The sequence below is a fragment of the Vulpes vulpes genome, chromosome 4, assembly GCF_048418805.1.
Source record: "Vulpes vulpes isolate BD-2025 chromosome 4, VulVul3, whole genome shotgun sequence".
Lineage (NCBI taxonomy): Eukaryota > Metazoa > Chordata > Mammalia > Carnivora > Canidae > Vulpes > Vulpes vulpes.
In genome coordinates, this window is record NC_132783.1 from 91279268 (window position 1) to 91340648 (window position 61381).

At 57.5% G+C, this 61381-nt stretch overlaps 4 protein-coding genes and 1 pseudogene across 6 annotated transcripts in view; 2 read left to right on the forward strand and 3 right to left on the reverse strand.

Moving 5' to 3' along the window:
- CDHR1 (cadherin related family member 1) overlaps positions 1-16352 on the forward strand; it is a 19650-nt gene extending 3298 nt beyond the window's left edge. The window contains exons 5-17 of one of the 2 annotated variants that reach the window (XM_026005704.2): positions 691-780; positions 2104-2190; positions 3243-3359; positions 4246-4389; positions 5427-5505; positions 7260-7360; positions 10039-10242; positions 10605-10757; positions 12270-12434; positions 13120-13187; positions 13608-13836; positions 14454-14711; positions 15334-16352. In XM_026005704.2, coding sequence (XP_025861489.1) covers positions 691-780; positions 2104-2190; positions 3243-3359; positions 4246-4389; positions 5427-5505; positions 7260-7360; positions 10039-10242; positions 10605-10757; positions 12270-12434; positions 13120-13187; positions 13608-13836; positions 14454-14711; positions 15334-15894 — 2256 coding nt within the window. In that variant the 3' untranslated portion in view covers positions 15895-16352. Of the gene's footprint in view, positions 1-690; positions 781-1661; positions 1751-2103; positions 2191-3242; positions 3360-4245; positions 4390-5426; positions 5506-7259; positions 7361-10038; positions 10243-10604; positions 10758-12269; positions 12435-13119; positions 13188-13607; positions 13837-14453; positions 14712-15333 lie in introns of those variants that run through there. The other variant, XM_026005705.2, reaches the window with a different exon arrangement.
- A 6927-nt stretch (positions 16353-23279) lies between these two features.
- LRIT2 (leucine rich repeat, Ig-like and transmembrane domains 2) lies at positions 23280-27509 on the reverse strand. Its single transcript, XM_072757284.1, has 3 exons — positions 27334-27509; positions 26060-26845; positions 23280-24066 (listed from the first exon to the last, which is right to left on the reverse strand). Exons 1-3 carry the CDS (start codon positions 27441-27443, stop codon positions 23280-23282), a joined length of 1683 nt encoding a protein of 560 aa, XP_072613385.1. The 5' UTR covers positions 27444-27509.
- Positions 27510-31656: 4147 nt separating this feature from the next.
- On the reverse strand, positions 31657-44277 carry LRIT1 (leucine rich repeat, Ig-like and transmembrane domains 1). The gene is made up of 4 exons (XM_072756380.1): positions 43940-44277; positions 39297-39748; positions 35831-36136; positions 31657-34846 (listed from the first exon to the last, which is right to left on the reverse strand). The coding sequence occupies exons 1-4, from the start codon at positions 44182-44184 to the stop codon at positions 33930-33932; spliced, it is 1920 nt and encodes a 639-aa protein (XP_072612481.1). The 5' UTR covers positions 44185-44277; the 3' UTR covers positions 31657-33929.
- Positions 44278-45415: 1138 nt separating this feature from the next.
- LOC140598629 (U2 small nuclear ribonucleoprotein B'' pseudogene) lies at positions 45416-48400 on the reverse strand (annotated as a pseudogene).
- Positions 48401-48612: 212 nt separating this feature from the next.
- RGR (retinal G protein coupled receptor) lies at positions 48613-57478 on the forward strand. 2 transcript variants are annotated; one of them, XM_026005706.2, is made up of 7 exons: positions 48613-48743; positions 50340-50496; positions 51760-51881; positions 53697-53850; positions 55159-55276; positions 56316-56429; positions 56842-57478. In XM_026005706.2, the coding sequence occupies exons 1-7, from the start codon at positions 48665-48667 to the stop codon at positions 56971-56973; spliced, it is 876 nt and encodes a 291-aa protein (XP_025861491.1). In that variant the 5' UTR covers positions 48613-48664; the 3' UTR covers positions 56974-57478. The 2 variants fall into 2 exon arrangements, with proteins under 2 accessions (XP_025861491.1, XP_072612479.1); XM_072756378.1 differs by lacking the exon at positions 48613-48743 and adding an exon at positions 50087-50231.
- The last annotated feature ends 3903 nt before the right edge of the window (positions 57479-61381 follow it).

Here is a 61381-nt window from a genome sequence, read left to right on the forward strand (position 1 = left end):
CACCCCAGGACACGCGGGGCCCAAGCCACCTCCCGCACCCCGGGCCGCCCCATCCCGCACCATCTGTCTCACCCACTTCCTCTCCCACGTTCACGCTCCCAGCCATCTCGCCCTGAATCTGCTTATGTTCCCTGAACCCACCACGCATGTCACTCCTCTTTGCCTTCGCGTGTGCTGCTCCTCCTTCCGGACGGGCTTTTCTGCCTCTGCCCCTCTCCTCTGACGCACTGCTGCAGAAGCTCCTGCCATCCCACCACGGGCTGGGCCCCTTGCCCCTTCTCGGGGCCTCTGGGGACAGCTTCCTAGACCCATGGCGTGCGTTTACCTGTTGCCCAGTGCCCGCCCGTGCCTGCCGCCGCCCTTCCCGCCCCGCAGGAGGTCACCACCTTCCTTCTCTGTGTCGGTTCTGCCTGCCAGCCCTGTCTGCAAAACGCACGCCATCAGCTTGTGCCTTCTGTCTCTGGGATGGAACACAGTGCTTGGCACCGCGTGGTTGCTTTCTAATATCTGTTGCATGAATGAAGGCAGGCAGGAAGGCAGGAAGGCAGGGAAGAGGGGAGGGAGGAAGGGTATGAAGAAGGGGAGATATCGGGCAGAGACATCCCCCCAGGGCATCCCCCCCCTCCCCCGTCCTTTTGTTGCCCAGAAAGTCGCACTGCCCCAACTCCTGTCCCCTTTGCCCCTTTGCAGGTGGCAGAGAAAGTCACGATCCTGGTGACCGATGCCAACGATGAGGCCCCCAGTTTCATCCGGGAGCCCTACATGGTCCAGGTGCCTGAGGTAAGCAGGAGGCCCCAGGCACTCCCACCTGGACCCGGGGTGACGAGCACCCCCTCGTCGCTCGCTGCCCTCCGGAGAGCCCCCACTTTGTGTCCTCCCCCCACCTCTGTTGCCGACCCCTCCCACGTTCGTTTTGATCCACGGGAACGTCCGTGTACTGTTTTCTGTTACGCTCATGACGTGTGTTTCCTGGGGAAACGTGAAATATGTAGAAAGGCAGGAGAAAAAGTTCAAAAATCAGCCCCGATCCCTCTGCCTGGAGACACCCTTGTCAGGTTCGGGTGATTCACGGGATCGCTTTGCTTGTGGTTGTTTCCGTTGCGGGGACGATGCCGGACCCCCGCTTCCTCTGTGCTGGTTTTCGCCTACGTACAACGTCAGCGTTCCCTCCGTGATCGTGAAGTCCAGGCTTAACTATGGTTTGAATCGCTTCCACTTGGTGCACGGTCCACCACTCGCTGAACTCGTCCTTTGCATTTGGGTATTTAAGATGCTTTAAGTTTTTGCTGTCATAAGAAGCATCAAATCCTGAACCTAACACATAAACGTAAAACGGCCCTATAGCTAATTAGGGTGATTTCCCTAAGACACAGGCCACGATTTGATATGGGTAGGTTGAAAGCGTGGGTGCCCGGGGGAGGTGCCGACGTGGAGCTTGCTTGCCCTCTCCCCTAGGCTCTGGGAAGGGGGGGGCTTTGTCTCCCATCCCTCAGCAACACTGGAGGTTCTCATTTTTTTTTGGTAAAGATTGTATTTATTTATTCATGAGAGATACAGGGAGAGAGGCAGAGACACAGGCAGAGGGAGAAGCAGGCTCCCCGCGGGGACTCAATCCCAGGACCCCGGGGTCACGCCCTGAGCCGAAGGCGGACTCTGCTCCACAGCTGAGCCACCCAGGTGTCCCGACTCTCGAGTTTTGTAATGTTTGCTAATCCAGTAGGAAGAAGATAACTTCATTTTGGCCTAAATGGTAGGCACGTGACCCCTGGCAGTGCTGAATGTGTCTATTAACCATTTCCCCCATTTCATATTTTCCATATTGAAACCCTTTGTCTTTTGGGAGTCTTGGTTTTGGAGGCTGTCTGTTCGTCCCTCTGGGTCCCCTGCCTTCTTCCCCGCCCCCGCCCCGACTTTGGCACGTCTCCTCCAGGGCTGCCGGGCCCCCAGTGGGTGGCTCTTGGGTTCATCGTCACCTATCACCTCTTCACCTCTTCTTAGCCCTTCATGCCCTGACTGCACCTGTCTCTGGCTCCCTCACCCCCTGCCCCCTGAGCGTTCTCTCTCTGCCCTGGGACTGAGCCCTCAATGGCTGTGACCCCTCAGGACATACCTCCTGGGAGCAGTCTCATAAAGGTCCACGCGGTGGACAAGGACACAGGTTCTGGAGGGAGTGTCACCTACTTCTTGCAGGTAAGGAGGGGCACACCGGGCACACGGGGCACTGCAGGGGCCTGGGCTAGAGGGGACACCTGGACGGCCCCCGCCTCCATCGCCAAGGTCCTGAGTCGGGGTCTCTACTATTGCCAAAGATTGTCAGAGGGGTCCCATCAGATCCACAGGGCTGGGCTGGCGGGGACATGACAGGGCCCTGGGTGGGAGCTGTCTGCCCTGGCCGGCCCACCCTGGGTTCCTCGGAGATCCCCTGCCACCCTGTCCCCAGATACCCGGGAGCCTCAGCTCTCTACGCCCAACCACTCCCCCGGGAGAGGGCTGGGCTCATTTGCACCCACTCAGGGTTGGAGGAAAGTCTGGCTGGGCCTAGGATTGTGGAGAGGAGGAAGGGCAAAGGGCGACCCGTCAGGAGGAGCAGTGCCGCAACACCCCTGCCTACCCCTGTCCATCCCCCTGCAACCCCATCAAAAGCAGAGCCCCCTTCCTCCTCCTCCTCCTCCTCCCTGGGCTCTGCAGGAACCAGCCGCTGCTCCTTTGTTCTCAGTCTGTCCCTTGCTCTCACCACTGTCAAGGCAGCCAGGACCTGGGCGGGGGGGGGGGTTCTGGAGAATTCCCCAGGCGCCCCATGTTCCGGGGAGACCCTGCCCCCTCCTCGTGGGCCTGGCTCTCCCAGCTCGTTCCTCATGTCCACAGTGGGAAAGACACCGGCACCTGCCCACGGGCGGCCGGGATTAGCTGCCTGTAAAGCTCAGCTAACGGCCGTGATGCACAGTAACCCCGTCCCGGCTGGGGGATCATCCCCTGGTCCCCCACACCCCCGCCGCAGTGGCTTCCCTGCAGATGCAGAAGGCCTCCCCGTCTCTGGCTTCCGAGTCCCCGCTGCTGTGGGTCAGGGCACCTGCTGGGTACCTGTGGGGGACTCCGGGCCCGGCTGGTGGGAAGCACACTGAGGGACGGGAGAGGCCCAGGGCCAGCACGGCTGGGGCTCCCCGACGGAGGGTGGCACAGGGCCCCCCCTGGGCCGGCCCGGGCCCGAGTCCGAGGACCAGCGCACCCCCCCGCTCTTGCAGAGTGCACAGGCCACCGTGTTTGCCGTGGACCGTCACAGCGGCGTGCTGCGCCTCCGGGCCGGGGCCACCCTGGACTACGAGAAGGCCCGAGCCCATGTCGTCACCGTGGTCGCCAAGGTAATGGGGAGGCGTGGGGAAGTGACCCTCGGATTGGAGCAGGCTCAGGTCCTAGGAGAGGCTGGGGGCACTTCGTGCAATGGGCACAGGGGTGCAGCTACCACAACCTCTGGAGAGGCGTGGACGCGGTCCCCAGACTGCAGTCTGTGGGCCGAAGATGGCCCCTTGGCTCCTGGAGGGGGTGTCCACCCCGTGAGCACGACCCCCCCACAGCCTGGCCTCCGGGCACATCCCTCCGTCTGCGGGGCCTTGCTCACCTCACCTCTCCCTGTCTGGGCCTCCGTTTCCTCATCTGGCCACCCGTGAGGCTCAGCTGAGCTCCTCGGGTCTCTAAGGTGCGTGATGTGGGACCTGAGGTTCAGCAGGCGCTCAGCCCAAGTGGCCGCTCAGCCCCCTGCGGGCGGGAAGCCCAGCCCTCCGTCTCGGCCCAGCACTTCCCTTTCCAGGAAAGGAAAGGCCTTTGCTGCTCACATGTTGGCTACAGGCCGCCGCGCTGCGGTCCAGACCACCCACCTGCGGGCCTGGGCTCAGGTGCGGGCCACTCAGGCCTCAGCGGGTCCTCAGGGGGCGTCTGAAGCTGGGTTCCCGGCAGGAGGGGCAACTGGGCTCTGACCCTCTCCTCCCCTGCCGTTTGTCGGCCACGATTTCCCTGGAGACAGAATTCACGTCTCTTTTCCCCAAAGCAACGCCCGTGGGTGCCTCGTGCGTACCAGGCGCTGCCTAAGACTTCCGGGCATCAGCTCCTTTAAACAAGTCCTGTGAGGGGGAGATGGTCCCCAGGTGACGCAGGAGCCAAGAGAAATCAGAGAAGGCAGCTGGTCTCAGGCCAAGCAGCGGTGGGGGGGCCCCGGGGCGCCCCTGTCTTAACCACCTGCTTCTTCCGCAGGATGGCGGAGGGAGGCTGCGAGGGGCTGACGTGGTGCTGTCAGCCACCACCACAGTCACAGTCAACGTGGAGGACGTGCAGGACATGGCCCCCATCTTTGTGGGCACACCCTACTATGGCTACGTGTATGAGGACACCCTTCCGGTGGGTGGCTGGCCCCTCGGCCCCGGTCCCCCGTCTCCGCTGCCTCGGGAGCCCTGGGCCCCGGCTCTGGGCCCTCCCCGCAGGGCTGGCCGTGGATGGGCCAGTGGGGGTGCAGGGGGGAGGCTGCACCTGCTGGCGCCGCCGCCGCGGTGGCCACGTCTTGGCTCAGGCGGCCTGACGCCCCCAGCCCCTGAGAAGGGCCGGGAGGAGAGGCTGTGGGGGCCCATCGCTGGGGTTTGGGTGCGGGAGGGGCCGAGGCTCCGCCCGGCAGAGGGGGGCTCGCTGGAGGCCACAGCAGGCCCAGCCTTCGCCCGAGGCTCCAGGGCTCTGGGCAACGGCGCTGCGTCCTCAGGCCTTCCTTCCGGTCGGACGGTTCCAGACCAGATGAGACTGGGCCGCGATGCCCCGGGCGCTCCCGCGCTGGGCCCCGGCTGGGGTGCCGCTTGTCCAGGAGCCACGGCTGAGTGGTGGAGACGAGCGCAGCGTGAGGGACGCGGGCCAGTGCCCCTGGGGCTCCCGGAACTCAGGGTGGACGGGGCGGCTGAGGCACGGCCGTCAGGATGCAGCCACCAGGGCGCCTGGGCCGGGGAGAGGGGCCCAGAGGGCGGCAGGCTGAGGCCCAGGCCAGCATCGTCGTTCCTGGGCTTTGCCTTGGAGCCCCCGTGCCCGGCCCCTCTCGCCCTGGCCCCAACCCTCCCTCCACGTGGCCCTGAAGGCAGAAGGTGGGTGAGGCAGGAGGGCGAGGCTGCAGGGCCAGACGGTGGAGGCCGGAGCTGAGTGCTGCATGTGGGAAGGCGGGCTGTGGGGACGAGGCCCGCTGGGAGGCCCGACTGTCCCTGGGTGGCCAAGCACCGACCCACGTGGGGGAGAGACAGGGAGCAGCGGTGCCCCGGGCCCCGTAGACAGGTGGGGGCCACGCCGAGGCCTGGCCCTTGGCTTGGGTGGCGGTGGCGCCCCCCCCCATGGGGGCAGGTGTCTGGGGAGGGGCGAGCCCCAGCATCACTACTGGCCTCAGGCACCACTTCTGCTCACCCAAGGGCTCGGAGGTACTGACGGTGGTTGCCATGGATGGAGATCGAGGCAAACCCAACCAAATTCTCTACAGCCTCTTGAACGGTGAGTCTGGAGCCATCTGGGGATGGGTCCGTTGCTGGGCTCCAGCTCCCAGCTCCTGGTGATCAGAGTGACCTGCCCAGACCTCCCCGGGTCCCAGTTTCCTCATTCGTACAAGTACAAGGTGTATGGGGGTGGGGGGCCTGCTGGGTTCCTCCAGGAGGTGACGAGCCTTCCTGGGCCTGTGCTCCACCCCTGCTGGCCCCCACGTCCAGCGACACGGAGAGAAGCAAGTGTGGGGGGCGGGGACTGAGAGCAACGTGGGTGGCACCGACTCCTGTCCCTCCGCCCTGGCCACACTTTAATTAGCAAAAGAGGGAGCAACATTTCTTACTCTTTCTAAACCTGTTTTTTTTCTCTCATTCTTTTGGGGAGGGAGGAGGAGGGAGAGAACCCTAAGCCTGACCTGGGGCTCTATCCCAGGACCCTGAGGTGGTGACCTGGGCCGAACCCAGGAGTAGGAAACCGAGCTGAGTGAGCGCCTCAGGCACCGCTCCCATTCTTTAAAAATCCCTGACCTAGAGCATATAGTGGAATTAAATGAATTAGATGCCACGATGAAACTGCACTCCCTACATTAGCGCTGCCTGTGGATGAGAGCAGCTCCGAGACGCCAGCAGGCCATCCCCCGTTCCCCATGGGGTTGGAACCCAAGTGTCCTGGTGCCAAGACTGTGTTCTTTGTACCACTGAGCTGTGACTAAGCAGGTCCAGGTGGCCCCGGGCGGGTTCCGTGGCCCCCGGGGCCCGTCGGTCTGCGCAGTGCCGGGCTCCTGGGTGGGATCATCACTCCTGGCACCTGCTCGGGGACCTGCTCGCGTGGCTGTGCTCTCGCTCAGACCCCTGGGCCCACCCTCGCCCCCTGCCAGCAGCCCACGCGGGTGGAGCAGGCAGCTTTCCCCACCCCAGCACCCACGTCCCCCCTGCTCTCCTCTCCCGCCTCTGCTCCTCCTCCTGCAGCCCCGGCCCCTTTCTCTCCTCTCTGCCCTTCCCTGTCTCTCTACCTCTGGGTCTGTGCCTCCCTTCCTCTCTCCATCACTCACACACACACACACACACACACACACACGTGCACGCCCACATGCACACAGGTGGCCCATAAGGGCAGGAAAGTTCTGTGAAAGCTGAGAGCTAGACTCAGAAGGGCGTTTATGCCCCAGGTCTACACTCGCTGTGTCAGCTTCGGAAAATTACTGAGCCCCTCTGAAATTCAGTTTCCTCACTGGCCAGATCCGGATGATAGAATTACATTCTAGAATAGGGGGGACGCCTGGGGGGCTCAGCGGTGGAGCGTCTGACTTCGGCTCAGGCGGTGACCCCGGGGTCCTGGGATCGAGTCCCACATTGGGCTCCCCGCAGGGAGCCTGCTTCTCCCTCTGCCTGTCTTTGACTCTCTCTGTGTCTCTCATGAATAAACAAATAAAAATCTTTAAAATAAATAAATAAATAAACAAACAAATAAATAAATAAATCGTTCTAGAAGATGGGAGGGCACTTGATGGGATTAGCACTGGGTGTTATACTATATGTTGGCAAGTTGAATTTTAATTTTAAAAATGTAAAAATAAATAAATAAATAAATAAATAAATAAATAAATAAATAATAAATAAATAAAAAAAAATAAAATTAGCAAAGTCCTTCGAAAAATAAATAAAGATTAAAAAATAAATAGGCTACAGGAGCACCTGGTGTGGCCCCCCCTGGGCCTCCCTTGGCCACGTGTGGAGCTGCAGGGCACATCTTTTCCCCATTAACAGGGAGTGACGGAGCCTTCGAGATAAATGAGACCTCTGGAGTCATCTCCGTCATGCAGAGCCCTGCGCAGCTCAGGAGAGACGTGTATGAGCTGCACGTACAGGTACCCTCCCCCTAGCCTGGCTGTTCCTCCCACCCTCCGGCCCTGGGAGATTCCAATGGTGATGAGACCCAGCCCACCCCCAGCACCCACTAGGCACCAGGGAGGGAGCTAGGTGTTGCCCCACAGAGCACCCACATCACACAGCCTGTGTGAATGCTGCAGACACCACACAGCCCCTGGCAAGGGGAGATGTGAATTCACAAGGAGGCAGGACTGACCTGCAAGGCCACGAGCATGGGTAGGACCAGCCGGTTGAGACCGGAAGGGCATCCCTGCGGCGGGGGGAGGGTGACTGGGGCGCCCTGGGCCAGGAAAGCCCCCTGAGCCAAGGCTGGTGGTGAGGGCACATGAGGTACTAGGGACGCAGCAAGGACGCAGTCGTGGGGCCAGAGCACAGTCCACGCACAGGCAGCGCGAGGACAGAGAGGTGGTTGACGCAGGCTGGGCCCAGGGGGGTAAAGGCCCTGAATGTGACATACGGTTGTTTTCCTGGAACAGGCCCGGTTTTGTGGGCATGCGGTCTGTGTAATCACACAGGGATCACCATTAGAAGGGTCCCCTGCTGGGCATCATGCTCTGCTCTTGCTGTCTTGAAATTCTGGATAATTTTTTAACCGTATTTTCAAACACTTTTTTAACGAAGGTTTTTGCTAAAAAATATTTTCATTTTTCACTGGGTCTGCAAATTATCAGGAGCTGGTCCTGCCCGAGATCAGTAAAGAGCCATTGAAGGCTTTTGAGCATGATTAGAGTCTTGTTTAAAAGCTCATCCTGTCTGCGTTAGACAGGGCGGGGGCGGGGAAGGGGGGGCGGTTCCCAGGTCTCCAGACCTCGGCCAGCAGGATTTCCAGGTCCCGGTCCGGCAACAGGAGCTTAGTGTGTCTGGGATAAACCCGGGACTCTGCACGTCCTGAGACCCCAAGTGATTCTGGCACCAGTCCCAGCCTAGGGTTTGAGAACCCTGGTCCCCACCTGAGTTTAGGGGAACCTGGGTGAGGGGCAGGGGGGCAGAGCCATTAGTCAAGGTGATACATGAAGGCCCTTGGGGATGAGGGAGGGGGAATCACAGAAATAGTCAAATTGTAAAATATGAAAGAGGCAGACTCCACAGAATGTGGCTGTGAGGGGTGAGGGAAAGGGGAGGGAGGGGGGACTGGGGTAAGGGAAAGGGGAGGGAGGGGGGCCTGGGGTGTGGGAAAGGGGAGGGAGGGGGCCTGGGGTGAGGGAAAGGTAGGGAGGGGGGACTGGGGTGAGGGAAAGGGGTGGGAGGGAGGGGGATCAGGGATGAGGGAAGGGGAGGGAGGGGGCCCGGGGGTGATGCTATGGGGAGCGCAGGACAGGAGGCAGGTCCGGGAGGACAGGCATGCAGAGTGTAGCTGTCTCGGGACCCTGACATTGAAATCGGCACCCGGGGGTACGGGCTGGCACCCGGGAGACAGTGTCGCCTGCAGGGGGCTATGGAAGGTGGGCTTGGGGGGCGGGGCTGCCCAGGGCGAGGGGTGGCCGTGGGGACCGAGGGGCACTGCCTGAAAGCACAGCCGTGGGAGCTTGGGAGGCCGAGTGAGGAGGGCTGTGGCCGCAGAGGAAGCAAGCCCAGGAGAGGTTAGAGGTCGAGCAGAGCTGGAAGGTAGAGGAGGTGTTGGTGTGACGTTGGCGACGGGCGAGAACCGAGGAGGAATTAGGCCGCGGAGGTGGAGGCTTCTGGAAGGGGGTCCAGGGCAGCGGGTCAGGCGGTGGAGGTGCCAGGGCATGGAGTTTCAGGGCAGGAGGGCCGAGCTTGCTCCCAGGGCAGGCAGGGGGTGGTACAGTCCTGGGGAGTGCCCACTGCAGCGGGTGGTCCACACGGGCCTGTGCTGGCCCGGCTGCGGCACCCGTGTTGGTGTCTGCTGCTGCGTCTCCACGCTCCCTCCCTGCAGCCCCCCTGGCCAGACGGACACCAGGACAGAATGTGGCAGCATGGGGATTTGAACCCGTACCTGCCTGGCTGCAAAGAGGGGCCGGTGTGGGGAGGTGGGGGGAGTGCTCAGTGAGGAATCAGACACCTGTGAGCTCCTCCTGCCCCAGCCCGGCCTCTCAGCAGCTGCGTGACCCCAGGACTTCTCAGCCCCCTGTGCCTCGTCTGTGAAATAGGCTCAATACTAATCCCCATAAGGTCACCTAGGGCTGCAGCAACGCTCCCGAAAACCTAGTGTCCTGAAGCAACACACACTTATACCTCGCAGTCGCCGTGGACCAGGACTCCAGGCTCAGCTTCGCCGGGTCCTCAGATTCAGGGTCTCTCGTGTAGCTGCCACCACGCTGTCAGCCAGGACTAGGTTCTCATCCGAAGGCCAGACTGGGGACGGACTGGCTTCCAAGCTCACAAGATTACTGGCAGGATTTAGTTCCCAGGGGGCTATTGGCCAGGGGGTCACCATTAGCTCCTTGGGACCCAAGCCTCTCGTCTCATCAGAGCCGGCAAGGGAGAGAGTCTGCTAGAAAACACGAGTTATGGTCTGCGTGGTCTCAGGACTAAGTGTGTCTCGTCCCCTTTGCCGTGTGCAGTCAGAAGGAAATCTGTAGGGCAGCCACACCTACAGAGGGGGAATTATGCGTGGGGACGAGTACCCGAGGCCGAGGTCCATGGGGCCACCTTTGGTCTCTGGGCTCACAGCAATAGCCACCTGTCCCCACCCCAGGTGACCGAGGTCAGCTCTGCAGGTGTCCCAGCTGCCCAGGCCATGGTCCCGGTCACCGTCAGGATCGTGGACCTCAACAACCATCCGCCTACGTTCTACGGGGAGAGTGGGCCCCAGAACAGATTTGAGCTGTCCATGTATGAGCACCCGCCGCAGGGAGAGATCCTGCGGGGCCTGAAGATCACCGTCAACGACTCAGACCAGGTGCAGGGGCCTGCGCTCCACCCTGTCTTCCCAGTGCCCCGAGCTGAGCTCATCAGCCTTGGCCGCTTGCGTCCCAGGAGCTGGGGGAGAGGGGCTTAGTGGAGGCCAGCTGCTTAGCGGGGGACCCTCGCGATCAAGTACAAAGTGTAGCCGAGCCAAAGCGCCTGTGTGTCCGGCCATGTCCATCCCTCCTTGGCCCGGTGCGGGGCCCGGCTATACGTGTGTTGCCCCACTCAGTCTCCACTGCAGGCCAAGTGGCTTCCTCCCACCCACCTCCCCAGCTTAGGGGCACAGGAATCTCCTCGCTTAGCCTGACTAAGGAGATTCTATGCCCATTCACCTCCCCATTTCCTCTCCCCCAGGGAGCCAATGCCAAGTTCAACCTGCGGCTGGTGGGGCCTGGAGGCATCTTCCGCGTGGTCCCACTGACAGTCCTGAATGAAGCCCAGGTCACCATCATTGTGGAGAACTCAGCCGCCATTGACTTTGAAAAGTCCAAAGTCTTGACCTTTAAGGCAGGTGACGCTTTGCACTGCCCTGAACGGGGGTGTTGGGGGGTCCTTGGAGGGTCCTCGGAGCTCCTGCTTCAGTCCTGCGGGGTCCCTGCCGCTGCTGCCCCTCCTCTGCCCTCCTGGCCCTCCTTCCCCCTCTCAGGTCCTCAGCCCCTCCTGCTGACAGGGCAGCCGGGTGGAGGGGGGCAGGGGGAGGGCACAGGGGCCTGCTCCCGTTGCCCACACAGCCTTGCGGAGCCCCCATCCCAAACTGTGACTGTCCCTAGGAGTGCAAAGGGGCTCCATGCACCTGGTTAACAGATCGAGGCAGAAAAGCGATTTGATTATCAGGATAAACGTATTTGTCCTATGCCTTTGACATCTGTCACTGATCCTGATAAAAATTTTAGCAGAAGATAAAAAAAAAATTCCTTTGAATCTGATTAAAATTATACACATGTATATGATGCATGTTATATATAAACATACATAATTATTAATATAAAGGAAAAACAAATTCTTCACTGACACCCCTTAAACTATTATAATTATTTATAATTATACATACATTACCACCACTATAGCGTACGTCATGCTTAAAAGTGGAATTCTGAAAGCTTCCTATGAGGTCAGGAACGAATCCCGGACGCCTGCTATCACCGCTATTATTTAGCGCTATTCCTGGAGTAATGTTATTCCTGGATAAAGAAAGGAAATAAGAGGCATGAAAGTCAGAAAGGAAGAGACAAAAAAAATATATCATTATTTGTAAGTGGTTGTTATTGTTTGCTTACACAAATCTAAGAAATGTTGGAAAAACAAACACAGCAAAGTTGCTAACATGACCGATGGCAGACTTAATACACCAAATTCGAGAGTGTTCCTGCGTATGAAAAATAGCAAAGAGAATAATGGAATAAGAGATTCTTTTTTTATAATAACAACCAAAGATAAAATTCCTAGGAATTAGGGTAGTAACTATGCAGCATCTAAATAACAACAACAACAATAAAAAACCATGAGAATTTAACAAAGAGACGTAAAGGAAGCAAGAAACATAAAGGCGCACCTTGCTTAAGAAAATGCAAATTCTCATCAAGTGAATAAAGGATTCAATATCATTTCAACCGAGTCTTGGGCAGCCAAGACTTTGGGGAGGTTGTGGGGGGGCGGTTTGACGCAATCACACTGATTTTTCTCTGAAAAAAGAAACCTCTAAGTATAGCCAGGGAAACAGAAGGAAAGAATAGGAGTCGGGAAGCTCCCTAACAAATATTAAATTATATCATGTAACAAAATAATTCTTGAAATCGAGACCAGAAAGGAAGATGCAAGTCAAGGAGACCAAGGAAGTTGGCCCCCTGAGAACTGCAAGAAAGCCCGCCTTTCAAGACCGTGGGCCTTCGGGGTGCCCGGGCAGAGGGTGGCAGGCCTGGCAGGCTGGCGGCGGAGCAGGGAGGGGCAGGGCAGGTGGGTGCGGGGCGGGGTGCCCCGGGCCACTGCCCAGACAAGCCCTTAGGTTCCTTCCTCCCCCAGCTCCTGGCCATTGAGGTGAGCACTCCAGAGAAGTTCAGCTCCACTGCAGATATTGTGATCCAGCTCCTGGACACCAACGACAACGTCCCCAAGTTCACCTCCCACTACTACATTGCCAGGATCCCCGAGAATGCGCCGGGGGGCTCCAACGTGGTGGCTGTCACGGTGGGTTGGGGGCTACCCCGGGGGGGTGGGGGCTCCCAACGAAGGGGCTTCCTGAAATCACCTGGCTCCTGGTTTGAATCGCAAAGCCCAGACTCATTAACTGTGTCCTGGGACAAGCTCCGGGCCTCTCTGAGGCTCAGGTTCTTCTTTGGTACAATGGGTATGACTGTAAGGGGGACACGGGCATAAACTCCGAGCTCGGAGCATGGGCCCCATCTCCCTTTCCTTCCTCATTTATTTTTATTTTATTTTATTTTATTTTATTTTATTTTATTTTATTTTATTTTTTAAGACTTTATTTATTCATGAAAGACACAAAGAAAGAGAGAAAGAGAGAGGCAGAGACGAAGGCAGAGGGAGAAGCAGGCTCCATACACCAACATGCAGGGAGTCTGATGTGAGACTTGATCCTAGGACCCCGGGGTCACACCCTGGGCCTAAGGCAGACACTAAACCGCGGGGCCATCCGGGCTGCCCCTGCCTCATTTATAAAGGAGGGGTGCGTGCCTTCCAGATCCACACCTGTTGCCTCCTCAGACAGTTGAGCCCTGGGCAGAGAACTAGGGCTCCCGGGCAGGCCTCCAGCTTGGCTGTCCCTAGTTGGTTTAACCCCGGGTCCTCTTGCGTCGCTGCCGAGAAGCAGCCCTCCAAGGGCAGGGGCCACCCGGAGCGTTATGTCTTCCAGGCTGTGGATCCAGACACGGGTCCGTGGGGCGAAGTCAAATACTCCATCTACGGGCCCGGGGCAGACCCGTAAGTAGATCCAGGATCCTGGGCAGGGCCTCGGGCAAGGGATTTGGGAGGTAGGGGGCAGAGAGGACGGGTGCCCCACACAGGAGGACCCTGGAGAGGGTTGGACCTGGGTTGGAGAAACGAGCCTGAGCCCAGGGTCGGGGTGGGGGGAGCAGGAGAGACCTGAGGCTGAGCTCCTGGGCTCTGAGAGCGATGGAGGGGCGGGCCCCGGGAGGGCGGGGCAGGGCCTGAGCCTGCAAGGGGTTAAGTTCAGGGTTAATAGGTGGGTGCCTAGACGGGGCAGGATAGGACCAGGGTGGGGGGGGCCCTTTGGAGAAGCTGCACAATGCATGGGAGGTGTCTCAGTCCGACAAGGCTGCCCGCGTGTGTACATGCGTGTGTGCTCATGCAAGCAGAGCCCGAGCACCCTGTGCCTTGCAGCTTCCTGATCCACCCGTCCACCGGGCTCATCTACACCCAGCCCTGGGCCAGCCTGGACGCCGAGGCCACCGCCAGGTACAACTTCTACGTGAAGGCGGAGGACACGGAGGGCAAATACAGCCTGGCCGAGGTCTTCGTCACCCTGCTGGATGTCAACGACCACTCCCCTCAGTTTGGAAAGAGCATCCAGGAGAAGACAATGGTGCTGGGGACCCCGGTGAAAATCGAGGTGAGCTCCGAGGGCAGCCAGGCTTCCCTGAGAGCCTTGTTGGAGCTGCTGCAAGAGGCGCCACAGGATAATAACTTATTTTAAAACACCACGTACTGGCTTCCCGGGACGAGCAGGGGTTTTTAAGGTACTTTGCATGTCCCCATCCCCACCTCAACCCAGAAATTACCTCTACAAAGGAGGTATTGCTGCCCCTTCACACAAGAAACAGTCGAAGCTGGGGTAGTTGCCGTGTTTGGCTGCCCGCTTTCGCAGCAGTGCCCCACCGCCCGGTCTCCCCAGTGTGGAAAGCCAGCAGACGAGGCTTTCAGTCCCAGCTGCCCTCCTTCCAGGTTCCTATCCCTAGACAGGTCGCTCATCACCCAAGCTTCTGGGTTTTCTCTTAACAACGCCTGCTGCCCAGCCTCGTTCTGAGGGTGGAAGGGGACGACAGGCGTAGGCGCCCGGCCCCGGCCCCAGCTTGCTCAGTGCTTCTCCCAAGTCCAGTGCACTCCAAGTAGGGGTAGGACCGCTTCCCATCAACCCAGCAAGCCACCCACATGTGACCCACCGGTGTGGCCAGGGTGCACAGGCGTCATCCTCGAAGCCCCACTCTGTCCGACCCTCCCCACGTGCAGGCCACAGACCAGGATGCAGAGGAGCCCAACAACCTGGTGGACTATTCCATCACCCACGCAGAGCCATCCAACGTGTTCGACATCGATGCGCACACCGGGGAGATCCGGCTCAAGAACTCCATCCGCTCCCTTGATGCTCTGCACAACATGACGCCCGGCGGGGACTTCACGTGGTCCCTAGAGGTGCAGGCCAAGGACCGTGGCTCCCCCTCCTTCAGCACCACGACCTTGCTCAAGATTGACGTCACCGACACGGAGGTGGGCACCAAGGCAGGGCTGGGCGGGAGCTGGGAGGGCCAGCTGGGCCTTGCTGCGGTGTGGTCAGAGGAAGGAAGACCGTCCCCAGCCTTCCTCCGGGGGACACTCGGTGCCAGCACCGGTCGCCGGCGCCATCGGACGTGTGGGCTTTGGGATCAAGTGGCAGGTGATCCTAATTTCAACACTTTTTATTTGGGCTTTGCCCAGCCCCCACTTCCTTTCCCGTAACCATAACCGGGGACAGTGATGGCGCCTCCGAACGGGCGTTAAAAGGCAGACGTAAAGCCACTGTGGGCCGTTCTCAGCTCCGGGCTGCTGGGATCCCATCTCACTAAGGGACTTGCTGGTACGCTCGCCAGGTGGGGCCCGGTCGCTGGTCGCTGGAGGGAAGCGGCCCCTCCTCCCAAGGGGCCGTCCAGCTGAATCTGAGGCTGCTCGCACACTCGACACGCTCTCTTGGTGCATTTCTCCGGGAGCGCTGCATGGTCCATGCGTTCCTTCCAGGATGGAGCCCAGGTGCTCCTCCGATCCTTAAGGGGTGCCTGGCCCCAGCAAGTCCAAGAGCCGCCAGGCTCTGGGGGGCCAGAGCAGCAGAAGGCGAGGGGGTGGCTCTGTCTTCCAGACGCTGTCGCGGAGCCCCGTGGCTGCCTTCCTGATGCAGACCAAGGACAACCCCCTGAAGGCTGTGGCTGTCCTGGCCGGCCTCATGGCCATCATCGTGGCCCTGACCGTCCTCATCTCCACCGCCACCTTCTGGCGCAATAAGAAGTCCAGCAGGGTCCTGCCTGTGCGGCGCGTGCTCCGCCAGCGGCCCAGCCCTGCGCCCCGGGCTGTCCGCGTCGAGTGGCTCCGTTTCCGGAGGACCAAGGCCGCCGCCAAGTTCGCGCTCAAGGAGGATCCGTCCAACGAGAACGAGAACGGCAACAACAACGGCCCGGGGAGCCCCCCGCCGCCCTCAGCCCCCGCGCCGCCCCCTGCGCCCGCCGTGGCTCCCAGGGCTCCCAGGGCTCCCAGGGCGGGCCCGGCGCGCTGGGCTGTGCCTACAGTCTCGGGCTCCCTCAGCCCTCGGCAGCCCCAGGGCTCACTGCAGCCCGAGGCGGGAGGCCCCACGCAGTCGGCTCTGGTCTCGGAGCTAAGGCAAAAGTTCGAGAAGAAGGGCGTGGGGAATGAGGCTCACTTCTAGCAGGTGTCCCAGTGGCCCCCCCGTCCCCGCCCCGGCCGTCCTCCTGCCTGCACCCTGCTCCCTGCCATCTGCCCCCTAGGGTCCTCTCCGTCCGTGCAGTGATGTAAGCCCCTCGTCCGCGGCTCTGGACACGGACACACCGTAGACGAGGGAGTCCTCTGTTCATGGGGGGCGCCGGCAGATCCTTCCTCCTCACCCAGATCGTCGGCGCGCTCCCCATCCGCAGAGGCTGGGGGTCCTCCAGTCCCGCGGGTCCTCCTGGGGCCCCAGCGCCCTCAGGTGAGGACCAGGGCCCCGGCCTCGTGTGGCGGGGCCAGCCGGGACCTGCTCCCGAAGCCCCCCGCCAGGGGCAGAAGCAGAAGGAAGCTGGGTTCTGGCCAAGCCTGAGGGCAGGGCCCCCTGCGGGCTGCGGGGCAGCAGGTGCATCGCGCAGGGCAGGGACGCACTGACAACTCATGCGGCCTGCGGGGCTGTTCCCCGCAGAGGCAACTGCAAGGAGGATGGTGGTGTCTGGGCAGAGACGGGGCCCCTGCCTCACCTGCGTGGAACCAGGGGCACTGGGATGACACGGCCCCAGCCAGGGCGGTCCCAGGCGGGCCCAGAGGTGTCCGGGCTGCAGCGTGGCCGTAGCCACTGAGCCACCCGGGAGAGCATCAAGCCCCGCCCGAGGTGCCACCGGGGGGTCCCTGAGGGGACAGTGCGGGTTCTGGAGACACCGGTTTGTAGCCTGCTCGCGTGGTATGAGCCGGGGAAAGCCGCCTAAACCCCTGGTCGCTCCCTCCTCGTCTGGAAAGTGAAGCGAGTCCGTCCCCACCGCCACTCACAGGCTCAAGGTGAAGCCTGAGACAAACACATGGGAACAAGGGCTTCGGGCAAGTGCAAAAGCAGCGCCAATGTGCAGTATTTTCCTGCGGACCAACTCTCCGGGCAGGGGGCGGGGGTTGGGGGCAACTCTTCCAGAAAGTATTAGAAGCCTTCCGAGCCATTCTGACCAGCATCCCCCGGAGGGCGGTCCGAGTGCAGCCCCCGGCCCCTGGCAGCCAGATCTGAATGATGTCATTGCCCTTGACCGAGGCCATCCCGTCGTCCCCCCCCCCCAAGCGAGCGCCCCAGGGGACCAAGGCCACAGTGCCTCCAGCCCAAGCCTCTGTCCAGAGGACAAATGAGTTTCCGAGGGAGGAGCGATGGCCGGAGGCCACAGCAGGTTGGTGGCGGAGACCTGGTCTCGGGGCTCCGGGCTTCTCAGCGCTTCCCTCTGGCTGAGCGCCCCTGGCCAGCCGATGACCACGTGCCTGGAGAGCGGACGCACAGGCCTCTATGTTCAGTGCAAAGAAGTCTTGCCCAACTTCGAGGAAACCTGCTTTATAAGGAACCCAGACGTGTCAGGGAGAGGGAGGTGGGAGTCTTGTTTGCACCTGCCGCCCCTACTAACGAGCTCTCGAGTCTCCTCCGTGATCTTATCTAAGCAGATTCTATGCAAACGTGGTTCCCTCCATTTCTGAGTGTGCGTTTGGAGAGGTTGCTCGGCGGGGTCGCCGTGTAAGCCCCGTGCTGGGGCTTCAGCATCCCAGCCCCGGAGTGTATTCAGAGGTGGAATCCAATAGGCCGGGGCCCAGCGTGACCCCAGGGGCGTTTTGCAGCCTGTTTCAGGAGAGGGCTGCCCTGGACCGTGTGTGCCGTCTGTGGGGAGCGCAGCATCCTTACGCTGTGCGTGCCATCGACCCCTTTTGTAAGTGGTCAGTAAAGCCTGTTAAACAAGGGCCACGGGGCCCCTGCTCCCTGCTGACGTGGGCATTCGCGGGCTCACGGGGGCCAGTCTCCCTGACAGCCGGCCCAGCCTGCCTCCTGGCTCCTTCGGGGAGTTGGGGTTCCCCCAACCCCCAGATCTGACTCTGTGGGCAGCTGCGAAATTTAGTCCAGACGGCCACACATGTGCCTCTAACGGTAGCACATTGGCAGGGCTTGGCTATGCGCACTAGGCTTTTCTCCTGAGCAGGACAGGCCCCAGCGGGGTCGCTTGGGAGGGAATGAATGAGCCCTGGAGCTAGAACTAGTTCCCCCCAACCCAGCCCAGGACGGCGGGGATGGGGAGACCTGGCACAGACACGGAAGCCTGGGGACGGTGTGGTCCCTGGGACACTGGTCACGAGAGCCTCTGGGCTAGAAGCCCAGGCCAGCATCCGGGCCCTGGGGGGCTCGCGGGCTCCTGGACAGATCCAGACAGAGGCAATCATGGAACCTGGGCATGTGGGGCGACCTCCTGTGCTGGGAGGTGTGGGAAAGTACCTGGTGGCCAGCAAGAGCCATACCTAGAAAGAACAGGAAGGTCTGGCCTAACCTAAGGTTCCAGCAAATGTGGAAGTGACCGTCCCCCGGGGGAGTGAGGCGGGGCCACGTTCTATGGCATCAGGCAGTGGTGGGGGCCCGGGACTGGCTGCCTGGCCACACGGGACAGGCCCGGCCCTTAGCTGGCACCATTTTAAGCTTCTCGCTAAAGAGTCGGGAGGCGGGGGTTTCAGCTTAGGCAGGATCCCTCTCACTTCTGGGCCCTAAACAGTGGATGGACGATCAAGAGATGCAGAGATGCGTCTCTAGGGCGATCAAGAGATGTGTCTCTAGGGCAGCCCCGGTGGCTCAGCAGTGTAGCGCCGCCTTCAGTCCAGGGCGTGATCCTGGAGACCCAGGATCGAGTCCCACGTCGGGCTCCCTGCATGGAGCCTGCTTCTCCCTCTGCCTGTGTCTCTGCCTCTCTCTCTGTGTGTGTCTCTCATGAATGAATAAATAAAATAAAAAAAAAAAGAGATGCGTCTGTAGGAAATCTGCAGGATGGTGTGTGTTTCCTCCCACGGTTAAGGTCAGACTTTCTAACTATATGAAATGAGGTGGTACTTGACAGTCTGACAGCCCCTATCCCCACGTCTGAATCCTGGCTCTGCTGCCTACGTGTGACTTTGGACAAGAGACTAAGCCTCCCTGGGCCTCACTTCTCACGTCAACACATGGTACAAAAACTCATTGCTTTGAAGGTGACAAGAGCTAATCTATGCAAAGCACCTCGCACCAGCTCTGTACCTGCGGATTTAAGTTCAGGAGGCAGTTGCTATTCTTAGACGTACGAGAGGACGTTTGAGGGGGTCCGCATGCTGCAGCGCCCACCCTGTCTGGAGGCGAGGACTCCTGCTCAGGCTTTACCTCCAGGATGTCTCTGCCTACTGATGGGCCCGGGAGCCTCTCTGTACCAGGAGAGGAGGGGAGACTGGGAGGGAAACGGAAGAGGCCACAGCTCTGGGGCCTGTGCAGCCTGGAGCCTGTTTGAGCATCCGCATTCCAAAGGAGTTGGGAACTGAGGAGAGTGTCCCCAAGAGAACCAGTGGGACTCTGTACCCAACAGCTGTCCCTCAGAGTCCAGCTGGTGAAATGTGGCAAGAGCTGGGGCACAGCCGGGGCCCCCTGCCCCCCCGGGGTACATTCTGCAGTGCTGCTGCTTGAGGACTGGGGGCTTTGAGAGAAGCCGGGGTCAGCCCGCCTGGCATGGATGCTGGCAGGTGCTAGTGCTCCTCTGACGATCCTCAAGGGCCCCGGCCGTGGCAGGATGGACGGGGAGGATGGGGAGTGTGCCATTGAGGACCACGGCTGCCAGAGTCCATGCAGACACGGCGAGGGGGGGGTCCCTTAGGAGAGTCACAGAAGCAGCGCAGGTGGGGTGGGGGCCGGGGTTCGGTGGAGTTTGGCCCAGGCTCCAGAATGAAGTGGCGATGGCTTAAACCACCATAAAGTGGTCAATAAAGTAAGCGACTTTATTTTGTAGCTGCAGGCTGGTGATGTTGGGATGTCCATGTGACATGATGAAATCGTGCAAATGCACGTTTTTAGCTGAATGAGGTTCAGTCATTTGTTTATTCATCAATTCCGAGTGTACTGTCTGTGCCGGGCCCCCTTCCGGGTGTTAGGTCCCCAGGCTCCAACAAGCCAGAAGGAAGGAAGGAAAAAGAAAAAGCACAAAATCGCTCCCTCGGGTTGACAAGAGCAGACCCGTGGGGCCGGCGAGGCCTTCGTTCCAGAAGCCAGTACAGATGCTCCTGCTTACAGATGTGTCCTTGACCAAAGGCGCTCACCTTACAGTTACTTGGCCTAAGCTCTATTTAAATAGAGAAGATGCCCGAGGGCATGACAGGTGAATCCGAAATGAGAGCATCTTTTTTTTTTTTTTTAAGATTTATTAATGTATTTAATTTACTCAAGAGAGAGGATGGTGGGGAAGGGCAGAGCAGAGGGCGAGGGACAGAAGCAGACACCTGGCTGAGTGCAGAGCCTAAGGCAGGGCTGGCTCTCGGGACCCCGGGATCGGGACCTGAGGCGAAGCCAGGTGCCCTGGAAACTACAGCATCTTTTAAACATTAATTAAACAGAATGTGAGATGCCTGGGTGGCTCAGCAGTTAATCACCTGCCTTCAGCCCAGGGTGCGATCCTGGAGACCCGGGCTCGATCCCGGGTCTCCAGGATCCCGTGGGATCGAATCCCACGTCGGGCTCCCTGCATAGAGCCTGCTTCTCCCTCTGCCTGTGTCTCTGCCTCTCTCTCTCTCTCTCTCTCTCTCTCTCTCTCTCTCATGAATAAATAAATAAAATCTTTAAAAAAAATTAAACAGAATGTGAAGGGCGTTAGCATAGCTGTGCTTTCACACGCAGCCCGACATGTATCCACACGTACGTAATCCTGGTGAGGTCTGCGGTTCCAGACGGCACCGTCTGTAGGTGAGTCTGACCCACAGATCGACACAGGTCCTCTCGAGGGCGATGACGTTGGCTGGGGTGGCATCACTGAGAGCCTGCGAGGTGCCAGGCATTGCTTTGAGAACTTTCCATGTGAAAAGTCATTAATCATCAGGAAAACCCCAGAGGTGGGTGGTATCGTCCCCACGTTACAAGTGAGGAGATTAAGGCACGGGGAAAAAAAAAGAGAGTCATTTGCCCAAAGTCACAAAGTGACTTCTTACTGGGTAAGAAAAAGCAAAGGCAAAATTTAAGCCCAAGAAACTGGGTTCCTGGGCTCCGGAGTTCCAGGCTGTGCTCTTAGCCCTGCTGTCACACTGCCTAATCGATCTGAATAATGCACATCTTTACCCCCAGGGTTTTTTTTAAAGGGTAATCTAAGGGTCTTAAAATAATAATAACCAGAAATCCTCTCTGGACTTCTTTTTTTTAATAATAAATTTATTTTTATTGGTGTTCAATTTGCCAACATATAGCATAACACCCAGTGCTCATCCTGTCAAGTGCCCCCTCAGTGCCCGTCACCCATTCACCCCCCACCCCCCTCCTCCCCTTCCACCACCCCTAGTTCTGTCTCCCTTTCTGATATTTCCTACCCATTTCTTCTCCCTTTCCTTCTATTCCCTTTCACTATTATTTATATTCCCCAAATGAATGAGACCATATAATGTTTGTCCTTCTCCGATTGACTCTCTGGACTTCTCTCTCCCTGGATCATGTTCATAGAAGCTGCCAGGCACCACTGCTCACTGATGAGCTCCCTCTGTGGCCCTCTGCCCCCTCCTGTCCTTTCGGCTCCAGGCCTGCCCGAAGCTGTCTCTGCCAGAAGTGGAGACCAGAACATCCTCTCCTGCCTTCATGGCACCCCCAGTCTGCCTCGGAATCGCTGTGCCCTGGGCAGCCCCCCATCCTGTGGAGGAAACCACACAGAGGCCAGGAGCAGTACAAGCTCCTGCTTTGCTCGGACCACTTTTTTATTTTTCCAAAATGTATCATGGGAAATTCCTCACGAGCAAAATCCCTGCTGCGTCACGCGCACGTGTCGTTGGTATACATATGACCAGTTACGTATGTATATACGATTTTTTAAAATGCATGTTCTTAGGTGTGATAATGTCTTTGTGGCTTTGTTTTTTGAAGCCTTGGAGGGCATGATGCATGACATGGGCCTGGCAGGGTAGGCAGGAATTGGTGAAGAAGATGGCAAGAAGGGAGAAAATGTCCCAGGAGACCGGCTTATAATCAACAGTCATCGGGGGATTTTCCTGGGGCTGCTGGAGAAGCTGCAAAGACAGATGTGGGTTTAAATCCCCAGAGAAGGAACCCCTGGGTGGCTCAGTGGTTGAATGTCTGCCTTCGGCTCAGGGCGTGATCCCAGGATCTGGGATCGAGTCTCACATCAGGCTCCCTGCATGGAGTCTGTTTCTCCCTCTGCCTGTGTCTCTGCCTCTCTCTCTCTCTCTCTCTCTCTCTCTGTGTGTGTGTGTGTGTGTGTGTGTGTGTGTGTGTGTGTGTGTGTGTCATGAATATAGACTTTAAAAAAAAATCCCTGGGGGAAGCTCACCAGTGGCAAGGCTGCCCCGAGGGACAATGCGCTGTCTCCCGGGTTCATGCGGAAGACTCCACTCCATGTGCACCCAGAAGGAGGAGACACTCACCTCTCAAGGGTTTAATAGGAGAACCTGAAACACTTAATAGGGAAGGGAATGGAGCCTATATCCCCATTCATGGAACAAACACTTGTGCTCAACACCAAGATGCGAGGGACACACGGCTGGAACAATAAGCCTGAAGCTGAGAATCTCACGAGACCAGGTGGGAATCAGGATTCTTTCTGTAGGCCCCCTCTGCAGGTGACAATGATATGATGACAGGGTCGTACGATTTCATAGAGGTCCTATTCCTTCTGGGTGGATGGCCCTCGCAGCTCTACTTTCTAACAACCCCTGGAGCATGAGCCCTGGGCTGCAGCCACCCTCCTGTTCCTCACTGATGGTGGCATCAGCTCTCAGGGGTACAAGGGATGCTCATGGGGATGCAGACACCCACGGATCGAGGGTCACATCACCCACCAGGCTCTCACTGCCCCATAGGGCAGCTCTTTGGAGCGTCAAACGTATGTGATCTCTTTGGGAGTTTCCAATAAGAGGAAGAGTAATACTTCCTGAAGGACACCCCGGAATATTGCGGAGCAGACACTTAGAGGAAACAATGGAATTAGAGCCTCTCCAAACGGTGCCTGCACCCCCGAGGAGATGGGTGGTGTTGGCCAAGTCACTGTGACGTGCCGGGCTTCAGCTTCTTCACCTGTAGAAAGGCATAGAACTCTTCCTTTCTCCAATTGGACAGCCCATGGGAAAGTTATATGTAAACGTCACAGGGAAAGGGTCACGTTTATTGCTTCCCAGCCACCACCTATAATAAGATCATTAATAGGACAGGATAAAGCTCCCCAGGCACCCCAGTCCCGATCGCTGGGTCCAGGTCAGTGCCCGGAACAGAGTGGGTGCTCAGTAGATGGTGTCGACGAGATGGGCCAGGCCACAGGGGACTAGTGGGCCAGGCCCCCCAGGGCATCCCGGTCCCCAGGGCCCCGTGCCCAGCCCCACCGGTCAGGCCCAGTCCTGCTCTCCGCCTCTGTGCGCCTCGCCCTCGGTGTCTCTGCAGCCCGGGCCGTCCCCACGGGGGGCTCTGTGGCCCACGTAGGAGCAGTCCCCGAGCTGGGGCACAGCCCGGGGACAGCGGGGGCCCCTCCTGCGCCGGGGACAGCAGCGCAGCCCCCCAGGCCGGCAGCGGCAGTGAGCCTGGGCGGCCCACACGTAGGCGCCCACGGGCAGGGCGAGCAGCGCGGCGCTCAGCACCACGGCCACGTGCAGGAGGCGCTCCCGCGCGGCCAGCTCGCCCTGCGCCCGGCCCGTCACGAAGACCACACAGCGGCCCCTGCGGGCGGGCTGGCCCTCCAGGCTGAGGCACGCCTCGTACTTTGTGCTGGGCTGCAGGTCCTCCAGCCCGTACGTGTTCACCCCAGGGCCGATGTGCACCACCTCGGGCCTGAGCGTTGCATCGGACGCGATGTAGAGGGTGAACCACGGGTCCCGGGGGCCGTCAGCCACCACAAACCACTCCAGCAAAATCCCGTGCACCGTCTGCCTGACCACCCGCAGGTCGATGTAGGCCTCGCCCTCCGAGGGCAAAGGAGGGGCGCGGGCAGGGGCCGGGGCCCTGGTGGGCTGCACGTGGAGGGCGATGACCAGCGCGCTCCGGCCCATAGAGTTGGAGGCCACACAGGTGTAATTGCCTCTGTCCACCAGGTGGGCTGCAGGTATGACCAGTTCGGACAGGGCAGTGTCTTCTGCAGCCGACGAAGTCAACACTGGGTGGAGAGAGAGCGAAAGGGCTCTGAAGGGAACATCCCTGCTAGAAAGCTGGACGGCGCCCAGCAACACCCGTTCTTTGCTTTTTTCCTGAGCTGGAGGTGACTGCCTACCAAGCTTACGTTCCTGGTATTGGCCTCTCAGCAACCCTATAAGGTAAGTACCCCCTTTTTACTCATAACAAGTTGAGGACTGGAGTGATTCAGCAACCTGCCCATAGAGACACGTGCTCAGAGGCAGTGGCCGTCCTGGAACCTCATTCTTCTGCCTACGAAGACCACACTTCCAGCTCCACTCGCTGCTCCAACCAAACCACCAGAAGCCTCGCTAAGCTAACAGCATGGCTGGGGACAGATCTCTAGCAACCATAGGATGTTGTGAGCTTCGAGAATCACCTTCCTGGGGGCTCCTGAGTGGCTCAGTGGGTTAGCATTCAACTCTTGGTTTTAGCTCAGGCCGTGATCTCGGGGTCATGAGATCAAGCCCCAAGCTGGGCTCCATGCTCGGCAGGGAGTCTGCTTCTCTCCCTCTCTCCCCCTCTTTTGCTTCCCCTCTCTCCACTCAAGTGCACGTGCTCACTCTCTCTAAATAAAAATAAATAAATCTTTAAAAAATTGTTTAAAAGAATTGCCTTTTTAGCTCCCAGGTGCAGAAAGGCTCAGAGCCTTGAGCCAAATGCCTGGATTCTATCCCTTACTAAGAGTATGGTGCTGAACCAGTTGCTTAGATTCTCCTGGCCTCGATTTCTTCATCAGTAAAATGGGATGATAATAGTTTAAGTTTGTTAGTAAGCACTCAGTGTAAGCTGTTGTCATTACTGAGAGAATAATATAACACGGTACCAAAGGCACTGACTACAGACCATTAAAAAAGACACCTGCCTGCATCTCACTGTTCTTCAAGATGCTACGATAATAAATCCTACATTTCTCCTTCATTAGTATTTAATCTCAACCCAATAAGATGTGATTAAAATGATAGGAAAAACTCAACAGTTCAGTTCCTTAGGTATTTTTTTAATCTTCCAGCGGCTCATCACCATGCATAACAAATATCTGGGTAACTGTATTTCTCAAGCTTTACTCAGATAGGTCTAGCTGTCTTCTAGACAACTTTAAGATATCCCAAGGGAGACCATCCCTGTCCCAACCCTGCAGGGTAACATTAAAGGGGATTCCAGCTGAGGTATGAAAGCACACCATAGAGTTTCAGGACATGAGAGGCGGGTCTGAATCCCAGTGATGGGGCCCGTGGAGGTCACTTCCTCACCTGGGTCCCAGGATTACAACTTCAAGCCAGTAAGGTCTGAACAACAGAGTGGTGGGAAGTGTAAAATTCAGTCAACGTCTAGGAATTCCCAACCTTGCCCAATGGTAAGAATTACTTGGGGAAAGGAGGAGGGGAGAAGGGAGAACACTTGTTAATAGGCATTAATCTCAGGCCCACCCCTGGGCACAGGAAATCTGAATCTCCAAGGCAGGAGCCTGGAGATTTTATTTCAAACAAGTACCCCGGTTGGGTCTGCTCCAGCAATTTTAGGCAATCAATAATAGGTAATCTCTAGAATCAGTCCTGGTCAGAAATTCTATGACTTAAGAACATACAGTGTAGTATTTTGCATCTAGAACACTCTTAAGGAATCTATCTGTTCATATATAATTTATAACATTTATACAATATGTTAAGTCTACTATAATATATAGTTACATATATATAAATTATATATAATATAATTTATATATTATATATTATATTATATATAATATAATTTATATATAATTATATATTTTATATATATGTATATCCCATAGAGGTCTGTATGCAACATTTAAAATCATTCCAGATGGTGGAACACTGTCTTGGAAACTTCCCCGTTGTGGTGGGTATAATTCAGGCCAAGCTCAATCTTACCCGCCCCCTCACTTCACAATTGACCCAGTTTAGAACCTCTCTATTGAGGAGAGAGTTGCTGTGGACCTCACCATTTCCCCCAGATACACTGAGAGGGCGCACGTGGCTTACCATCAAATTCCCTCCACATGCTCAGGGGATAAGTCCATGCAATGGTTGGTGAAGGGCTGGCCTGTGCCAGACATCTCAGGGTCACATTATGTCCCATCTGGACGGTGACACTGGCACTGGGGGTTGAGATCTGCGGCTTCCTACAAGCACTGAGCTCAGTTTTGTGAAAAAGCTGCCCAGCCTTGGAGAGAGGGCGTTGGCACATCAGGTAGGAATTCACCAGGATGACCGGGATGCTGATGGAATTCACAAATTGGACAAATCCCCTCAGGCGACAGTCACATAGCCAGGGATTGTTGTGCAGTGCCAGCACCAGGATGGGGACAGTCTTGGCTCCACAGCCAGGCTGCCGTTGTTTCCGGTAGGCCAGCCAGTTCAAGAAGACACTCTTGGACACAACCGTAAGCCTATTGGAGGATAGGTCAAGGTAGGTCAGGTTGACCAAGAACTGAAGCGCTAGCTCGGGAAGTGCATCAATCCTGTTGTGCTTGAGATCCAACACCCTCAGAAGAGGGGTGGCTTGGAATGCTGTCCATGGTACTGAGCGGAGCTTGTTCCCCTCCAGTCTCAGCTCTTTTAGTTCTGACAGGTGCTCCAGGGCTCCCAGGTGTATCACAGTGATGTTGTTAAAATTAAGCCAAAGGTGTTCCAAAGTGCTCATGTTGATGAAGGACCCTCGAGGTAGTTCATATAAGGGCGAATTTTCAATCCTCAACTGCTTTAACTCTTCAAGAAGGTTCCTTGGGATCTTTCCCAAAGAGATAGACATACACTGCAGAGTCCTGTACAAGAAACCACAAACGCTTTAAGATGAACGTCAGTGGGGCGCCTGGGTGGATCAGTCAGTTAAGCCACTGACTCTTGATTATGCTCAGGTAATGATCTCAGGGTCCTGAGATGGAGCCCCGCATTGAGCTCCCAGCTCAGCGGGGAGTCCGCTTCACCTCTGTCTCACACTCTGCCCCTCGTCCCACCCATGCATTCTCTCTCTCTCTCAAATAAATAAATAAATATTTTCAAAAAATATAAACATCAGAGAAGTGAGATTAGGTTTATTCTGGCATTAGAGGTATGAGTTAAAAGAAAAAATATACGTTATTCACTTGAAATAAGAGACCCATATGGGTGAAAGTGCACAGTTCTCCAAAGTTCAGAGCCAACTAGAGATTTCACTGACTTCCTGCCACATCTAGGCCTGGTCCCACTCCACATCATCCCCAAAGAGAGCCCATCCCCTACAACCCCCTGGCATCTTGTTAGCACAGCGCACCTGCCGAAACTGTCCTCTGAGCAGGTACATCCTGGCTGACAGGATGGCTGAGCGGCATTTGAATCCAGAAAGACCAGGACTAGCAGGAAATAGTGAGAAACTGAAGCCATACTGCTCTGCAAGAAACTACCTTGCAAGTTTTCAGTAAGTGTAGTCTAGGCTTTTGAGTGGCAAATCCTATTACTGGTAATCCGTGGTGATGCAGGTCAGCACAGCAGTGGCAAAGCCCCTGTATGCTCTGTTATGGCCTAGATCACAAGCTCAACAGAACCCATGAGGAAGGAGCTATATCTCTTAACTAAGGTCACAAAATTCACCCTTTGTCTGGTTCTTGAGTCTAGAAAGCAAACTCTAAGCCAGTTCTCCTACTCAGGACTGATACCACCTTCCCTCAGTTTCTTACAGAATGATCTGAGAAACAAGCAGGTAATACTATCCTGAACACAACGGTTGGGGTTATTTGGCCAGAATCCATCTAATACTTCATCTACACAGTTGACTCCTGAAAGCTAGAATTTTCTTTCTTTCCTTTTTTTTTTTTAAAGATTTTATTTATTTATTCATGAGAGACACTCAGAGGCAGAGACACAGGCAGGGGGAGAAGCAGGTTCCCTGCAGGGAGCCCCCAATGTGGGACTCGATCCCACAACTCCAGGATCATCCCTTCAGCTGAAAGCAGACACTCGACCGCTGAGCCCCCCAGGCGTCCCTGAAAGCTAGGATTTTCACCCACTCTCTAGAAGTGAATGCAGATTGGGGGGTAACGAGATGTGACCACTTGCATCACTGGCTTTCTCCGATGCCTCATGTGATGGATTCACTCCTGTACTGCACTAGACGGCTACCTCTGCCACTTGGATGAGCGGGGTTAGAGAAGCATCATAGTACAGAGGTTTTCTGCATAAGTTAAAGTGTGTTTCTTATCCTGGATCTCACAACTTGCCCTGAATGCTGTGTATTTCACATGATAAAAATGAAGGACTTATGTTTTATGTGATTTGGGGTACTTATTCAACAAATTATTTATTGGCCATCTACTCTAAGCCACACACTTTCTAGGTGCAAGGAATCACTGGTGGGCAAACTTTATAGACCCTTTGCCATGGGGTCTTCTCTCTAGCTTATGCTTCCTTGTCTTGAAATCTTTGGAAAGTCACTCAACGTACATGAGTCTCAGTTTCTCTTATGCAAAGTAATGAAATTAATAAATAGTTCATAGTGTTTCTAGGAAATTTTGAGGCTATATAAAGTACCTAACGTACATGAGTTATGTTAATTCCCTTCCTACACCAACAGACTTGAAGAGCAACAAAGTCGGCTTCCTTATTACTTACAGTACTTCCTGGTGAATATTGACATTCCTTGGGTTCTCTTAATACTCATAATATACATTATACCCTACAAAAGGCCTAAAGGAAGAAAATCCGCTTAGTAGTTAGCCAGGGATGGGGGAAATGGGTCATCAACTAAGCTGATTACACTCCAGGCTTTTCATCCATGCCAGATGCATTTGAATTTCTTGTCAGTTCCACAATCTGGCCAGATCTCTGGATTTACTCTCAAGCTAAAAATCAAAACAAAGAGAGTGCAATGGGTACAAAGCTTGTGCTAGACATGGAGATGTGCAGCTTTAGACCCCTTTCAAGGCATGTGTTGATGCTCAGCTGCAAAGATTGCTTGCATGAGATCATGCCCTTCCCAAAGCAACTCATATACAGCAACTGAGGGTGAGGAGAGCCCAAGGGCCCAGCTAGTTTGTCCTGATGGGGTGAGGAGGCAACTCTGATCTCACTCCTGAGACTTGTACCATGGTGGCCAAGATTTTGTTAAGCTTGCTTTTTGGGAAAAAAAAAATATGATTCAGTTCACTGCAGGGCAACCCATTAATGAATTCTTTTCTCACGTCAAACTATAAGGGCCTAAAGAGATCTCCATCCCCCACATTTTTTCCTCTGTTCATCCCACGCTATCCTCTTCAGATGAATCCAGGTGAACCTAACCTTCTGGTGATTTGCTGAAAGCTTGAGAAGAACATCCACTGGCATGTCGTCTCTGGAATTATGCTGGCCACTTCTGCACTGCTCCTTCTTCTATCCTGACCCCCTCATCTTCTGGTCTCCTTATTTGTTTTTTGTTTTTTTTTAAAGATTTATTTATTTATTTATTTATTTATTTATTTATTTATTTATTTATTTATGGTAGACAGAGAGAGAGAGAGACAGAGACAGAGAGGCAGAGACACAGGAGGAGGGAGAAGCAGGCTCCATACCGGGAGTCCAACGTGGGAATCGATCCCGGGACTCCAGGATCGCTCCCTGGGCCAAAGGCAGGCACCAAACCGCTGAGCCACCCAGGGATCCCCTGCTCTCCTTATTTGGCATATGAATGCAGGGGTGTAGCTGTGTTGTCAATTAAGGCGAGAGACTGGTGCAATTAAAGCTCGGTTGTGTCATTTCCTTTGAACAACTAGTGATTAAGTGGTGTCCCTAAACTCAAGAGATTTAAGAACAAGGGGAAGGGGTTTGAGACTATGACACACCCATGTCCCTTCCTGAAGGATGTTTTCAAGAACTTGGCTTAGAATTTTTGGTAGAGAAGAGCCGGGGGGGGGGGGGGGGGGGGGGGGGAGGGGATCACTCTGTTTATGACACGATTATATATAAAAGATAGAAATGGCTTCCTGGTGATGGCTCCCCGGCACGTCTTAATAGAACCTTATTAAGACAGTTTTCTATTCAATTGGAAAATGCTACCCCAGGGTTGGAAGAACTTTGGGGCGGCTCAGACAGAGAGCCAGGTGACATATCGGGGAGCAGACGTGTGTCTTTCCTCTTTCTCAAGCTGGTGCTCTTCCCTGGCTCCTCCCTCTGCTGCCAACCCCGTCTGAGGTGTCCTCCTGGCTACGCATGCTCTGTGGCCTGCCTGGGATGGACACACAGGTGACTACGTTCCCAGCCCTCCCGAAGTAGGCAGGCTATGTGACTAGCATTCTGGCTAATGAACTATTAGAGGAAATAATGTTTTAAAAGCCCCTGCGTGACTTTCCAGCTTCTCTTCCCCCTTGCTACAGCAGTTGTTAGCATTCCAGGTGATGGAGTCGTCGTCAGCCTGGGTCCCCGGGTGAATAAATGGAGCAAAACCCTTTCTCCATCCACATTTCCCACAGACTCAAGAACAGGGATAAATCTTTCTATGGCAAGCCACCAAAATTTGGTAATTGTTAGCACAGCATAAGCCTAAGCTATCCTGACTACAATGTCTTTGCAATCAAATAACGTGTTCAAAGACTTTTAAATTTATTTTTATTTCTACTGGAGTATATGATAGTTAAAAATTTCCAGCTCTAAGAGCTCTAAACACACTGTTCACTGAGTCCCTTGATCGATAGCCTAATTTCAACAGCCTACATCCACTTTCCAGGGTATAATTTCTGTTACTTGCCTTTTGTACCCTGCAACCTACACACGGAACTCGAGATAAGTGACATCAGACCTGCCCCCTGCCCAGCTCAAAAGGAACATAAGCATGTTGCAGTCAGAAAAAAGGTATGATGGAGATGCAACAATCACAGTCAACATCCAGACAAGGTTTCCAAGGACAGCACACTGTAGGATCACCATGGTGCAGGATGGTCTTCACCACTGGGAGACCAGAAATCATTTTCCCTGGACTCTAAGCAGGTTTTCAGGGACCAACTTAAACTAACCAGACTCATATACCAAAGACCAATATATAAACCAGGTATCATTTTATTTTTTCACAACGGGAATTCATTTTTTTCCAGTTGTATGAATATTCATGAACATAATCCAGGATGATTCTTTACCAGAGCAAATCAGGGAAGAAAGAACACAGAAAGGAAGACTGACAGATGGATATTTGGAGGCTGACCATCTTGGGGGTCATTCCATCCAGACCACCAAAGTAGGTCTTAAGAAATCATTGAAAAGTTTGAATTCTCTCTTTCTTCTCCCTCCACCCCACACACCTCATGATATTGGATAAATACTAACAAATCTTGCTTTTAAGTTCCTGAATTCTCGTCAAACAAGGTTTAATAAAACTGACCGGATCTTAGTTGTCTTTGGGCCTATAATTGTTCAACCTTGATTGGCTCAGTCAATCATTTAGAAGAAATATCTTAACCATTTCAATAGGTGGCCACTTCCATCTTGTTCTAATTTGGGGAGTACCTGTCAATCTCATATATCAAACAATCAGAACTGAGTCTTGGGTCTCAACAACAGAAATGCCTTGATAAAACTACCTTGATAAAACTAACGCAAACATTTACCGTTGGAAAATGATAGCCTGGGAGCCAAATCCAGCCTGCCACCTGTTAGTGTAAATAACATTTTATTGGAACACACCTGTACCCATCAACTTATATATTGTCTATGGCTGCTTTCACATTCCATCAGAGGAGCTGAGTCAGTGACAGAGCCTAAAATATTTACTATCTGGTTTTCTTTACGGCATATATGGTTGTTGACCCGTGATGTAGCCAGTGGTTTTGTCAACTTCCAACCAAACAATTTCTCTTTTTAATGGCTAATGGTCCATAAGTTATAGTCAGATGCACCCTCCAGATGATAGGCAGAAAATATCCACATATTTAAACTCCGTGCTCGTGTGTACTGGTGGTCTTATGGTTCTTATGGCTTTCAATGATTTGAAAAAAAATCCATTTCCATAGTGGAGCTGCTATAGATCACATTGCAGAGATCAACACTGAAGGAAGATCCTCAACCTGGTCAGGAAGTTATCAAAGACTTAGACCCTCCAAGAAAAATCCATCACTACCCTCTATAAGTTATTCAACTCTTTAGGCTTCAGTTTTTTCATCTGTAAAATCAAGTAGTTCAGCCTCCATAATGGGATGTTGTAAGGATCAAATGAGAGAAAACAGAACAATATGTTGTCAGGTCTTTGTAAATATGAGAGGGAGTACAGTAACTTTAGAAATCACTGTATTGGGGCATGTGAGCAGCTCAGCTGGTTGAGCATCCAACTCTTGGTTTTGACTCAGGTCATGACCTCAGGGTCCTGGGATTGGGCCCGAGTCAGTCTCCACACTCAGCACAGAGTCTGCTTGTCCTCCTCTCTCTGCCTCTCATAAATAAATATAATCTTAAAAAAAAAAAAAAAAAGAAATCACCACATTACACTGTTTCCTATCTGGCAAATGTTCAACACGATATGGGTCTGTTGGTTGATACCAGCAAAATTGTTTCCTTGCCGTCCCTGAATTTCCTTAGTTGGTATCTAAAGGCCCTGGCACCAAACACTCTGGAGCTCAGTCCTGCAGACAAGACACGACACTGACCCTGTTGTTGGGAACATTCACCTTTGCTTGTGCGCAGAGACGATATCTCAGCGGCTTCCCAGTGTTAAGCAAACTGAGCAAGAATCCCACTTTGAGGTGGCTTCCTGAATAACTGGGAAGGCCCTGAGACACCCTCAGGAACCCAGCTAAGTTTCAGTCAAATTACAAAGGCCACTCTGTGGGGACAAATGAGCTGTGTGCCCTACAGCATTGAGTGTACGGTGCCACACCCCATGGAGGGCATCTCAGATTCCTCCAGCCTGACATTCTGAGATGAAACAAGCAGGAGTCTCCTGGGCATCATCCAAACCTCTAGAATTTACTGAAAATCAAATGATTATCGAGGCAGAGCAGCATCCAGAGAAAAAAGATTGGGAATCCCTAAGTGTATACAATGAAGGCAGAGAGTGTATCTCTGTGTGTGTGTCTGTACAAATGTGGCTCATGCACAAGGAGGGGTGTGGGTGTCTATGAGTTAACATAAATGTGATCAAGATGCAGGAGAGGGGAGCGGCAGGGACCATCAATTCTGGAACCAACTGCCTGGTCCAGAGTCCACAACTACCACTTCCTAGCCGTGTACCTCAGGGGCGGGGTAGATCAGATCACTGCTCAGCAGACTCTTTCCTGCCCCATCATCAGCTCCCTGGGAGAATTGTCCTCTGCTGCTCTGTGAGAGTTGGGTTAGGCCACGGGACCTGCTTTGGCCCACAGAACACGGGCAGCCATGGCGGCGTGCTGGTTCTAGAGCCAAGAACTTAAGAGATGTTGCATGTTTTTGCTCATTCCTCTGATATCATCCAAGCCCTCCAAGGAAGAAGTCTGCTCCAAGTCACCACTGACGCTCCATCCTGGGCACTGCAGAGAACTCACGGAGCAGAGCCGCCCCGGTCAAGCTGCAGACCTGTAGGTTGTGTGAAAATAAGTGCTCGCTGCTGCACACCACCAACATCTTGCTTTTAGTGGTTACACAGAAAAAAAACCAAAAATGACTGATACAGGCGAGTTGGTCAATCCCCCTGTTTCTTCTCCAGGAAAATGGGGAGAACACGTAGGGCCTGCTGCAAAGGGCTGTGATGAGAATTAATGAGGTCGATGCCCATAAAGCCCCGAGGACACTGGCGGGCACACTGTAAGGGCTTAGTGAGCATTGGCTGCTGCTGCGGCGGGCCGCGCGTGCGGAGGCAGGTCCCCGCGGGCAGGACCCCCGTGGCGTGGCCCCAGGTCGAGTCAGCGGGTGGGCCGAGCAGGTGTGTGGCCCCGGGCGCCCTCAGCACAGGTACTCATTGATCCGCCTGCCGCCGCGGGCGCCCGCCACCTGCAAGTCCAGGCTGGGCCGCGCGGAGAGGAGCCCGGCGGCCTCACTGAGGCTGTGCTGGGACAGCTCCTCGGAGCCGTCGTCGCTGTGGCCCAGCCTGTCCAGGTTGACGTAGGCGCCCCCGGCCTCCGCGGGGCCCCCTGGGGGACACCTGCGGCAGCGCCGCCGCGCGGCCCCACAGCACACGAGCAGGGTGAGGGGCAGGGCGATGACCACGGCCACGCTGATCACCACCACGTTGATGAGGCGCTGGGTGGCCTCGGCGTCCACCACCTCGTCCGTGGAGAAGATGACACACTGCTCCTTCTGGGGCACCAGCTCCCGCACGCAGACGCACGCCACGTACTTGGTCTTGGGCACAAGCCCGTGGATGGTGACGCGGGTCTTCCCGGGCTGCACGGCCACCCGCCGCATGTCACGCTGTCCGAAGACGGCATAGAGGACGCTGAAGGTGGTGGTGTTCCCGGCCTGTGGCGCCTTCCACACCAGCGTCGCGCTCTGGTAAGTGTCCCCCACCACCTTAAGGGACCTGAGCATCTGGGTCCCCTGGTGCCCTGGGGCCCCCGCCTGCACCTGCTGCAGGCCCAGCTCCTCCTCGGCGTCGGGCCCGGGGGGCGCAGTGGCCGGGCCGCCAGGCGCGGGGCCGTCGGGGACATGCCGGGCCACCACCCTGTTGTAGGCGGCAGCTTCTGGAAGCCCACCGCGCTCCGTGGAAGCCGGGGGCTCCATGACGGCCAGGGAGATGACAGTCTCCGAGACTCCCAGGAAGTTCTTGGCCTGGCAGATGTAGTCCCCAGAGTCACGGGGGGACACGGCAGGCAGGCCCAGCAGCGTCCAGCTGGCGCCATCGCCGGACACCTCCTGGTGCACTGGGGGGACAGAGGCCAGTGAGTGGGCCCGGCGGCCAGGCTTCCCTCCTGGGCAGCAGGCACTGAGGGCTGCACGGGGGCCCCTGCCGTCCCGGGAAAACCCTGAGAGTCGTTCAGCTTTTCTTAGACGGGTCAAGGGGCTCAAGATCCCCTGGGCTCGCATTAGGGGCACCCAGGCTCCACCTAAGTCTAAGGGCAACCTGCCTTCTAAATCTGCGGTGCTCAAGCCATGTTCATCAGGCCCCGGAGTCCTACAGAATGGCCTCAGGGCAGCAGGTAGCTCGAGGGTAAGGGGGTCGGGCTGAACACGAGGCTTTGCCATCCTGTCCAGACCCACGGCCACCTCAGCCCGAGCATTTTCAAACTGGTTTTACGTAACGGAGCTCCTCATACAGCTTTGTAAACTGATTCCAGACCCCGGTCTTTGAGCAACACTAGCTGACCCAGCTGAAGGAGACCCCCCAAGCAAGTGGGGTGGGTCACGGGGTTTTCCGGTCAGGGTCAGGTGCTAAGGAACTACTCCTCCTGACCCCCCCTTCCGCACACAGCTGGGCCGTGGCTCCTGCAAACCCCACCCCCCGGGGCCAGAGACAAACCATCTCTGTCTACACAGCACAAAGACTGGCTGCGTGCCGGGAGCCAAGCACTTAGCCTCTCGGGGTCTGTTTACTTATAGGCAGGGATAATCAAGTTGTCTTTTAAGTTCGGTGACACCGTGTGCACCAAGGAGCCCAGTAGGTGGTAACACACATGGTTATGACCCCTCGTGGCCTCACAACCACAACTGGGAAACTCACTCTAAATATTACGTCTACTAGGAGCACCCCCCACCCCAAACGGCAGCATGTTGTTCCTCCCAGGGTGGGGGAACTGGCGTCCCAGGGTGACAGAGGGGCTCCCGGGCTCCCGTAGGACAGGTTCAGAGCCACTGTCCCCGACTGCCTCCGACCCGCCCAGTCCGCACAGTCCCCGGAGCTCACACACCTGTGCCGTTGAGCGGGTGCCCATTGGCTCTCCTCCAGCTCATCTCTGGCCCAGGGACGCCGGTGGCCCCACAGCGAAGCAATACTGCACTGCCCAGAGGGGACCTGACGCTGGCCACCCCTGGACGGAGCTCTGGACTCTGGCACTTTCTCAGCTCCAGCTGGCTGAAGGCCACTCCGGCCAGGCTTTGTGGGCTGGCACACTTCAGCCTGGCCTCTATGAAGGCCAGATTCGGGGCCCAGCTTTCCAGGAAAAGGGCCAGGTCGTAGAGGCGGCAGTCGCAGGCCCAGGGGTTGTCCTGCAGGCCTGCGGGGAGGAGAAGGGAGGCCGGCGGTGAGCCCCTGATCTCCACATCCACTCGCGCCCAGCTCCTCTTCCCCCTCAGGGAGGGCTCGGCATGTCCTGGGCTCAGGGTCAGCGGGACTGGCCTCCAGGTGCAGCTCCTCGCCTCGCTAGCCGTGGAACCTGAAGCCTGTGCTTGATCTTGAACGCACGAATCAATGGCGTGTGACTTATTTATATACACGTATCTGATATATTTGGGAGGGGAAGCGTCAGGGGTTGAGGGGGCCACATCCACCTGCTTGTACATCTGTGACTCTCAGGCTGCGGGGACGCTGGGTCCCTCTCCCGCCATCCTCCCCCCATCCCTCTGCTAGCTGTATTTAACAGCTGGCACAGGGTCGCAGAGGCAAACAGCATCTCAGGTTTGCAGGATGATGATACATCCGCCCCCCAAGAATCATCACGGTGAGCCAGCTGGCCCTTACCTGTTGTAACACAGACCCCCACGAATTACTGCAAACAGCAAAGTTAAATGACAGGGAAACGTTCACCCCTCAGACTGGCCGAAGTTCAGCGTTCCCACCATTTTCATTATTAGCCTCGGGAGGGAAGAGATTTCCGTGTGTCTTCGTCACGGCCTATGCCCAGCCCCTAGAACTAAGAGTCCACATCGACGGGCAGTCACCTTTCAGAGCGGGGATGCCTGCGTGGCCGGTGTCCCTCCTGCCCTACTTGTGGGGGCCGAGAGCCCACCCAGCCACTTGGACACCCCCGGACCAATCTTAAAATATCTAGGTGCATGCTGCATAGCCTAGAAGTCCCCTTCTCAGGTTCTATCCTAGGGAAACATTTGTCTGCGTGCCTAAGGGTGCACAGTCAGGAATGTTCCCTGCGCCATCGCCATCGTAGGGGTTGGTAAGATAATGGAAACAATCTAAAGGCTCATTAAAGGGAGAGCGGCTGAATTAGCTGTCCTGTAGCTGTATTCTGGAACATTCTGCAGTAGTTTATCCAAAATGAGATCGATCCATTTGTAGTAACTTCCAGAGATCTCCAAGACATACTATTGAGTGAAAAAGTCAGGGCTGGTTGATATATACAGCACGGTCTATACAATATGAGATTTTCTATAAAACACAGAAAGAGGGGCGCCTGGGTGGCTCAGCGGTTGGGCGTCTGCTTTCGGCTCAGGCGTGATTCCCGGGGTCCTGGGATCCAGTCTTGCATCAGGCTCCCCGCATGGAGCCTGCTTCTCCCTCTGCCTATGTCTCTCATGAATAAATATATAAAAATCTTTTTGAAAAACTCAGAAATTCTTTCTGTGTGCATATATATGTGACTGTGAATGCATCCTAAAAGATAGGGAACATGCAAATAAACCTAAGAGTAGGTTTAATAAACCTGTTAGAAGGGGGAGTAGGAACTGGAATCAGAAGAGGGAACAAAAGGATTTTTGGCTTTCTCTGTAATATCTTAAACGTTTACATATATTTATGTGTGAGTTATGCAATTAGAATCAATATTAATTTTCCAGAATGAGTTAATGCCACGTGTCATCGTCGTGGCGAGGCATGTGCCTTGGGCAGGAAAAGACATCTGGTTCACCTGGTAAGCCATCGGTTCATTACGAGCAAGAAGGAATCAGAGAGAAGGGTCAGCCAGTATAACTGATGCTACTCTGCTTTGGGAAACTGAGTCTGGAGGTCTCTTATACTCATTTGCCTTATTTAAAATACTCGTTCAACACCCCACGCTGGCTGCCTCAAACCCTCGCATGGTTGTTGGAATATGTTATCAGTTCCATATATATATGAGATATGTCATATATATATATTTTAAAAGGGAACTTAGTTAAATTTTACTTCAGAATCAATAATTTTTCCATCTGAGTTCTCTCCTCTACATTATCCTTTATCAGGTGAGAAAGCCTGCAGGGTGGATGGAGCTGGAATGGGGCTTGCTGTTGTCCCAGGCAACAAGACTTCCAAATATCCCCTCCTCACAGGATCCTCCTGGGCCTTAGGGCACGAGCTGCCCCAAACCATTCTGAGATTGCTCCAACCCGCCCCTGGCGCTGGAGCCCATCGGAGCCAGGACACGCCGCAGGCACCTCCTACCAGGTCTCTCTTCACTCCTTACCTTCCACCATCTGCTTGCCCCCTGCTGAGGTGCCCACCCCCTCACAGCTGGAGGCCTTGGACCTTGGGCCCCCCTCCGCTCCCCACCCACTGCTTCCTACCATCCCCCAGGGTGTGTTTGTTCATCTGTAAAACAAAGGGCCTTGTGCTTGGGACTATCTGGCCCAGGATGTGGTGAGGGCTGAGTTCTGTGGGGGGACAGGACACTGAGGGAAGCTTCGAGGCCACGTGAAAGCACCTGGCCAGCGCGGGGGTACCAGTTTGCAGGGGGACCAGTTAGCAGGAGCTCAGACCGCCTTCCTTCCACGTATGTGTTGGTGGTGCTCAGAGGAGGCTCTCAAGGGGCTGGGGTGCTCGCATGGTGTGGATATCCTTGGAAGCTGGGTGCCGGGGTGCAGCGCCTGACCTGGAGATTAAGGCCTACAGTGTGATTGCTGGGGTGCTCGCATGCTCTGAACATCTTTGGAAGCCGGGTGCTGGGGTGCAGCACCTGACCGGGAGATTAAGGCCTGCAGTGTGATTGCTGGGGTGCTCGCATGGTCCAGGCATCCTTGGAAGCTGGGTGCTGGGGTGCAGCACCTGACCCGGAGATTAGGCCTGCAGCGAGCTCACTGGGGAGGCAAGGAAGGCGTGGAGCAGGAGCAGACCTGCAGCTGAGCTGGATGTGGGTGCAGGGAGCCCCGAGGCCCGGGCACTGACTCAGCCCCACAGGGTCCTGCCAAGTGGCTGCGCCCTGAGGCTCCCCGCCTGGGATGAGCTCTTGGGATGGGGGCCGTGGCCAGAAAGGGTGGGTGGCCTTGGGCAAGGCTGCCCTGCAGGGGGAGATTGGGGTGGGGGGCCCGGGGGGACTGCGACCCGGGGGGGGGGGGGGCACGGCCCGTGCCTGCCACGGTGTCCCTCTGCGCCGAGCATCACCTCTGCACCCGACTGCCAGCTTTGGAGGCAGAGAGCATGGCCCCGGCTTCCCGGGCGGCGGGGCAGGCGCGACCCCTTGCCCCCCTGGACCCCCGACCCCCCCCCCCGCCGGGCCGCCCCGCCCTTACCGAGCACCCGCGAGGCGCGCTGGCCGGCCGGGAAGGGCCTGGCCCAGGCGGCCAGCAGCTCGGGCGGCAGCCTCAGCAGCCGGTTGCTGGACAGGTCGAGGAAGGTGAGGTTGCGCAGGAAGCGCGCGGCGTCGGCGGGCACGGCGGCCAGCAGGTTGGCCTGCAGGTCGAGCAGCCGCAGGCGGGGGGCGTCGGCGAGCGCGGCCCAGGGGAAGGCGGCCAGGCGGTTCCCGGGCAGCCGCAGCTCGCGCAGGCGCCGCAGGCCGCGCAGCATCAGGCCGCTGAGCTCGGCCAGCGCGTTGTAGGGCAGCCACAGCTGCTCCAGGCGGCCCAGCGGCCCCAAGGCCCCCGCCACGCGGCGCACCGACGTCCGCTCCAGGCGCAGGCGGCTCGTGTCGGCGGGCACGGACGCGGGCGGCAGGGTCATGTCGGGGTCGCTGCACACCACGGTCCTGGCGGGGAAACGGGGGGGGGGGGGGGGGGGGGGGGCTTGGTGGAGAAGACGGTCAGAGGGCCCCCCGCACCCCCACCCCCACCCCCCACGGGCACCCAGCCCCCGAACCCAGAGCCTCCCCAGGGAGGGGGGGTGGAGACGGTCCCGAGGGCCCCCCCGCACCCCCACCCCCCCACGGGCACCCAGCCCCCCAACCCAGAGCCTCCCCAGGTAGGGGGGTGGAGACGGTCCCGAGGGCCCCCCGCACCCCCACCCCCACCCCCCACGGGCACCCAGCCCCCGAACCCAGAGCCTCCCCAGGTGGGGGGGGGGTGGAGACGGTCCCGAGGGCCCCCCTGCACCCCCACCCCCACCCCCCACGGGCACCCAGCCCCCGAACCCAGAGCCTCCCAGGGAGGGGGGGTGGAGACGGTCCCGAGGGCCCCCCCCCCACACCCACACCCCCCACGGGCACCCAGCCCCCGAACCCAGAGCCTCCCCAGGGACAGGGGGGGGGGTGGAGACGGTCCCGAGGGCCCCCCGCACCCCCACCCCCACCCCCCACGGGCACCCAGCCCCCGAACCCAGAGCCTCCCCAGGGAGGGGGGGTGGAGACGGTCCCGAGGGCCCCCCGCACCCCCACCCCCACGGGCACCCAGCCCCCGAACCCAGAGCCTCCCAGGGAGGGGGGGTGGAGACGGTCCCGAGGGCCCCCCCACCCTACCTCCCGGCCTCCCCGGACTCCGAGCTGCGAGCCAAGGGGCAGGAGGGGGCATCCAACAGCCGCCCTACTGCCCTTGCAGGGGCTGGGGCGGCTCTTGCTGCCAGGGGGGGGGGGCTGGAGATGGTCCCCAGAGCCCCCCACCCCGATCTACCGTCCCCATACCCCCGACCCGCGGGGCACCCAGCCTCCTAACCAGGCTCTGAGCTGCTCTTGCTCCCAGAGCCCCCTGGGGCGGGGAAGGGGATGGAGACGGTCCCGAGGGGGCCCCGCACCCCCCCCACAGGCACCCAGCCCCCGAACCCAGAACCAACCCCGGGGAGGGGGGGATAGAGATGGTCCCGAGGGCCCCACACCCCAACCCCCTGGGCACCAAGCCTCGGAACCCAGGCTCCAAGCTGCTCTTGCTCCCAGAGCCTTCCTTGGGGGGGCCCAAGGGGCCCTGGTCTGGTCACTGGCCTGGGGACCTCCCGCTACCCTGTCCCTGCGTGCCCACCAGCTGCCAGGCTGCAGAGTGGACAGGCCGGGCGAGCCCACGTCACCTGGGCCGCTGCAGCCTTGAGGGCGGCCCGTGTCATGCTGGGCCTCAGGCCCTGTGACCGCTTTGGCTCTCCTTTATCAAAAAGATCTAAGTCAGGGCAGCCCCAGGGGCTCAACAGTTCAGCACTGCCTTTAGCCCAGGGCGTGACCCCAGGGTGCCAGGATGGAGTCCCCATCGGGCTCCCTGCATGGAGCCTGTTTCTCCCTCTGCCTGTGTCTCTGCCTCTCTCTCTCTCTCTCTCTCTGTCTCTCATGAATAAATAAATTTAAAAATCTTAAAAAAAAAAATTATCTGAGTACCCATTCAAACCTCTCTCCGTCTATCTCAGTGGGGACCCGCCATCAGGGAGCCTCAGGGACCACGAGGCGGGCCCGGACCTTGCGGGCCTGCGGCTGGACTCCCATCCGGGCGCCCTACTTACTGGCCGTGGGTCCCTGAGCACCTTACACAGCCACTTCCTGTTTCCAGGAACAGACTCCATCCATCCTTGCAGGGGGTTTCGGGGTGTAAACAAGCTCCTGCAACCAACCAGCTCTGCATGGGTCACCTGCAGGGGTGCCACGCTCTGCGAGGACGACTCTCAAAAACTTTGGCGATCAGGCCCCGCAAGCTGCTGGCCACGATTCCTCTGCCCAGACAGCGACTTCCTAAGCCCTGATCTATTAAGTTCGACAGGAAAGCAGAGGATGGATTGAGAGGAAAGGAAGCAGCCCTTGCCCTCCGGGAGCCTACGAATCAGGGCTGTGCTGCGGGCTGTCACCCAGAGCAGCACAGTCAAGTCAGGTACACGGGGCAAGAGCCTCCAAGACGTGAAACTTGAGGCTGGACATGAGGCACAGTGACCCCCACCCACCCACACTCTTGAGATGTGCATGGTCCCCCTGCTGAGCAATGGGTGCTGTAGAGTCACGAGAACGTCACAGTCACAGCCCCTGTCCCCTCACAGCTTATTGTCAAGCTAAGGAGGAAAGAGAGTGATATTTTCAATGAGAATGAAGGTTTGGATGTTGCAGAGAGGAAGGTCTGGATGGGGGAGGGAGGAAGGCAGTCGAGGGTGAACCACATCTGGAAAGGTGGAGAAAATCATCAAGGGAGGAACTAAAGAAACCACTGAAGAGCCAGCACATCTGGTGGGGCAAACGGCATAAAGGACATGGGGACACCTGTGTCCAGGTGCCCAGACTGGGCCGCCCAAGGAAACCACAGTACCCACAGGACACACACCGTATCCATGACGCGGAAGCATGGAGTACGGGCAGGTGGCTCAGGCGCTCAGGTGTAGGGACCGCCGCTCTGACCCGTGCTGGTTGGAGGTGGGTTGAGGGAGGCATCTGAGATGCAGGAGAGCCTCTGTCTGACCACGCTATCCTCCTGGGGCCCCTGGGACCTCGGGGCCTCCTATAGGCGTTGTCGCCCTCAGAGGATGCGCCCTGCAGACGTGCGGGTGCAGGTGAGCCGAGAGACTGTCAGGCAGGGGGCGGGGGGACTGATGTCAGGGCTCTGCCTTCAGAGGAGGGATGGCCACCAGCCGACGACATTCAGGGCCCTGGAAAGTGACCTTGGAATTTTATTTTCTATCCTAAGGCTAACCTGGGGAGCTCGCCCCACATCCCTGCCCGTGACAGCATCACCGACGAGATCTGGAGATGGAGTTGAAGCCCTGGGTTCCAAGACCAGGTCTGTCACCGATGATGCGTGACTTTGAGCCCTGGGCTTTCTCTGGGGAGCTGGAGAGGCTCTTTATCACCCTGGTCACACTGTCTTGGCCACAGGCGGTCTCCTGACCTGCTCAGGGCTCAGCCCTGGCTTTCCTTGGGGGGAAAGATCCTTAAGTCTGATGATCCATATGAGTTGGAGCATCAGAGACTTGAATCAAGAATGGACCACATGGGGTATCCTTTCCTGGACGTGCCTCTCCGTTCTCTCCATCCCCTCTCACCCTAATCGACCCAACGCCTATGGCCAGGATCGTTGTAAGAGTCACACTGGTACCTTGCTGCCCTGATCAGAAACCATCAGTGGCTCCCAGCACCCATCTGAGATGAGGGAGAAAGAGAGAATGGAACTCCAAAATGTTGAAAAGATGGTAGGAAAGATGGCTCTGGCTCCTGATCCAGGACTAGAATCCCTGAGCAAGTCAGGAAACGCAAATAAATGGTCATTCGTGGATAAGTTGAAGACGTCAGAGAAAAGATGGTCTGGACACTGCCAGGGAGAAAAAGGAGAGTGAGCGACGGCGGAAGAGCAAGAGTCTACAACTCACAGTGGCTTTGGAGAGTCCCAAAGGAAGGAGAGGAGAGGATGGAGGTGCTCTCGGGGCTCAGGTGGGCCTTGGGGAAGTGAAAGAAAAGGCCGAGGACGGAGGGGTGCTTGCATGCAATGGAATGGGCACGCCTGGCCTTTCGGAGAGCACGTCGAACTGGGTGCAGGCCAAGGCTTCCGGGCTTGGGCCATAGGAGCCCCAAAGCTGGGGAAGCGTGAGGAGGCAGGGGGCTGCATGATGGGAGGGGTGGTAGGAAATACCTGGGGTGCGGTTGTGTACCCCCAGGAGGTGAGGCAAGAGAATGAAAGAGGCCTGGGAGAAAGGGGGCTGGGGAGAGGCAGGGAGGATGGTGGAGTAGAAAGGAGGGAGAAGAGAAGAAAGAGGAAAGGGGGAGGCTTCCCCTGCCCTTCAGAGGGTTCCTCTCCCCCAGGATCCTGGAAGAGGACTCAAGACAGAGTCCCTGGAGGGGCCACACTCTTGCCCCATCCCCACCCCCATGAGTGAAGAGACTTGGTACTTCCGGCGCCCTGCTGGCTGGAAGACAACACAGAGCAGACTAGTGCCCTAGGATACCTGGGTCCCCAGGGCCTGGAAGATGGAGGTCCCACCCCCTGCATCCAGCCATCCCGACCCAGCCCAGCAGGGACAGGTGTGGGCTACCCATCCCACACCCCTGGTGCCATACCTGGCCTTGCTGCCATCACCCAGGATGTGGAGGCTGCAGCTGCATTGAGAGGGGCAGGAGCCCTGGGCATGGGGGTGCCCCCAGAGGGCCAGGAGCCAGAGCATGCCCACTGCCACCCTCATGGCCCCTGGCTCCCCTATAGCCCAGGAGGGCCCTGTCCCCGGACTGCTCTTTTGTCCCAGCCCAGGAAGCCCAGCAGCTGCCCACTGGCTCATCAGCACTCCCACCCCGCCTCCTGAGACCATCGGATAAACAGGGACAGACCGGGGATTAGGAGGGAGCCCTGGCCACAGCACTCAGCGGCTTACTGCTCCTGGCATCACCCAGTCCGGAGGGTGAGGGCGGGGGACCCTCTTCCGTGGCAACAGCCCCAGGCCTGGAGGGGCCGGTGAGCGGCAAGGCGGGGCAGACAGGCAGCTACCCGGGGGGCAAGTGGCTCCCAGACTGGCCAGCTTGGCTGTTTGCCTGCGAAGTACCCCTGTGCCAGCCAGGCGGGGGGCTACACAGACCCTGCTGGGGTGCCTGGGCTCAGGGAAGATGAAGACAGTCCTAGCCATTGGAAATTCTCTCCTGGGACAGTTTGGGGAAAAAAAAATGAAATGAAGGCCATCAAAACATTAGAAAAAGCCCAAGTGCAAGGGCCAAGGTTCAAATCCCAGCTCTTCCATTTCCAGGCCGTGACCTTGCACAGTCTTCCTCATCTGAAAAAGGGACATAACATTACTCAGTGTGTTTGAGTAAGGGATGGACAGGGCTAGGTGGGGAGAGATGGGAGGGGGCCATGGAGTCAGGACCACAGAAAGTCCCCCAAATGCTGAGATGTAAGGAAACCAGAGATCAGGGAACAGCTCAGACCACCCTGACCTACGCAGGGGTGGAGGAGACACTTTTTTTTTTTTTTATGAGAGTCACCTGTGACCTACAAAGAATGATCAGACCCAAAGGGGAACCATTACAGATGGCATCACCAGTCCTTATTCTATTTTTTAAAGCTTGATCTAATTCTCTTTTATTAAAAGGATTCAATGGGGGCACATGGGGGGCTCAGTAAGTTAAGCATCTGATTTTGACTAAGGTCATGATCCCAGGATCCTAGGATGGAGCCCTACATTGGGCTCCCTGCTCAGCAAGAAGTCTGCTTGAGGATTCGCTCTCTCCCTCTCTGCTTGTCTCTCCCCCTGCCCATGCTCTCTAATAAATAAAATCTTTAAAAAAAAAAAAAAAGTCAATGTTTCTGCCATTAGCTGCTCCAAAATAATACTAGGAAAGCATCTTATTAGTTTTATATATCTTAAGAGGTGCTCTAGACTAGCATAAACATTTGGTGATAGGACAATGGAATAAATGTAGAATTATGTATAGAATACAAATAAGAGTTTATTGTACAAAATTGAGGCCTTCATATTTCATAGCTCAATAAGGCTAAAGAAAAACTAAGTTACTTTTTTTAATTCACAAAAATTTCTTTCACTCACCCACATCCCAACTATTAAAATGGCCTGACCAAATGTTATCAAAACAAACACTTTAAATAACACCAAGTCCTTGAAAGACAACTATGTCATATGTTATTTTTTGGCATATGTGATCTTCATGGCATGGGACGGTGTGATTTTAAATCGCTGTAAAGCATCCCCGGCAGCTCCAGCCTGTCCATCATTTTCAAATTCAACAAAAGCCATGTCGTGCCTTCCGGGTACCAAACGTACTTCTTTGAAGCCCGGAAACTGATTAAACAGCATAGATAACATCATCTCATTAGTCTCTTCTGATAAATTGTTGAGGAATAAAATATAGTTTGGAGGGTAATCAGGGACCTGAGGTTTGGTGTTGAATTTCCTTGGGTATTTGCTGCATTTGGTGTTCCCTGACCAGGCTTTTTGTTTGCAGTGGTCGCAGTCTGTTCCACAGCTTTTGCTTTTATCTTTTCCTTCTTCTTTTCTTTGTCAGCAAAAGCGCCACACATTTTAGATATTATATCTGAATCTGTTTTTGCATACTGGATTTGCATTGGTTTACCATAAAATGGAAATCCTTGTAACTGTCTCAAGGCATTTGTAGATGAGCCCAGTTCCTTAAAAATAACAAAGGCTTGCCCCCTCATCCTCATGGTCTTTAAAGCTACAATATCTACCACATGGCCAAACTGAGAAAACAGGGCATATAGGGATCTCTTCAATTCTTCTTTTTTAATTTTGTCATTCATATTGTTAATGTAAATTGTATGATTTGGTCTGATATCCATGTTTGCAGTTAAACTGTTCAAATTGCCTGAGGCCTGCGCTGGTCCCTGACAAACCGAAAACCGGAAATGGAGCCACTCCTTATTCTATTTTTTTTTAATTTTATTTATTTATTCATGAGAGACACAGAGAGAGAGAGAGAGAGAGGCAGAGACACAGGCAGAGGGAGAAGCAGGCTCCATGCAGGGAGCCCGACGTGGGACTCGATCCTAGGACCCGGGGATCACGCCCTGAGCTGAAAGCGGATGCTCAACCGCTGAGCCACTCAGGTGTCCCCACCAGTCCTTATTCAAACCAGGACATCCCAAAGACGACAAGGCCACAGGCTCCCTGGTCAGTTTTAAATAAAAAGACTGCCAGTAGGGGCCCAGGCTGGCAACCCTGCCGGGACCCCGTCACTCCGAGAGCCATCTCTGTCCCCTCACTCAGCAAACTTCTATCGCTTTACTCACTCTCCTTTGTACACAAGACTGGTTCTTCGACCCCACGAGACAAGAGCCAAGCTCTCCCGAGAGCTGCGTGGTCATGAAGATCAGCCACCCCACGTTCCCCAGATCGACGGCCTGCAGGGGTACAGGCCCCCTGCTACGTACTAAGGACCCAGTTTCCCGGGTACCTGCAGGCACCTGCTCCCACAGGTACTGGGAAGGTTCGGAGATGGGGGCGCCCGCGGAGGTAAGTCCCGGGGACCTGCAAGCAGCTGCCCCCCGGACAGCCCCCCAGTTTTAGAACTGGCTGGCGGAGCCGATGCCTCGTGGGCGTCGTCATCAGTGCCAAAGGCAGGAGGAGTCCCTGCGTGAGGGCAGAGAGCACGCCGGTCCTCTGCGGGTCAGGAGCGCAGGAGTCTGTAGAGAAAGCGCTCTCGGCGTTAGCTGCGTGTCCCCTGCCTCCCACACACCTAGACATGGACATCACCCTTCGCTCTTGCCTTCATCGCCTGTGATCCCACGGCTCTGCTCTCTGGTCCGGCATGCCCTTCCTGGCTCCCTCAGCTTTTCCAGAAGGTTCCTCAGACCCTCTCACCTGTAGGCCTAGGCAGGCCCAGGCCAGGGAGGTGTGACTGGGTACTTCGGGCCCCAGGGCACGCATGAAATGCCGGGCCTGCTTTGACAATCTTGGCTTCCAGGAAATGTTGGTTTTCTTCTCCTCCTCTCTTCTAATCCAGCCACTATGGCTTTCTCGGTGCTTCCCATCCGTCCCTTCTCCAGCCCGAACCAACATCTCCGCCTTTTTCTACTTCTGTTGGGGACGGCGGCTTCCTGCCTCTCTTTGGCCTCACTAAGCTCTACCCTGAGTCCCGGCCCCGTCCTGCCTTCCCTGCCGTCTCGTAGGCATGAAAAGAACCCTGATGAACGTGTGAACCAGGGATGCGAGATAGAAATTAGGGAAATGCGGTAGCCGGGTCATCAGGAAAGGGCTCCAGGAGGATGTGAGCTGTCAGCCCAGCCTTGGGGTGGTCAGGCTTGCCTATGTGGGGACCGGCAGCACGAAAAGCAAACGGGGAATGAACATTTGTGCAGTAGAGCGAGCCGCCTGCCTGGAGCCCAAGGACAGGAGATCAGGCCTTTGTTTGGCCCCATTCACAAATCACTGCGTGACCTCAGGTCATTTCTTAGCTGCTTTGAGCTGGTTCCCCCACATGAAGTGCAAAGGATGATGGACCCTAATTCACGGAGTTGCTGTAGGAATCATGCTAAGGTCAGGAAGCGTGGTGCTTGGCTCTAAGCAGGGCTTAAACCTGAGCTCACAGGGCTCTGGGCCTTCGTTTCTTTGTCTAAAAATGAGTGAAATTCCTCTCTGTCAGTGTTCCCGGATGTAACGTGCACTGTCAGCCAGAGTACGACTTCTCATTTATAGGAGCCAAGGTTCCCGGGGGCCACGGGGTCAGCGCCCCAGGCCGTCCCCGTGGCCCACGCTACTCGCCAAGTCTTGTGCAGGCCCTGGGAGGAGGCGCCCAGCTTGCTAAGGACAGAACAGAGGAGACCCCAGGGGTCCCACTCTGAGGCACGTAGCTGCTCAGTCCCCGGTCCGGGCTGGGATTCATTCGACGACCACGGCTGGCTTCTTCCCCCGATGCTTATGAGGTCACGAGTGGAAGGGCCTGGCTCCTGCCCAGGCCTCAGGCACAGCTGCCTCTCCAGCCCCGCTCTGCCCCCCACCACCCCCCTTGGTTATGCAACGCTCTTCTGACTTGGCTCTGGGCCACACACCGTTTGGATTCCGTGACCTTAATCCTGCCCGACGGGGCCAAAATGAATGAGGAGCTGTTGCATTCCGGCCTCACAAAGGCCGCACTGTCCTGCTGGTGAATGGGTTCCTTCTACTTGGGCCCGAAGCACGGTTCAGGGCCGGGGCCCCCAGAAGGAGCACCGGGTCTAGCGTGATCACCTGCGTGTGCCAGCACGTGGGACGGCCCTTTAAAAGGTGGGGCCTGGCTCGGAGAGCGGAGGAGAGCTGGGCCCGCCTGGGAGAAGGGTCCAGCATGGCAGATTCTGGGGCCCTGCCCGCTGGCTTCGGGGAGCTGGAGGTGCTGGCTGTGGGGACGGTGCTGCTGGTGGAAGGTGAGCCGGGAAAGCGCTGGGTGGAGCGGGGAACCAGGGGCCCCCGGATGCAGGCCACAGCTCTGGAGGTGACAAGGAGCCTGACTCCTCCGTGCCCACACCCATGGGGCGCCCAGCGGGTGCACCTGTGGGATGCAGGCTGCAGCTGGGAGCCGAGCAAGAGAGAGAGAGAGAGAGAGAGAGGCGCCAGGCCCAGGGAGCGAGGGCAAAGGCCATCTGCCCGGAACATGACCATGAACCAGGGTTCAGGCCTTTTCATTCCCTCCAGCTGGGAGAAAGTTTAATCCACTCCCCGGAAATCCCACTAAGAATCCCATGTAAGCTCAGGCCTCCGGGGAGGCTCTGGGAACACGCAGCTCTGTCACCTGCTCTCTGTGTGGTTGCAACCAAGTCAGCCCGGTTCTCTGACCCTAAGCAGGGCTGGGGGCAGGAAGTGCCTACCTTGATAGACGCTCGGGATTTAACTTCCTTTGCCCCCATCCTGTCCAGCTCCACCCTCCCACCCCCGCCCCCCATCTCCATTCCTCAGCCCTAAGCATTTCCAGTCCAGGGGCTACCTGGCTCCTTGAGGTCCCTGCCTGGGCCCAGAGGTGGGACTGCAGACCTGGTGCTGGGTCAGCCCATGACTGGGCTAATAGGGAGCGTGGCCCTTGTTCACAGCAGATCCACAGAAATAGCCCGCTTCGTCAGCCGGGCGAGTGGCCCCGGGGAGGCTGGTGGTGGGGGCTCAGGACGCCACTATCCGGGAGCCCTCCCTCTTTTTTAGGAACCCTACAACCTAGCATCCCTCTCATCCTCCAACAGGCCTTGAAATCGTATCACTTTAAATCGCTGCACATGCCGTTCCCTTTTTCTAGAATGCTCCTCTCCCCTGTCCTCCTAGTAAATAAACACTGGGAGTTGCAAAGGCAGGATCCTCCCTGACTCCTCCCTTTGGACAGGGAGGCCAGGGTTCAGAGAGCAGGAGGAGGGAGGAACCAAGCTGAAGCTCGAGGTCAGGTGTGTGCCACCCGAGGTTGGGCCCTCAAGCTCACTCACCAGCTGCCAGGCAGCTCCAGCTCGCACCACGGTCCCCTCTCCCAGGCCCTCCCTCAGGGCCCCCCTCCCAGGCCCTCCCTCGGGCTGTCGTGCGGCCCTCAGGGTGCTGTTTTGGAGCTAAACAGACATGAGTCTGGGCGCCAGCCCTGCTCGCTGGCTGTGTGCTTAGGGCAAGTTCGGTAGCCCCTCGAAGCCCAGGTCCCCACTGCGTGCGGGGGAGCACAGCGTCCAGGTGAAGGCCCGCCGGGGGCGTCCCCGGAAGGTTCTCGGCCCTGTGCCCAGCCTGTGTTAAGTGTCGGCAGCTGTCGGTGAGGGCAATTTCCAGCAAGAAATTCCTGCGGCCGCCTACTGGATCCCCCCTTCTTGAGGAAGGAGGAGGCGGGATGTGCGTCCTCGGGCCAGGGTCTCGCCCAGCCAGCCCCTCCCGGCAACGTGATCGACACCAGCCAGGTCGCTGAGCACGGGGTGGGTTGGGGGGCAGCTTGCTGAGGCCCCAGGCCCTGCTGCGGCCCCTGGTGGCCTCTCCAGCCCTGACGCCAGCCTCTCCCTTCCTTCCAGCTCTCACTGGCCTCTGCCTCAATGGTCTCACCATCCTCTCTTTCTGCAAGACCCCGGAGCTGCGGACCCCCACCCACCTGCTGGTGCTGAGCCTGGCTGTGGCCGACACTGGGATCAGCCTAAATGCTCTGGTTGCAGCCATATCCAGCCTCCTCCGGTACCAGGCACCCGCCTTCCCTGCCCTCAGGGCCTGGCCTGGGGCTTGACCTCTGGGCACCGGGCAGCCAGGCCAGAGTCACGCTTCCCACCTACAGAGCACTGCAGGGCCAGGACGGGCAGGCCGGAGGAGGCTGACCCTCAATCCCAGGCTATCCCGGCAGAGCCTCGGTTCTGGAGCACAGGTGCTGCTCACAGAGCTCGCTGCCCGTGGGGATTCCCAGCGGGGGCCCTGTGGCCAGCCTCGATTGGAGTCCTGGCTTCCGTGTTACTATCTCTTGACTTCTTCTGGAAGCTGAGTATTACTACCAGACTCACTTATTATTGTTTGGAAATGACTTAAACCAACACCTGGCACCCAGGAAGCCCACCCAGGATTGTTTGTAAAAGCCAAAGGGATTTTGACAAGTGTCTAAAACCTCCTTACTTGCAAATCAGGATCTTTCTTTCTTTTTTTTTTAAAGATTTTATGTATTTATTCATGAGAGAGAGAGGCAGAGACAGGCAGAGGGAGAAGCAGGCTCCCTGCATGGAGCCCGATGCAGGACTCGAACCTGGGACCCTGGGGTCACGCCCTGAGCTGAAGGCATATGCTCATCCACTGAGCCCCAGGGGCCCCTAAACCAGGATCTTTCAACACGGGGTCAACCAGATTGTTTTCTGAAGCGCCCTGAACACTCCTGCCCTGATTCCAGGCACTCGAACAGAGGCTGGAGCCCACCGGAGGGCTCGGGCTTGGGGCAGATGAGTCTGTGGGGCCAGAATCCGTGAGGATTCCTTGCCCTGATCTCCCCCTGCCCCTCGCTGGGTTCGGTGAAGGAGGCAACGGGAGCTTTTACGCCTGCTTGGCCCAAAGGGCTGAGGTTGGGGAGCCCTGGGCCTCCCCTGTGACCTTGCCTCCGTGTGCCCTCTGACCTTGGTTCAGTGCCCCTCCCTCTCTGAGCCCCGGGGTCTCCGTCTATAAAGGCACAGGCTTTCCTCCCAGGATGTTCTATGTCCTGTGCTGGAGGCTTCCGACCACCCAGACACCCTGCGAGGTGCAGTGGAGTCCACAGAGCCCAGGGACTCCCCACCGGTTCACCCCGGGGACTGGGCCTCTGGGGCCCCTGTTCCCTGCAGGAAAAGCAGATAATGAAGCCCTGTGTTCTGGGGAGCTGGGCACACATTCAGGAGGGTGCCTGCCCTCCAGGCTTCTGCGGGGCTGGGGCTGGGGCAAGGGGAGGGCAGGGCCGGACGGCAGCGTCACTGCCCCGTGTCTCCACAGGCGCTGGCCCTACGGCCCTGATGGCTGCCAGGCCCACGGCTTCCAGGGCTTCACCACGGCCTTGGCCAGCATCTGCAGCAGCGCGGCCCTGGCCTGGGGGCGCTACCACCACTACTGCACCCGTAAGTCTGGGCGCCTGGGGGAGGCATGTTTACGATGAGCGCAGCCGTCAGTCGGGACAAAGGTCCGCTCAGTGTTTCCCAACCCCAGGGACTGGGTGGACGTGAGTGTCCCTAAGCGTGGGGTGTGGGCGCAGGAGGGAGGGAGGCAGCTGCCAGCGCACCTGCTGGGAGGGCCACAGGGGCCCGACGCGGCCTCAGGCAAGGCAGGAGTCCTCTCTGAACCTGTGTCTCTTCTAAGAGCGGGTTGTGTGAGCAACCTCCCCGCTTTGTTCTGAAAGTCAAGTGAGATCATGGGTAGAGCACAAGCCCCTGCAGACAGGAGCTGTTGGGGGCAGAGAGGCAGCGTGCGCGTGCGGGGGGGACATGTCCCTGCACCCACACTCCCGCGGCACCTCCCCCGTGCCAGGCACCCGGAAGCCCAGGCCAGCCCTGCACTTCCCAGGCTCGCCCTCCCACCCTCGCCTTCATAATTGGCCGGATCACCGGATCACCCGCTCCGCTCCGTTAGGGACTTGATTTTTTTTTTTCTTCAAAGGGATTCATTTAAAAAAAATTTAAACACCCGCTCTAGTCTCATCCTAAACAGTGTCTCTGAGATAACGGCCTTCGTGTTCCTATGATTGTAGTACGTACGTGCTAGAGTAAAAGCCACGCTCACCCGGTGCTGCCCGGCATCCCGCCTGCTGTCGGGGCTGGGTGAACACACTTCGGGGAGCTGGGGCTCGGTGCGCCCTTGTTGCAAACTCCAACACACAGACTGGGAAGCGGAGGCTCGCGGCAGTTACAGAGCTTGCCCAGGGCTGCAGCCGCAGGGACAGTGGGCCCGGGGCAGCCTCCCCGCTGTGCAAGGCCTGGGCCCTGGGCACACCCGGGAAGCCGCAGGTGCACCCCCGCCCCGGGAAGTCCCACACCCTCGGGGACCAGGACAACCGCCTCTGCCCGTACGGGGTCCAGCGGCCCCGCCCCATGTGACCTTGGCACGCCTCTCCCTGCCACTCCTACCTGCCCGCCCGGTGCTCCGTGCACACGTGCACACACACACAGGCCTGTGTGCTCACACACGCAAGTGTGCCCAGGGCCTGCCTTCTCCACCTCAACACGTGGCTGCCAGTCCCCGTGTCTTGGGCCGAGTCCGTGCAAACAGCGTCAAGATGAGGGAGCCATAGGCCTGGTCCTCTGTGCTGCTCAAACCCCACGCCGAGTCCTGCCCTGTGCCCTGCGGCCGCGCCCACAAAAGAGCAGGACTCGTAAACCGTAGGTGGGCCGGGGAGGAGGGGACACGGATGGGGCCGCTCAGCAAGACAGAGGCCCGCCATCCGCACCCAGGTGGCCCCAGCTCTGGGTCAACAGTCCTCAGGGGGTGTCCTGGCAGCGGGGACGGTGACCTGTGTCTGAGCAAGGGCTGGGGTCGGCAGTGGGTCCCTCCCCAGCCACCCCCCCGAACCACTGCCCGTGCGCCTTCCCCAGGTAGGCTTTGGGAAGCGTGACCGACCTCCTCGTGGCTCCCCGGGGCCCTGTCCCCGTCCCCGTCCCCGTCCCCGTCCTCCAAAGCAGGTGGTAGAGAGCATCTACTCGGAGACCTTCACCCCCGTCATCTCTTTTATTCTTCATGACAGTCCCCTGGGACAGGGATTTTCATTCCCATTTTGTGGAGGAGAAACTGGGGGTTCGCAGGACCTCATAGCTGGTCCGAGGCGCTAAGCTAGTCGCACCAAAGCCAGGATTCTAGAATGTTCCGTGAGAGCATGAGGTCCATTCTGGGGGGGCTCTGCCCAGTCAGCAACTCCTCCTGCCCCCCGCCTTTCTCTCCCGCAGGCAGCCAGCTGGCATGGAACACAGCCATCTCCCTGGTGCTCTGCGTGTGGCTGTCCTCCGTCTTCTGGGCAGCCCTGCCCCTCCTGGGCTGGGGCCGCTATGACTATGAGCCTCTGGGGACGTGCTGCACCCTGGACTACTCCAGGGTGGACAGGTGAGGAGGGAGGAGTGGCTGCACGGCTCCCTCCCTTGGGAATCTTTGCTTTGAATCCTCACGACCCCAGTGTCACAGCAGGAAGTCCGAATGGGGAACCGTCAACTTTTGCCAGACAATCTCAGCTCCTTGGTCTCCATACCTGCTCGCACGTTGGCAGCGGGACTTGGGAAAACACATTCTGAACGCTGGCCAAGCAGCGGGCATGTTATGCAAACTTTGGGGTATACAGTTGTGCCCAAGAAGGGATGTTCCCCAACGAGCTGTTGGCCTGCGCCCGTTACAACAGTCGCCCAGCCCCATGGCCCCTTTGTCCCGGCTCCGACTTGAGCAGCTTCTAAGGGGAGTCGTGTCCCTTGTTCAAGACAGTCCAAGGATGTTAAGGTCTTTGTGTTGGGAGGGACCTCCTTGACTTAGGGTTGAGTTCTCTGAAGCTCCGGAGCATCTGCTTGAGGGGCCGAGCCCTAGGGAGACAAGACTGATGCATGTTGGCCCCCACATCATGGAGCCTGTGTCTATACTGCCCCATCCAGTGGCTCTGAGGACACCAGGGCTGAGGGAGACACTTGAGGGGTCATCTTGGGGAGGGGCCACATGGGCTCCAGCCCCCCTCTTGCTTCTGCTCATCTGCTCTTACTCATGAAGTTTCTGGCCCTGATGACAGGCTTTCCGGGAGAAGCCTACTTGAGAGCCCAAGCAGGCACATGTGTCCTCCCAGGGCACCCCCACAGGCATCCTCCCTGCCAGCACCCAGGCCTCAGGCAGCCTTTCCCCTACCCCTCCCTACTGGGCAGCACCAGGATGACGCGCGCTTCCCTTCGCAGAATGGGGCTCAGCCATCCTGTGACTCCCACCTGTTCCCAGTTTCCCGTGACACCCACCCGCCCCACGCCCCGGGACTCCAGGTCCTCCCGGGATCCTTCTGATGATTTCTCCAAGCGACGGTGTCCACTCAGATCCCTGTGCCAAGGACACTCCTTGAGTGATCCTCCCTCGAGGTCCGTTGACATAGCCCCCGTTTGGCAAACATGTTTCCCAAAGTGACACATCCTGTCCTGCGCTTGTGGGGTGCATACAGAAGGCAGCCCTGTGCACCTGTGCTGCCCACCAGGGGCTTGGGGGGCTCGTCCTCGACCCAGTGCTCGGGCTCCTAAAGACAAGTTCAAGGAGGACCCGGTGGCCCCTGTCTCTGTGGGGCGTCTGCCTGGGACCCGGGAGCAGCTCCTCCCAGCAACGGCGGCTGCACCTCCGGGGACAGCCGACCTGGCCGGGGACGCGGTCCTGACCCCGTTCCCGCCCTGCCCGCAGGAGCTTCACCAGCTACCTCTTCACCATGGCGTTCTTCAACTTCTTCCTGCCTCTCCTCATCACGCTCGTGTCCTATCGGCTCATGGAGCAGAAACTCAAGAAGTCTGGCCACCTCCAGGTGAGGACGCGCTCCCCAAGAGGGAGTCCCTCTGTCCCCGTCAGGGACCACCCAGCATGTGAAAGCTCGTGCCTCGGGGTTTTCCAGGTTTGCGGTGGGGAACAGAGCTTTCAGCACCCACAGAGCCCAGTGGTCCCCGTTGCCGAGCATCACCAAGCGCTGGGAGGGGGGGGCGGGGCCGCTCAGACTCCTGCACCCCGGAACCTGGAGCACGAGGGCCCCGGCACCTGTCGTCCCTCCCAAGGGTTTCAAGGTTGGAGCGGAACCCCAGGCTTTTCTGACGCTCCTTTTAAGTTGCTCCGGGATGTTTAATTCCATCTCGGGTGCGGGCTGCTGTGACCACAGCGTGAAATGGCACCCGCAAGCCCATCCACCCAGGCAAACCAGACTGCGGAATAAGCCCTTCTGGCCGTTTCTGAGTTTCTGCATTGATAGTCCCTTTCCATGGGTCCCTGTGTCACCCGGACAATTGCTGGCAGACGAGCCATAAGCGCCAAAGCTTCGATTACAAAAAAATCAGGGACTAGTACCATGGTCTGCGCACCTTGCCGGTTCATCTTTGCAACCACTGTCGGGGTGGGGTGGGGGGATTGTGATCATGTGATGAGCCCCGAACCCAGGAGTGACAGGCTAGGCTCACACCCAGGCCCTGGGCTGCAGGGCCCACGTGGTCACCGTGCGTAAAGAAACAATCTTTGCTGAGACACTTAATTTGCCACATTATTATTTTTTTCCTGTGACTTGGAAAAAGACGGTACAAATCGGGGGGCTGCCGCTGAGGAGCAGCCCTGGGCCCCGGGGAAGTCGTTTGCACAGCCCAGGGTTCCCCGAATAGAGCGCAGGCCAGAGAGGGCGCGCCTCCTCCAACCCATCCCTGCCTCCAGGTTGGTGGACGTCATCAAGCCATTTTGGCAGACGTGACCCCTGGGGCCGGGCAGGACGACGCGACAGGTGCCAGGGAGGCCGCCTGGCCCCGAGCCGCTCGGCGGGCGCAGCACCTTCGCCCACCTGGCCCCTGGGTCCCAACCCCCCTCCGCAGGTGAGCACCACCGTGCCGGCCAGGACGCTGCTGCTCTGCTGGGGCCCCTACGCCCTCTTGTACCTCTACGCCACCGTGGCCGATGTGCGCTCTGTCCCCCCGAAGCTGCAGATGGTACGGACACCTCGCCTGCCCACACTCCCTCCACCTTGGGGCCTCTTGTCTCTCCCCATATCTCTCCTGCTCTCTGGGCTTCTGGTGGTCTCTTCCCCTCTCCCTCCGGACACTCAGAGCGCCTTGGCCATCGGCTCGTCTTGGGGGCCACACGGGGCTGCTGCTTGGCATTGCCTGGGCCCCACGTGCCATGACAGGGACAGGGGCAGGGACAGCCGGCCAAGGCCGGGACTGCTGCTCAGGACAGAGCGTGCTTCTGTGTCACCAGCCAACCGGTGGAAGAAGCCTTGGGGGCTGCAGAACCAGCCCCGCGGAGATGCCGGGAGGCTGCGGGGTGGGGGCTCACCAAGGGGGACCAGGGCGAGGGGCCGAGGCGGCGAGGCTTCCTCCCTGAGCCCTTGTGTCACGACAGGTGCCTGCCCTCATTGCCAAAGCAGCGCCCACGATCAATGCCATCCACTATGCCCTGGGCAGTGACACGGTCCACGGGGGACTTTGGCAGTGCCTGTCGCCGCAGAGGAGCCAGCCGGACCGCGCGCGGTGAGGCTCTCCACGGGGCTGCTCGGCCCTGGGCCCACGCCTGACGCCCTGCACCGAGCCCTGTGCTTGGATGCTGCCCCGGAGCCCTGCCCGGCAGCCGGGCTCCACACCTGCCCCCCCGCCCCCCGCCCCCAGGATGGCCCTGTTGGGCTTGGCCCTGGGTCGGACGCTGGGGACTCAGACAGCACCGGGCTGCATGGGAGGACCCAGGACCTTGGAGCCAGACAGACCCGAGGTTCCATCACCCGCTCCAGAGGCTGAGCGGCCTCGGGAAGGTCACTCCCTCTGCACCGGGCTTCCTGACCCGTGACCTAAGGGCTCCCCGGGGCAGCTGTGAGGTCTAAGCAACATGGCGTGTACTCGCCACCCACGCAGAAACTCACGGCAGCAGCTTCAGCGCTCGGGGTCCTACACAGAAAGGGGTGAGAGCCTCGTGTTGTGTGTGGGAGCGCGACCCAGGCTCTCAGCGTTCAAATGCCACGTATTAAATTGAGAGCTGGTGCAAGCGACGGGGCTGTGCATGCGTCTGTCCCTGGCTCATGAGACGTGAAGGCAGAAATGGTGACTTCGCCGTGCGGAAGGGACCAGGACGTTACCTGGCACATTAGGTGCTCACTGACACTTAGCCCCCACCGCCCTTAGGTCAAAGACAGTGAGCTGCATGTTGCTCAGTTGCCAGCATTAAAAAAAAAAAAAAATCGGTAAAATTTATTTAAAAGTCCAGATGTCTGAAGAGGCCCCAGCAGCCTGGCAGAGGCTCCGTGGTGACCGTTTGTAGGACTCGGGGCAGCTCTTCCCTTTGCCCAGGGCTTGCCCCCTTCCACCAGCCGTGCATGTATAGTCCCTGCAGAGCATCTGTGTTTGTGACAGTGAGGCTGGGTCCCCGTCCCTGGATGCACATCTGTGCTTCCAGCAGAGTCTGCATTTTCACAATGAGGTGCAGCAGGTACAGAGGCCCGGGTGGGGCCCGTTACCCTGCAGGGAAATGGGGGTGGTTGGCAGGGTGCTGGTGGGCAGGCTCCGCAGGAGGTCTGATGACCAAGAGACAGTGGCTGCTCCAGGCACCTTGCATGCGGGAAAGATGAAGGCTCGGGCCCCAGATGCTGAGCGGGGAAGAAACAGGTCCCTGGGGGCAGGGGCAGGGTGGTCATGACATAGCATCTGGGCTCCCTGTTACCAGGACCTGCCTCTCAGCTTTGAGGATGCAAAAACTCAGGTCACAGAGATGTAACTGCACGGGAGGCCGGTTCAGTCATTTTGCAAAACCCAGTGGCGTGAACAGGGCCGCAACCTTCCCCACAGCTCTGTCTTCTAGTCTATTCCACAGGCTGGGTGCTGTAGAGACAAGATGCCACCCAGCCTCCCTCCAAGGCCTGTCAGGGTCTTAGGCCTTGCAGTGGGAGCTGAGAAGGCAAGTCCTGGGGCCGCGTGGCTACAAAGCGAGGGTGTCCAGAGCCCAGAGGTGCTGACCCTGCCACACAGCCGGTGTCCTTAAACTGTCTTTACTGGGGGCCTGCCCTTCACCTGCCACTAGAGACACTAACCCCGGAAGGTGAGACAAGGAAACAGTGAGAAGAGGAGGGAGGTGACCCCCAGACTTGAGAGAAGAGGGGGAGATGAAGAGGCTGAAGATGCCGGGCAGGGTAGCCCGTGTCCCCAAACAGCCCGTGGGGACTGACCTGTGCCCAGGGAGTCGGGGGGGGGGGGGCGCAGGCGGGCGGGAGGAGGTCACCTCCAGAGCCAGCCCTGCAGCCCGAGCCTGTGGGGAGGCCGGAGTGGGCTCCAGGCCTGTCCACCCTGGACTGGGGGTAGCAAAGGGAGTGGGGGGACAGGGCCCCAGGAAGGATCGAGGCCGTGGCAGTCATTGGCTCGGGGACGCCTCTCACTTGAGCAATGGCTTAGGGGGCCGTGTTGGTGGAGCCTCTCTGCCCAGGGTCCGGGCAGCTCAGGGGCTCGGGGCTCCCCACACTGTGTGCAGAGCCTCCCTGCCCGCCTGCCGCCAGCCTCCAGCACCGGGGAAGGCGGTGGCCGGTCCCCTCTGACGCCCACCTGCAAGCCCATGGCCCGGGCCTAACCTAGGGGACCGTCAGCACCCGGGACCCCCAGCCCGAAGCTCCTACTTCCTCCTTGGGAACATAGTCAGGAAAACAGCAAAAAGCAGTGACTGCGTCTCCCCTATGTCGGTTCCTGGCCCCCCTGCTCCTTGACTTTGGGGAGCGTCCCTCCCCGGCCAGCTCCACCTCGTCCCCCGGGGGGACAGCAGCGTCTACCCGGCTCTCTGTCCGCTTCCACTTGTGGGGCCTCCACCAATAGGGACAGCCTCCCCCCCCCCCCCCACGGAGATGCACCAGCCCAACCACCCATCCCCATTGCCATCCTGCCAGGGAACCTGGGCCCCGTGGCCGCGGAGAGAACGGGGTGACCAGACCCCACACCCCCATCCCACCCGCTGCAGAGGAGGGGATACAGCCCCCAGGTCCCATCTAGTCCAGGCCTCCTCATCTCTTCCTGGCTTTTGTGAGTAAAAACCATATCACATGGCTCAGAAGTGGAAAATAGGGACCAAGGTCGGGCTGTGGCCTCGCAGGGGAGGAAGGGCTGTCTGTGTGACCCAGAGGCGCCTTGTGGGACCTCTGCGAGTCCCTACCTCGAAACTCCGCCCTTTCCCTCATTCCAGGTAAGTCAGACGTGCCCTGGGGCTTCACTGTAAGCCCGGCTTGGCCACAGAGGTCAATAGAATTGTCCCCCTCAACTGCAGCGTGTGGGGTCCTGCACCCCCTCTGGATTTCCCTCCAAGCCTCTGTGGCCTGACCCGGTAACCCGGACGCCTCTGTTTTATTTATTTATTTATTTATTTATTTATTTATTTATTTATTTATTTTTACGCCTCCGTTGTTTTAAAAATGTAACCTGCGGGGGGCCGGAGCCCTGGGTAAGGAGGCCTCAGGCCTGCCATCCTCTCGCTGGGTGGCACCTGGTGAACCACAAGCCTTCCCTGGCCCATCCCTTCCATCCCAGGTGAACGGGCTCTGGCAAGGGCTCCAGGTTTTCCAGACCCTATTGAAAGTCTAACTCGTTTTCCAACGAGGTGCGTGTTAAGAATCGAGTATGCTCCTGTACCTCCTACAATTCATCTTTTGAATCCCTAATGCCCAATGCCACTATGTTCGGAGAGTCATCTCTACAGAAAGGCTCAAGATTCGGTGAGGTCATGGGGGTGGTGGTGACCTTACAGGACTAGTGTCTTTGTAAGAAGAGATACCAGAGAGTTCTTGCTCGCTCTCTCTCTCCTCCCTCCCCTGTGCATATATGCCCCAGGGAAAGTCCAGGTGAGGACACAGCGAGGGAGGGGGGTCTGCAGGCCAAGGGGAGAGCTCACAGCAGACGCTCACCCCACGGCACCCGGATCTTGGGCTTGTACCTCCAGGACGATGAGCCAATGCGTCTCTGTTGTTCAAGCCGCCTGGCGGGTGGTGCATGCATGCAGCAGCCCTAGTGGCTGCTGCAGGTCACCCCAAAGCATGTTGTTCAAGACATGACGACAGAAGGGAGGGGGCGTCCAGCTGCTGCGGCCCGACTCAGCGGCACGTGGGGCACCCACCCACTCTCACCTCTGCAGAGCCTGGAATTGTATGAAGCCCAATCGAAAAGGCACAAAACCCATCTTCTTAGATCACCTACCGTCCCCAGGAACACTTATTCCGGAGGTTACTTTTGTAAAGAGACATAAGGACCGCGGAATAGGATCCCCCCGCGCCCCGCCCGCCCCATCTCCTTGCTGCCCTTCGACAACTGAACTTGAACTAAAATCACTAACAAGATAGCAAATCGTGTCTGAGGCATAGGAATGTACAGTCCCAGGCCTCTGGCGCCCACATCCCCGCTGGGACGGTTTTCCTGGGGCAGGGGAGGGGCTGTGCGCCTGGTTCATCAGCAAAGGTGGAAATAGGAATTAAGTAGAGCCTACACCCTGCCCATATTTTTGCTTAAAAGTAAGAGGGTTTTTGCACATTGAGAAGGGGATTGTTGCACATAGAGAAAGAACTTCGGTAGTAAGATAACGGGCCTAATTTATTGGTATCTTTCTCTTTGCCACGAAATTGTTGGGATTTCCGTTGCTTTCCCTGCTAGAGACGCTCCCGGTGCAATCTGCTCAAACACAAGCCCACCCTGCAGCCTGTCAAACTGCCTCCAGAATGGTTTTCCCCATCTCGGTGAATATCATGATTCTGTCCCAAGGAAGAGAAAATGAGGGGGAAAGCAGAGATTTGAATACTCACAGGTCAGGACCACGCGGTGCCGGCTTCCCCCGCCAGGTGGCAGTGCCACCTCAGTGATGGCTCCAGCCTGCCCCCGCCCCAGGCCTCCGGAAGAGCCGGGGAGCCCAGGTCCTGCAGGATCCCAGGCAGGCT

Excerpts from the sequence above, each read along its gene's own strand:
- LRIT2 (XM_072757284.1), bottom strand. The coding sequence starts at position 27,443 with ATGGCTTCAGTTTCTCACTATTTCCTGCTAGTCCTGGTCTTTCTGGAT. Across the intron at positions 26,846-27,333 it reads TCAGAGGACAGTTTCGGCAG|GACTCTGCAGTGTATGTCTA; the intron begins GTGCGCTGTGCT and ends TTTCTTGTACAG. Across the intron at positions 24,067-26,059 it reads TGGAGGGAATTTGATGGTAA|AGCCCTTTCGCTCTCTCTCC; the intron begins GCCACGTGCGCC and ends TGTTCCCTTCAG.
- LRIT1 (XM_072756380.1), bottom strand. The coding sequence starts at position 44,184 with ATGGTCTCAGGAGGCGGGGTGGGAGTGCTGATGAGCCAGTGGGCAGCT. Across the intron at positions 39,749-43,939 it reads GGTGATGGCAGCAAGGCCAG|GACCGTGGTGTGCAGCGACC; the intron begins GTATGGCACCAG and ends TTTCCCCGCCAG. Across the intron at positions 36,137-39,296 it reads GCGCGCCTCGCGGGTGCTCG|GCCTGCAGGACAACCCCTGG; the intron begins GTAAGGGCGGGG and ends TCCTCCCCGCAG.
- RGR (XM_026005706.2), top strand. The coding sequence starts at position 48,665 with ATGGCAGATTCTGGGGCCCTGCCCGCTGGCTTCGGGGAGCTGGAGGTG. Across the intron at positions 53,851-55,158 it reads GACTACTCCAGGGTGGACAG|GAGCTTCACCAGCTACCTCT; the intron begins GTGAGGAGGGAG and ends CCCTGCCCGCAG. Across the intron at positions 55,277-56,315 it reads AGAAGTCTGGCCACCTCCAG|GTGAGCACCACCGTGCCGGC; the intron begins GTGAGGACGCGC and ends CCCCCTCCGCAG.